At 48.9% G+C, this 70041-nt stretch overlaps 7 protein-coding genes across 7 annotated transcripts; 4 read left to right on the top strand and 3 right to left on the bottom strand.

Moving 5' to 3' along the window:
• Positions 1-35371: 35371 nt before the first annotated feature.
• On the bottom strand, positions 35372-36130 carry LOC128273770 (outer dense fiber protein 3-like protein 2). The gene is made up of 2 exons (XM_053011806.1): positions 35706-36130; positions 35372-35639 (listed from the first exon to the last, which is right to left on the bottom strand). The coding sequence occupies exons 1-2, from the start codon at positions 36128-36130 to the stop codon at positions 35372-35374; spliced, it is 693 nt and encodes a 230-aa protein (XP_052867766.1).
• An 833-nt stretch (positions 36131-36963) lies between these two features.
• On the top strand, positions 36964-38723 carry LOC128272828 (pyridoxal phosphate homeostasis protein). The gene is made up of 5 exons (XM_053010710.1): positions 36964-37181; positions 37545-37757; positions 37824-37980; positions 38046-38287; positions 38406-38723. Exons 1-5 carry the CDS (start codon positions 37089-37091, stop codon positions 38481-38483), a joined length of 783 nt encoding a protein of 260 aa, XP_052866670.1. The 5' UTR covers positions 36964-37088; the 3' UTR covers positions 38484-38723.
• Positions 38724-42190: 3467 nt separating this feature from the next.
• LOC128275037 (myosin regulatory light chain 2) lies at positions 42191-44283 on the top strand. The gene is made up of 3 exons (XM_053013410.1): positions 42191-42341; positions 43149-43358; positions 43461-44283. Exons 1-3 carry the CDS (start codon positions 42339-42341, stop codon positions 43872-43874), a joined length of 627 nt encoding a protein of 208 aa, XP_052869370.1. The 5' UTR covers positions 42191-42338; the 3' UTR covers positions 43875-44283.
• A 685-nt stretch (positions 44284-44968) lies between these two features.
• On the bottom strand, positions 44969-48794 carry LOC128270233 (uncharacterized). Its single transcript, XM_053007634.1, has 5 exons — positions 48731-48794; positions 46635-48579; positions 46400-46571; positions 45703-46308; positions 44969-45637 (listed from the first exon to the last, which is right to left on the bottom strand). Exons 1-5 carry the CDS (start codon positions 48792-48794, stop codon positions 44969-44971), a joined length of 3456 nt encoding a protein of 1151 aa, XP_052863594.1.
• Positions 48795-49628: 834 nt separating this feature from the next.
• LOC128272610 (uncharacterized) lies at positions 49629-52639 on the top strand. The gene is made up of 4 exons (XM_053010446.1): positions 49629-50037; positions 50198-50605; positions 50669-50893; positions 52404-52639. The coding sequence occupies exons 1-4, from the start codon at positions 49705-49707 to the stop codon at positions 52611-52613; spliced, it is 1176 nt and encodes a 391-aa protein (XP_052866406.1). The 5' UTR covers positions 49629-49704; the 3' UTR covers positions 52614-52639.
• Positions 52640-63112: 10473 nt separating this feature from the next.
• Positions 63113-64683, top strand: LOC128270232 (odorant receptor 65a-like). Its single transcript, XM_053007633.1, has 6 exons — positions 63113-63192; positions 63269-63650; positions 63751-64064; positions 64136-64340; positions 64417-64572; positions 64630-64683. The coding sequence occupies exons 1-6, from the start codon at positions 63113-63115 to the stop codon at positions 64681-64683; spliced, it is 1191 nt and encodes a 396-aa protein (XP_052863593.1).
• A 2938-nt stretch (positions 64684-67621) lies between these two features.
• On the bottom strand, positions 67622-69168 carry LOC128274163 (histidine-rich glycoprotein-like). The gene is made up of 2 exons (XM_053012269.1): positions 68865-69168; positions 67622-68019 (listed from the first exon to the last, which is right to left on the bottom strand). Exons 1-2 carry the CDS (start codon positions 69166-69168, stop codon positions 67622-67624), a joined length of 702 nt encoding a protein of 233 aa, XP_052868229.1.
• Between the last annotated feature and the right edge of the window lie 873 nt (positions 69169-70041).

Raw genomic sequence — 70041 nt, 5'->3', positions numbered from 1 at the left:
CCTTAGTATACGCCTGAATTTCTCTTCCATAGGCGGAAAAGTCTCGGGCCCAAAACACAGATGGAGCTAGTCTGGTTGCATTCACGGCTTTTCCAGTTACTACTAAACATCAAAAGACCGTTGTTAAACTTTCACGATATTCTACTCAGAATTTTGTGAACGTGGTTGTAGAGACACCGATGATGCAGAACGCAGTGAACGTCCAAATAAGGCGGCAATAAGGCAGTGATTTTGTTGTTTGGCTTTGTTTAAACGTAATTTGAATGTAAACCGTAACCAATATATGAATGTGTGTGCGTAGTTTGCGTAATCCTGTGCGTTAAAATGGATTAGATTTGTGAAGAAACAATTATTGGTGTTCGTGAGGAAGTTTTTTCATCACACTTTCGTAATCATTTCGTGATCATTTCGTGATTATTCCGCCACCAACTCTAACCATATCGTATTCCGCAACTACCAAATTCTCCTGAGTTAGCACCACGTGACTTCGATAAACTCAAGATGCCTCTCCGTGGACACCTTTTACAGTCAATAGTTGAGATGGGAGCCGAAACGAAGAATGTGCTAGCTATTCCAAAAGAGAACTTCTCAGACCGTTTCCAAAATTGAAACGAATGTAGACATAACGGTATTTCATAGAGTAGGGAATTTTTTTAATGGCGATGACATAAATTCAAAAGAATAAACAAAGAATGTTTGAGTTATAAGCGGATTCTCGATATTTTCGCGATAGTATTTGCTCTAAGCTTAACCATACTATCAATAGTTTGATTTCACCTTGTGTTATTTATTTGTTAATAAATTGACCATCTTTGTTGAACCCTAACACGATAGTCACGGCCACAGTCTGCAGTCGGCGGGTACTGGCATTTCAAAGGAATGTAAATGTAAATGAAACAGTTTCCATAGCAAAACAGGGACCACTGCGATCTGTTCGGAATCAGGAGCCTTTTTCCTGCAGGCCATTCCTCGGATCGACTAATGGTCGATTGCTGTGGACCCGCAAAGCATAGCTCCGGCACCGGAGCTACTCTATAGTTTGTTCCTGAAAACGTGTTCGATCGGCATATAAACAGTTAGCAATCAGTGGCGCGTTTTTCCCGCTGATTTTTCACGCGGCAAGTCGTGGGGTCAATTGGTCGGCCCCGCTACACTGTTCCCGTTCCACGGGTCCCTCGCGCCGGTGGCCGTGCTGCGGTGCGGTGGTTGGGAAAGCGTCCTGTGCCAAATAGTGAATTATACGGTGCGATTAGTGGATCGCTTTAATTGACCCCTTTAACACAATGTACCCCACGGGCCGGCTCCATCGAGAGGCCGGGCGATCGTGAGCGCCGGACAATGTTGCAACGGATTAGCGGTCGCCGTTTACAATGTTTTGCAACCGAATTCAGCGTGTGTCCAGCGGGGGATGCAAATCGTGAATCACTTTTGTCCAATCACTCCGACCGCTGCCACGCTGCCGGAATGAATAATGCATATTGAATCCCGCTGCCGCGTGGAACCGAAAATCAACCGGCAACCGGCAACCGGGATGGAGCCAGCCGCCACCGGGCACCAGCAACCGTTTATTTCGCGATGCTGCCGAGACCCACCGAGGAACCGGAGCGTGATGGGGGGGAAATTGCCCAAACACGCCGGGAGATGGGTCGCGGGAGCCTAGCGCACCGGGTTGTGGCACGTTTCGGTTTTCCTATGAAAAGCGATCGACGAACGGTCGGCGAGCGAACAAGCGTGAAGCGTTTAATAATGTGATAATTGAATGGTCCGATGGTGATCGATGATCGGTTCGATTCCTGGTGCGGATCCCGCCCGTTCCCGCCAGTTCCGCGAGGCCAGAGTGGCCAGGAGTCCGGCGGCAGCAAAACATTCGCAACACGGACATGGCGGCCGAGTGGCTCTCGGGCCGGCTCCACGTCCGAGGTCCGAGAGCGGCCGCGAGGGATATCTTTATCATGGCTTCAAATTATGCTTGTAATAGCACGAAAAGCTATTAATCTATTACCTCGAGCCTGCATTAATGTGCATAAATAAATAAAGTAAGCACTACCTCGCGACTGCCCAATGCCGTTCCAATCCTTTCGCCACGCCGGACCGGACGGTCGGCGCTTCGGACGGTGCCTAGGCGACAGGATACACCGCACGCTGGTTCTAGTTGGCGCGCCAACAAGTATTGTGGGCTGCGGAAATATTGACAAACGAATCGCGTTTATATTAAAATAAGATTTGCACAAATCTACAGTTCTCGAAGCATCGGGCTTTGTAACGATCAACATACGCGAAGTGTCTTAACACCAACGAAACATTCCTTAAACATTTAAATTTGCCTCTTTTGGTGCCTTGTTAAGTTTTGTAACTTTAAACGATTGCTTGGTGTGAAGAAATGATCCATTTTGTATAGTTTTTTAATGTGATGTTTTTATTTATCCTTCGACTTACTCACTCAACATTGACCAATTCTTGTTTATATGTTTTAATTTATTTATTTTGATTAAATTCTTTAGCTTTCTTTACCGTTGTGCTTTGGCTCAAGCTCAATCGTTGCCACTTCCGATAAAAACGTCTAGGGGATTCGGAGCGACTACGGCAAATTAGCACCTATCGCCAGGGCAGGGCAACTACATCACGATTCATGATAATGTTTCCAGCGGCCGGAAGCAGCTGGGTCCCAATGGGGCTCCCAATAGGCATCCTAGGCCCAACACCCCATCGGTGAATCGTGCCCCGTAACTGGACGCTTCATGCGGTCCTGCAACCAGCGAGCCGACCTCCTATAGCAGGGCATATTTATCGGTCCATTATCACGCCGTAATCTATAGCCCTCGATCACGGGCTGGGCCCACAGCCAGTCCCCGTCTTGGGGTGAGGGCATTCTGCTCGAAGGAACTCACGGTTTCCGTGTCGTCCCGCCCGGCCGAAGATCGCGAGAGGCACAGAAACATCTCTATTTACCACGTAGCGGCCCAAAGGTTGACGTTGGGGTCCTATCTTTCGCCTCCCTCGTTTTTGTTTGCTTCAGAGCGCCTGGAATAATTTACACCCGGTACCACCCTGTCCGGGGTACTAATTTAGCGTTTGGCTGCGTCTTTCGTCTGTACACAGGTTGAGAGCCTTCGGTTTCGACGTTGTCTCCGCAATCCGAGTGGCGAAAATGGTAAGGCGCGCCCGTTTCTTAACTGTATCATTTTTCAATCGTCATTCGCGAATGGCTAATGGCGTGGAAAGCTACAATCCATGGTACCCCGGGAAACGGAGCAGCACCGCTCCACCGTTCCATTCCAACCCAGGGCCAATAATTTCCAATCCATAGCTCCATAATGGACGACAATAATAACAAACATACATCTCCGCGTGAACACTCGATTCGCGGCTCCTCGGCAACATTCCCGGCTTCGGGGGACACCCGGTCGGGGCGGGGAGCACTCACAGTGCGCCACTCGGGCTTGGTAATTGTGTTGGAATTACTGAAGCACTTTCCCGCCTCCCCCCTCCCAGGGATCGCCGCACTCCATCTGTGCGTGAACGCGAAGCTGTTGGCCAATCAGCGCCTTTGGTTGAAAACATAGCCGCGACATTCAATCGCACCCACCGTGTGTGCGGGTGAGGGGTGGACTATTGATTAAATTAAATCGTGCATAAAGCAGCAAGTTATTGATTTCTGAGTCCCTTGCCCCGCTTTGCCCCGAAGCACCCCGAAGCACCAAAGTGCCGATGCCGGCGCCGATGTGGTAAGTGAAGCTGGGCCGCTCCGTCCGCAGTTCAAATTCCCATTTTGCATTCATGCGCACGATTGGGCAGCCTCTGGTCGCCCGGGCAATTATGGTGTTAAAGTATATTGGCCAGATTGATTGACTATTGCATCGCAGTCGCAGTCTGGCCGGTTCTGTGAAGAGTGGATTGCGCTCGAAATGGGTTTCACACGGCCCGGGCGGCGCTCGTTATGTGTTCCATCGGGGGGCCCCCTTTTTGGGAATGTGGCAGAATTACAACTTTTTCACCGGCTTCTTAATGCGGCCGCCGAGCCAGCGAAGTCCATTTTCGAGACACTTCCCTGGGCCGCGCGGGACGGCGATCCAGAAGCATGGTTTCGGTTGCGAGTTGAAAAGAGGGAAACACTAATTGATGGACTGGTGATTAACTCTCGAAGTGCGAAGAAATAGAAAATTGTTTCTGCGCCACGCTACTCTGCCATTTGGTGGCTGCGATGAACGCTACTTTCTCAGCAAAGCCCATCAAATCCTGATGCTCATTTTGTTGAAACTCTTTTTCTTACAATCGTGTTTCAGTTGAATATGAAATTAGATGACACTGTATCACAGAGTCCATAGGTTTAGTTAGTTTACTCGCTAAGCGGTTAGTCTTATTTACGTCCTTAAATTGTCTTAAATGTTAAACATAACTTAAAGTTTAGTTAATGATAATTCTGATTACATTAAATTGTAATGAATTCGCCTCACTATTGTTGAGAAAGTGCTACAAAACTACTGTCCTCTTTACACTCGAAATAAACTGACGATAAAGATTTACTATCACAAACACTGATTGCTCAACGCTTCTAATTTTACCTCATCGATTTATTATAATTTTACACGAGCCTGGTATTTTGTAAGCATGCCGCATTCGCTTGTCTTCATATTGTGGGTTTTACCTTCCAGTGACTTACTTGCTCTAAAAAGAATGTAACTAGTACTTTATCGTGTACCTTTTCCCGTTATGTTTCTTGTATTGAATCATAATTTACTAAGTAGAGTGGTCTCCAGAATGTAGCTGTATGTTCATAATCTCTTTAAATCCACAAAAAATACAATGTTGATCAATGATGTTGGTTCTATTTTGATGGTTTATAAATGAAACAGTGAAAATACGTGAAGTGTTCATAAAAAAGAGGATTTTTAAGTTTATCAGAAAATATCCGTTCACCAATAATCATTGTCGTTTTTTGGAAACAATCTTTTGCGTATATTATACGTTTTTGACAGATCTTGTTCCACACTTATTTGAAACCTTGATAAACTAATTTTTATGAGGCTTTATGGGTTTTCGGCGATGACAACCGTAATCGTGGAAAATTCGTCGTTTAATAGATCTTTTCAAAGCACTACTATGGTGGATGTGCTATAAATAGCAACTGATACAAAATTATTGTTTCCACTTCCTGTTTCCTTTATTCCTTTTCTTCCATTATTATTATTCCATATTTGTCCGTTTCCTTCCATTATTATTTCCTCCTTCAAAAATCACGATACGAACTTAAATAAGTATTATTGTTACATAATTTAAAACAAAGCAATTATACAAAAACAAAACAAAGTGTCACAATATTTGAATCAAATAAAATTGACAAAATGAAAATAAAAGATCAATTGTTTTAAAACTTGCCTTACTCTTTGAACAACCCCTCGGGCTCGAACCGAATTCGTTCCAACATTCCGATCGAAGATTAAATGTCCTTAAAAATGGCTTTTTTATACGGTTTCTTCGATTTAATAGCCCCGACACGTTCCGCTAAACACCTTGTGGACCGAAATGGAGCGATCACTTTGCCAAATTCATTCGCACGGCTCCAGGATTCCAAGAACCGATGCGAAATGAAACAGGAACCCAGGGATAATAATAATAAAAAAAGGATCTTCCAATCGTCCCGCGCGGCGGCGTAAGAATCCGAACACTTAAATAGACCCAGAAGCAGTAAAAAATGTGCTCCGGTTTCAAATGAAATGACTTTCAACATTCCACCGAAGCGGTTGACAATCGTGTGCCCTTCTGTAGGGGGCCGAATGCCGAGAGGACCAGAGGCGCGGCACCAGAAGGGCCCGAACTTGAAACAAATAAATTATCTTCCTGCCGCTCAGCATGGCGTAATTTTGATGTCCCAAGGAATGCGTAACTGATTTCCACCCCGCCGCCACCATGGCCACCGGTGCGCGGACCGTTTTGTTAGTTGCCTTTTTCACTTTATTATTAGTTTTAATTTGTTTTCATCTCCTTAGCCCGACGGGCCCCAGCCCCGTTGTTTGCCGACCAGCTGTCTACCGGAACAATGCGCGGCGCGGAACGTAGCCCCGGTGCTTGGAATGTCCTTTGGCTAGTCGCCTGGTCAGCCAATTAAGTTGTTATTTCTGCCTCGTAGATCTCCATCGTCGTAAAACGCTTGTCCTCCGGCTCCGACTTCGGCGCCAACTTTCTCAGCAACGTCGGGCGCTGAGAGGCAGCCCGACGTTGGCCGGCCGATTTGTTTTCGCTGGTCCGATTGTTTGGGCCTGCCCTGCGACTCTGCTCCGTATCAATCGTCACTGTCATCGCTGGCGTCACGCTTTATGACAGTATCTTCGCGCGAACAAATATGGCAAACATGATAAATCATTCGTCACTGCCCACGGGCAAACTCGGCAAAGCTTACCTCGCCGGCCGAAGGAAGAAAAAAAAGAACGCGTCACGCACAAATTGTTTTCCCAAAAGTGATAAATTATCTTCTCCACTATGGGGCCGACGGCCACCAATAAGGGACGCACGCTCGAAACGAAGGAAAAGCGCATTCAATTCGTAAATCGTGCCCGTAAATCGGTGTTTGAAGCGTCCGGGCCGTTGGCCATTGGAAAGTGCGGAATGTAATTAAAATTTTCTAATTGATTAAATTAATTTAACCACCCAAGAGGCGGACGCGCGATGTGTTTGGGCGTTCGGCGGGACTCGCATTTTCGGCGGCGCACATTCCTGGCGCGCGAACCGAATGAAATGCAAATAGTGTCGGGGACCCAATTTGCGATAACGAGCTAATGAACGCGATGGTGATGATGATAGCGACGATGATGATGGCCGTGGCGATGGACGCAAGCCCAACAACGTGGCAAGGTGAACATCGAAAACAATCGACAAGGACCCGTGTTTGCCAGCGGATAATTGCAAACAGTTTTGCGCGGGGTCGAAAATGAATTTCAATTTCACGAAATTATACTCTCCGGCGTACGTGCGAAAATTGCAAAAACAAAAACCACAAAGCAAATGGCGTCGATCGTGACGGTGGCCACCGGCAACAATGTCGTCGCGCCGCGGGTGGACGATCAGCTAATCGTAGGCAATTGGGACGATTCAATATTTGCCAAACCCTTTTTCGGTTACGACGCTCGTTACCCGTGGGCCTCTGACGGTGGTGGCGATGATGATGATGATGATGACGATTACAACGACAACAGTGCGGACCCAGGGGCCGTAATGGAACGACACGGTGGCACCGGCACCGATAAACCCAATTAAAATCTTAATCACTGGGAAAATATTTACACGGCCGCTCTCAACGACAACGGCCGCACGGGGCCACCGTTTACCCCAAAATGGGCTACCTCCTCCGACAACGGGGACAAATGGGCTAGCAACGGTGCGATAATTGAATCAGGTGGCCTGGAGCAAAGTGGTTTAAATTATTTGTAAAGAGCGTGAGTAATTGGATCGGGCAACCGCGGCACCACCGTTACACCGCATTCCACGGTACGGATCGGGCGTCATCGGCGGGGCCTTGGGAAAATAGACACAATGGTAATCAGAAAGTGTTTACTCATCGCACCCGATGCCTCACAATTAATAGAGGATGCCTGCCAGACCCACCGTGAAGAACGTGGCCAGTTTCCGCCAGATCTATGTAGCGCCAGTGAAAGCAATATACTGAGAAAATATTCCATTGTTTGAGATGTAAGATTGATATGATTGTTGAATTTGGCCTATACTAGTACATGAAAACATTAGCTTAAATTGGTGTAAAAAAGTTATGTAACAACACCTTAAACTATGCGCCTGCGCTTTCGATTCGTCGCCAAGGGAAATCTTGTGCAATAGCATTTAAGCAAACGGAACAACGTTATTGCAGATCCTCTCGGTTGCGCATACATCACCAATCCACTACTGAACCCTTGCTTTCAACTCACGTACGCCGTAAACTTTTCCTCCCAGAAACTACAATGACCAGCCAATGATACTCGCTAAGAATCTTCACCGAACTCGGCACCGTTTCCGTCGCCCGGATACGAAACTTCCAAGATTTTCGTCCCGCCAGCGGCAAAGGGAGCACACTTATCCTTTTGTCCTTTGTGATCGTTTGAGAAGGAGCAGAGTTTTATTCCTATATTTTTATGGTCCATTTCGTTTTAGAGAAATAATCCTTCTCGTCGTCGGTGCGGATGCTACCGTTCTTGGCCCCTGTGCCCTTCGAATCACGGACGGAAAGCCCATTTATTTCGACGTGACCAAGATCGATGAAAGTGGCATCCCGAATCTTTATGCGTCGCTTTTCTGTGATTAAAGATAAAAAGGAAAATGTTTCTGGGGACTTAGTTTCCATGCCATAAAACATGGCAATAAAACTAAACATCTTTTCACGAGTCCGTTTTCTTATGCAAAAGATAATTTACGACATACCGAGGGACACCGGAGTCCTTACGTTAATTTTAAGGAAAATTCTACAACCAAGACAAACGAGATGCTGAGTAAAGGTTTGATCGATTCGATATTCTTGCAAAGAGTTTCATATTTTGAAAACAATGTTTACTACTTTATGGTCGCCGTGTAACTGAAGTTAATATGATCCTAAGGAACCACACCGTTCCCAGTGGTGTTTGGGTGAAAATAATTTACTACGTAATCAGTATGCCTAAAGTTTCCGACTGCCACGCTCGCCACAGCGAACCCCTGCGGCATATGTAACCGGCTCTGTTATACTACACAAGAAACAAGACTGTTCCGATCAGATAGTTCCACTCCATCGGTCGGCGGCAACTGGTCGGAAAGAATTAGTCAACAATCAGCGACTGTTATCTAGGATTATGGAGTGCTCTAGTTCGGGTTTTTTTTCTGTCGTCTATCGTCTTTCGCAGGGGTCGAAGTGCAACAATTTTCTCGTTCTCGACTCGATCTCGATAATGCACTCCCACCCACACCCGCACTACTTACAGCGAGTTTTGGGTTGGGGGAGCCACGGAGCGCGATATCTGGTCGCCCGGTCGGATAATTCGTTCCATGTCCCATACTTACACCACACCACATCAGTTGCAGACGGTCCCCGGCTGGCCTGGTGTAGTGGCTGCTGCTGGTTTCTGGGTTCTCCCCTAAAAATTCTGGACCTGGTAATTGCTAAGTGCCCTAACAAGATGTTAATTTATTCCGTGAAATGAAAAAGAACATAAATAACACTAATTATTTTGTGAAACGAAAATTGCTTCCCATAAGGCCCATCGATAGTTTGGCCGCGAGAAGCGAGCTGAACCACCGCCGTTACTGTGGCGTTACTTTCGGTGGGTGGAAAAACTCATTCCTGCCGTAATCCGCGCCAAGTGCTGCGGAACACCGCACCCGGCCCCGACACCGGCCCTGCCATCGGGGGGCCCCAAGATGATATGTTTGCAGATGGGGCCCAACGCGGTTTATGTGCACGGAATGTATACGGGAACCGGCACCGAATATTGTGGTGTTTGTGGAAAATTTATGTACCATCTCGGATCGATGGCTGGTGAAGGGATTTAGCGTATATCCTCGCGGCCACGCTGCACATAGGTTACGCAGAAAAACAACATATTATTTGTGCGTTTGTGTGCAAACCAGTAGGTGTGTTGGGGCAAGCACTGGGTAGGAGAAATGAAATCACCAGCGAAAAGAGAAGCTCTTGTGCCATTTTTCTATTGGCTCGGCTTTGCCACCGAGAAGTGGGCCCTTTACGTCAGCGTTAACCCTTACGGCGGGGAGAGAAAGGAATTTTCCCGAGGATGGTAAACGTGTTACCAACTAGCGCATGAAAATAAACACTTAATCACATTCATCACGGCGAAGGTGATTACACAGCCGATGATAGAACGGTAACGGTTATTAGCCATTAGCGTTGCCCGCCCGGAACGGTTGCGTTTGTGTTTCAATGTAGGGAAATTAAGTTGTTCGTGCTGGCAACAGTTTGCGCCGGGAACCGGAATGGATCGGGTTTCCGGAAATAAACTGTAGATGGTTTGCTTCATTGCATAAATTGGAAAATTTTGAAAGTTTTCCTTCCAGTTGGCAACTGAAATTGAAGACTTCGTTTTCTTATTTAAATACATTGCGTTTCGCTAGCGATGAATGCGATGAATACGATGAGGTTTTCCACAGCATCCACAAACTCAAGGACCACTTCACTCGGGACTGCGAGTGTGTGCGCATTTTCTCCAACACCAACACCCGATGGTGAGGAATCCTTCGTGCGTAGTGTCGATCGAGGCGCGTTTGCGCTAGTGTTGCGCTCGAGCACAACAACTTAACGAAGCAATAAAGGCGTGCATTAAGTAATGACAGATAAACGAACGAACGTCACGTTTCGGGTTTGCAGCAATGCGACACATCTTCCCTCCCGTTTCGTGTGCCAGGGCATATAAATAAAGGCTAGAGAGTTTTATGTTTCAATTTTCAGCATTTTTATGACGAACCGAGACCTATCAGAGTGTTGGTGAGCGGCGAAGTAAATAGTACGAAGCCGCTTCGCGTCTATTTACGACCGAGCGAAAAGGAGGCGTTACCGACAGTAAATGCAGCGTAACGCACACACTCAACACCTATCAACCGGTTGTTGTGTGGAATGAAATTGGTTTTCGAATTTCGAAAACTTTCAGCACGGCTTCCGAAACATTTCGTCGACGCGCGTGTGAAAGCCAAGCGTGTCTACATAAGGACGCACGAGGTGAAAATTATGCTGACTGAGAGTGTAAATATGGTGTAAATTGATGTGCTGGGTAAGCCACGCCTCTGCTCGACCGAGCTGGGGAAATATGCTATTTATGGACCGCTGGCTAATGCTGCTAAACTAGTGACACCACATCGAAAGCGCCATTTATCTGCCCGGCTCGAAATTAATTGGACGTCCGGCCGGAGGATCCGGGCTAAGGTTTTCGACATTCGACTACAATTGATTTGCGCTGCGGTTTGTTGCCTGAAGATGAGCTCAGCCTGCAAAAGGCTCTTTCTTTGAGTTTCTAAAATCGAACAGAAAGTTCCAAAAGTGGTGACAATGAGCACCGCCGACGTTAAGGAGAAAGATAACAGGTCAAACTAAAAGTGTCCGTTTCGGCAAAATCAGTTGCCTCCTCGATGTCGGTAGAAAATGCGGCTCAGGGCCGTGATCGTTCTCTCTGTTGCTTTACCTTCCGCCATGGCATTAAAGTTTAATTGAAAAGGATTCGCCGAGCCGCAACGGACACACCATCCACCGGACGATAGCCGCCACAGGGCGGACGGACGCTTCTCTTCCAGTCGCCTCCAGGTGATTGTTTATGACGGGCTTTAATGCTGCTCGTTTTGCACCCGCGACCGTAAAGCCGATTAATGCGCCAAAGCCACGACAGCTCCCCGTTCCGGGCGCGCCAACCGCCGTCCCATTGTGTATGGTTCATTTAATGCGAAAATTGTCGCATTTTATTGATATCATTTATCGTTATTATCGATCTTCGCCGCAGTCACCTCGTTGCGCGGCTCGGGATTGTTCAAAGTCCTGGTCGCGCCCGTTGACGCTTGGTCGGTCGCAAAAAGTGGCGTTGTGAAACGAAATGAACCCACGGGCCGCCGACGTTCCGGCCCTCGGCAGATCGATGGAAAGTTATTTATTTTGATGGCGATGGGTTTTTGCAATATGGCGGCTGCATCAGAAGCAAGACACGGCGGTCGGGCGGGTGTTGCGGACCGATTCGTTAAGCGAAAATCGAATTACTGGTTCATCTCTGTTATTATTAAGAAAAAAAAGTAGAGCCGATTACTGGCTTTGGGGTGGCTTTGTGTGCAAACCACACGGGCGGCGGCGATGTCCGGTCGTCCGGGCCAAATGGTTCGGTTTGCAAACTTAAAGCGAGGAATTCAATTTAAAAAAATGTGGCCCGAAAAAAATGGCGTTTGTGGTCGGCAGGCGCATATGCTGTGTGCGGTTGCGCGGAGCGTAACAGGAGCGTATTTAATTTTCTGTCGGTGCTTTTGGAACACTATTTCCCAATAACGCGTGTGTTCAATAACTGCCGCCAATTGCTTTACAACATAATAACATGCACCACCGGGGGACTGCAAATATACCGAATACATACAAATTCTCTATATTATACCAAGTACCTGGAGGAAACTGAAGAATATACGAGACAAATTGCGTGGTAATTTGCTCTATCATCACGGGAAAAAAGTCAAATAATAACTTAAAAAATGAAAACAATAGCAACGGCACGTGGATATTACAAGCCCGTGACCGAAAGTTGTGATGTAAAGAAGACTCAATAATAATTATGGTGTTTAAAATTTAACTTCATTCTTCATTATATTCAATTGAAATTTTGTAACCTTTCTCTCAAGTGCATCGCAATACTCGTATCAGAATTTCCGTTGATGACTAACTCTAAAAACACTAAAGAACGTTTACTTTTGGAAAATCTGTTTACTTCGGAAAATCACTCCATAATTTAATTAGGACCGAACATTAGACTGTTAGTGAACTGCGGTGAATCCAATTGAAGATAGATCCGTATATAAAGTATCATTTCATTGCATGACTCAGATACAGATTCTCCTGTCCCGGCCGGCGGCCTGCCATTAAAATACACTCAACTTGCGCAACACAATTTGTACTACTTTGTACCGAGTCAACTTTTCAAAACGATTGCAGCAGAAAAAACCGAGATTAAAATGCCCGATTGTTTATGTCCTACTTTCACCAAGTAAGTTTGCAAACGAGTCATTCATCAACCGTCATTAACGTGTTACATTGTTTTCCGCTTGATTACGTTCGACATTGCGACGCATTGCGGTGCGGAAAAAAGAAAACAACAACCAGACACCATTAACAGTTCACAATGCGACGGAATCGAGCCTTGTAGGAGCCAACGCAACACACAACTGCTTTGCTACTCTCAACGTTTGGTTAAAATGAATTTCGAGAATCAATTGCACTGGACGCAAACGAACGGACATTTTAACGGTTTGCCACGATGTGCAAGAGCCACGCAAGCTTCCGAAACGTACCGTACCATGGTCCGTCCGATCCGGGCGTTGCCCAGAACAGTCCGCAGCCGAGAAGGGCTCGAGAGCTTTCTACGCTAAACGCAGAAGTTCAGTTTACGATTTCGACGGAACGATAAAGTCGAAATGTGTCGTTTGTGCTTCTGAACCGAACGATATCTTCGGCGCTGCTAATCGATCGATAGGCACCGTTCCCATCAGCCATCAGCCATCATCATCATCATCGACGCCGCCAGCATAGCCAGTCATCAGTGCAGGCCGACAGGAAGTAGCCGCCTGACCAGAGTCTCGAGAAGTGACTTATCTGAAATTACTTTCGAGCAATCTGTATCGCTTAATTAAGAGGCCTCCCATAAAAGTTTCACCATATCGAGGAGATTGGGTACGCCGGCGACGCGGACCCGCGAAGACACGACGTCTGCTGTCGAACTTTATCGAGCGCCTGAAAGGCCGCTGTTTATTTAGTTGCCCGTTTTGGGGGGCGGGAAGGACCGAACCGAAGGAAGGATTCGCGGAGCGTCATAACTGCAAACGGTTGCAAGCTGCTGGCGCGAGGAAATTGTTGCCAGACTCCGGCCAATGGGTCCGAATGGGGGAGAAGCCACCTGAGACGGAAGGAAGTTAATGATTGAGAGATTAAAGACCACGGACTCTTCGCCTGCATCTCACTCACTGGTTGTTGGTTTTGTTTCTGGAGGTCTTCGCAACCGCAAAACGGATCGGCCGTAGTTCTTGAAAGGCTTTTGAAAGGCAGTAAAATTCGTGTGTAAATTTCATCATAAACCCCGATCTGTTTACCTTGAGCCACACCGCGAGGCGGGGATCCCATATCCGGTGCGAGCTCAGCCTTTGCACATTTGGTAATTTGGTGGCGGGCGCGCCGATGCAGACTAAAGATACACTTTATTTGCTCCCCTAAAACTGTCAGCTGTAATTGGGTAAGAGTTATGGACAAATGAAGTCGCTCGCGTGAAACAGAACTCCTGTGCAAGCCGTGCGGTTGATTTAAGAGATTTCGCTCTCCAATGATTGATGCTTTATGGAAACGAACCGAAGCGCAGAAAAAAGTAAACCATTCCGAAATGGAAACCATTCGCCTACTTAGTTGCCCTTCATTACCAGTCCAGTTTTGCGGAAGCCACGTGATGTCGACATGTTAATAATATTGATGAATTTTAATACAGTGGTGCATACTCGATACTACATTGTTTCCGCAAACCTTCCATTCTGGCAGTATTTCATTACCCGCCACTGAAATGCGCTACCGTATGCCTGCCATTCACTTGTTTATACATCCATAATTAGGCCGCGTAATTGGGTTGTGTGAAATTCACTTAGTTATTCACATATTTCAGCCGCAGTTTCGCTCGTCGGTTAACTCAAGGCGACACAAAACAGCACCAGGCAGCTGCACGAAGTCTCGAAAACAGCAGCAAGCTATGATTAAAAGTTTGACATTTCGAAATTTGATCGTCGCGTGCGGCTCGCTGTGCGGTGGAAAGATTTATGTTATCTTCTGGCCAACCCTTCCAAAGCACAACTTGTTCTGCGCACACGGCACAGGCTGAACGGCTGCTGGCTGCTGGCTGGCCAGTCAGTCACCTGTTGGTGAGTGATCCGTTCCAGGACACGGCCGGATAGTTTGACGTGCTGACGAGAGCCGGGCAGCGCGCACGCAGCGCGCGTCGATCACTCGATCATCAGTCAGCGGCAGCGGAATAAATGCTTCATTTGCATTGCAGCCAAAACTCGTGTCTTGTGGCCGTTTTGCGGACAAGACAATGGAACGGGTGACGGCCGCCCGTGGAAAAGCCGTTAACTTTTACAAAATAGTTATAAGACGCGCCAAACTGCTTATTAAACACGATCCGATCGCGCCGCGCAACGACACGCCGAGTATCGCACTTCCTGCACACAATCGATTTTTATAATTAATTATAATAATTTCATTACTTTTTATGTTTGTTAATTTGCGCGTACACGAGCGCCCCAAGGTTACGGGTGTCCACTGTACAGGATCCACTGCACCATTGCACCATTACTTCACGCCTCTAATTAAAAATTACAAAATCATGTAGTACACGCTGGAGATAATGAGAAATTATGCGCCGGGCCTATTCGGGTACGCCAAAATTGCTACATTATTCCCTACACGCGTGTGACGTGTACGCATTAACGTTGAGAATGCAGGAAAAGGCCACCGCACGCCAGAAGTGATCCTGCGGCTCAGTGACGGGTTTTCGCCTCCGAGGCCCCGAGACCCGTCAGCAGTAGCCGTCACCGTGCGGTCGGTCCTCACAATAATCACAATTGACAATCAGGTGAAACAACTACTGCAGCGAGTGCGTGAAAGCAACTGTCCTCACTCGCGATGCCAAAAAAGAAAGCGTAGGGCCAAGCGTGTCTAACCGAGTACGGGTGCACATCATGCGCCTGTCACATTCGCATCATCGCGAGACGCTAAATTGGTGGCGGCCACGAAAGGTGCACCAACCTGCCAGCTGGACGTGCGAGACATCTCCGGGGACCCCGACCCCATCCTCGGCAGCCTGGAAGGCGCTGGTCGCAAGGCGGAGCTGTGGGGACCCGTGGGGTCCAAACGATGCGAAGCAAAGAAGCGGAAAATTATGAGCGCGCTTATCACGGTATCAAAACTAATTTGATCATATTACGTTACTCGGTGTGATTCTTCAAATATAGAGAAAGAGAACCACAGGGCCACGAGAATGGAGCTGGCGGACAAAAGGACTGCCACTTAGTGGCTGAATGGATCGGTCGCCGGACGCCTGGATCGCCACTCCAGGATCTTGAGGGCACCGCTCCGCTTGCGCCCTGAGCCATGGAACTCCTATTTACACAACGAGCTACGGGACGGTCCGCGCTGGTGATCGGTGGTCCAAGATATGCAAAGAATGAAAACGACCACAACGTTTCTTGGACCCCTTAGGAGACACAATACACGGGCAACCTGATTAGGAGCACCCGGGTGCAACGGGTGGATGGTGGTGGTGGCCCCCGAGAGGGAAGGTCTCGAGCTTGATCCTATACAGCCCCTCACTAAATAGATGACCCCCCGTCGGGGGTGCTGGACTCGCCCAGATTCGTCCACACACCGGTTCACGCCTCTGTTGAGCGCATAAAAGCGAGGCGGATGGTGAAGAAAGGGGCTGAGAACACATCGTTTCCAAAGTCCACAATCACGACTTTGGAGCCCGTGGCCCGCGCCCGGCCATTCTCGGAAGATGTTATTAAGAGATTAGCATCCAACATATTAATTTCCACATCATTATTAAACGTCGCGTTAAATTGAGTCTATGTTTGACGTTCTCGTTGTGGCTTTGTTGTAGGAGTGTTCTTTCCACCCCGCTCTCTCTCTCTCTGTCTCTCTGTTTTCCTCCTTTTTTTGAACTTCTTCGTTCATTCTGGGACCTTTGGAGAGTGTTAAAGGAGAAAACGAATTATGGTCTGTAGGCTGAAGGCTAGTCCGACTAGGTCCGGCTTTCTATTACCATTGTGCAGTTCGTCCTACGCTCGTGCCCGCCGGCACACGAAAGCGAGAGAGAGAGCGGCCAATGGCAGAAGGCAAGAGAGATGTTAAAGTGTAAAATATGATGTCATGATATGACTACAATGTCATAAGCTTGTTACCAAAACGAAAATCACCATCATGCAATCACGACGCCTGATGATGGCGTTGCGTCCGGGCCTCCAGAAATCCGCAGACCCCGCTGGTGTGAGGTATCGTTTCAACGTGGAGACGTGGTGCCTTCGTGGACGTTGCCTCGACCGACCGTCCCAAGACGTTAATCTTGCGTCCGGAGCATTGCGGACGATCGAATCGACGAGCGCGCCAAAAACAGCGGGAATACTGGGGCACGATAAACATGGCACATGGGCAACGCACCGCCAAAACCTCGCCCGCCAGTCAGTCTGACTTGGTGCGACATTGGTGCGATTTCCGTGGAATTGGCGGGTCTCATCTTTACGTTTGTTTATTTATGGAGCGGAATTAATTGCGACAGCAGCCGCAAGGTGATCGGCTCAGGCTGCCTACAACGGTTGTAACACTTTTGAAGCTTCCTTACTAACAAATCGGCCGGCGATGCCTCCGATCTGCTTCGGTTGTAATTTTTGCTGCGCATTTCATTAGGTTTCGGAGCAAAGACTTCAAAAATTCGGTTTAATTTTTTTGCAAACAAGGAATTCATCGCAAAAAGGAATAAATGGGTATCATCTTCGCGTTGTGCAACTTTCCCATTTCACCAGCTTATAATAAAATTCTTGAGTTTTACGTTTTTCTGCCTATTCTGAGCATAATGGCAGGTGGCTTAATCGGGCCTGAAAAACACATAAGTTGTTAGTGAAGTCATTTCGATTGTTCGTTAAAGGTTATTGGTACATCGAGTTACAGTTTATTGACTGTTTTGGCCACTCCACATTCTCACTAGTGGGTCATATAATATATGTTTTGGTCAATATCCACGGAATTTTATTGTCCGTCGTCGTTATTAATTGTTGTCGATGGGATTGTCCATCAGTAATTTCACCAGTGACAACCCCTTTTCTTTCTACCGGGCAAGCAGTAATTCACAAATTGTTTTCCTTCATTCAATGTCTCTGTTTTCCAATTCATATGGAACCCATAAGACATTTTTCTAATCATTCTCACGGCAATAAGGTGATGGGAACTTGTCGCGTGATCAACTCCTAACATTTCTGCAAGTTCTTTTTGCATCTGACATGCATTCGGATCGAGCAATGCTATCAACTCTTCATCATCAACCGTTTTTTGACTGATCAGGTCACTCTTGGTTTTCCAAGCCAAAATCACCACTCCAAAACTGCGCAAAGCACATCTAACACGTTCCCTCAGCAAGAGCATATTCACCATAAACAACCATAAAAATATGATGACTTTCGGTATCACTTTTCGTCATATTAAAGTAATCCCCGCAAAAACACTTTACCAGGAACCAAACATGACATGTGCGAATGTTTAAAAAAGGTGTTCTTTACACTTTAACACTCTTACCTCCTCAAACCTATACTGCGTAATGAAAGTATCTATCAAACACATATTAAAAAAAAGGTATTTGTTATATTAAGTGAGTAACGCCATCCATTGTAAAAGGGCAGGAATTATTTCAGACACCTAATACTTCTGCTTACATCCGGATGTTCGGTTCGGATCAACAGTCAAGCAATCGTGGAAGCATTTGACACAGCAACTTATAGTCGAGCGAGCTGAGCAATATCCTAATACGACATACTCGTATACAGATTTTTATCATTTTTGTGAATTTTTTTTCACGTACATGTTGTTTTTTCGGCTCCATTTTTCAACGCATTGTGAAAATATAAAAAAACATATTATTCCGATAACACCCAGTGAGGAATTTCTTCATAGGAATTAGTTAGCAGTTTACTTCGCATCGCAAACAGGGGTAAATTTCCTGCGGCAACTTTTGGCACAGCCAAATTCATTCTTTCTTTCATTCTTTCATTCTTTCGGTTTTCACAATACATGTTTGATATACCTTTTGTAGTGCATCCATCGCAGCATTCCACATCTTCATTGAAATGTCCTTATGTTGGAAGAATAAAGAAACATTTAAATTTTTGAATCAAAAGTGTATCAATAATGTAGCGAAATAAAAACATCTCAACCGACCGACTGACCGAAACCTGGACCCGATTATTTTCTTCGCGCTGTGCGATGATTCACGGCTCGCTCGGGTGTTCATGTCCGACACTCTGTTCCGTTGCACCACAACACCACAAACCCTTTATCGGGTGTTACTTATTGCCACATCGAACGCCCCACCCGACCCGGCACCCCACACTTAATCCCTTCTGCATGGCCGTGTCCTAACAAGGAGCGTCCGTGCCGTGCGATATCGAGCACAGCGCCGCGGATCGGGGCACACCGATTAGAACACATTCCAGGCTCGGCGGGAGACTTTCGGGAGACCCCGAAAAATGTCCGATGGGCCACACGCTGGTTTTAAGACGTCTTTATCCTTTTAATATTTCAATAAGATAGATATTAAGATAATGTCCAAATAGGCGTCTTTATAATGGGGCCAGCTCACGCGCTCTTCCACTCTCTTCCCTCTCACCACCGATCAGCCACCCGCACCCACAGGGGGCCGCTACATCGAGCCGCGGACGTGCAGCAGCGAAGTTCACACTTCGTCCCGATCGCACCGGCCATCGGAAGGCCGAGCCCGGGCCCGGGCTATGGTTATGATCGCCGTACCGAGAACCGGAGCGAAAGAGCACGCGGTCCAGCGCCCCACGCCGCACGTTAAAATGCGGCTCGGTAAATGATATTTTCTTTCCGTTTTGTTTGATTTTCGACATTCGAAAAGCTCGCGATCGAGCGCGTTGTTGCGCCGAGGTTCGCGCCGTGTTCCGATCTCCGATCTTCGGTTCCACTGCCAACGCGGCGCGGGTGAAGATCACCAGGTTTTGATTAATGATCGCGCACCGGCGATCACGATCGAAGACCCGTGGAGCCCAAAAACGCTGTACGCCACGAGCATAAAACCCGATCGTGGCGCGGTGCGAAGGACGCTGTTGGCCGCGATCGATGGCCCGTAACTTTGGCGGTGTCAAAGCAATAAATTGAAATTTGGAAAATGGTTTCAAATCGTTTGCGGGGCGACCGGAGCGGACCTCTGGGCCGTGTTCGGTGCACATGCACATCACACCTCGAGAGCCTGCTCCTTGCATGTGAGACACGTGCGGTTCGCCGCACACACACACGCGCACAATTAGAAGGTGCCGTTCACGGCACGGGCGCCCCGAAAACAATGCCCCAAAATGGCACAATGGGCGGTTGCAGCGCACCCCAAAAATGCACTTGTTGATCGGCGTCCGGGGCAGCGAGACGTGCCCATAAATTGCACCTCCCCGCCCGTAAGGGGGGTGGTGTTGCACTTGCTGTGGCCCCTCGACAAACCAACGCCCAACACGCCCGGTGCGGTAACAATAGGCAATAAAGTGGAGAAATTTTGTTAAACGACCAACCGTCGGCCGACCCGGCTGAAAGGACGCATAATTGGCCGCGGGGATTTGGCTGGTTTGGCTCGTGCCGGGCTCATGATCATTTGGCCGGGCCTTGAGGAGGCCTCTTCGGGATGGCGTGGGGGCGGGTGCCGCGAGGTGATTGTATTTCGATAGCGTCCCCGAGCGCGAAGCAAATTTGTTACCGCTGGTCGAGCTGGTAACGAAAGTGTTAAAAGCACTGTTAGGAGGTGATGGTTCAATGGTAATTGAGTGAACTCCGTTGGCAATTGCGTCGGGACGGGAACAATCGAACCGGAAGAAGGCTCCCCGCCCCGGATTGGAAGCGTGTAAGGAACGGCCGGTAGCCGTGGACATTAACTTTACGACGTTTTGTGCTCGCCGGGGGCGCGATCATTGTTTATCATCGTATGCTGCGCTACCGCGGAGCCCGTTTATGGCTCTTGTGTTTCATTACCTTCCACATTTGAGGCACAGAGGGCCAGATACTTTGGTGCGATCGATGACGAGCCAGGGGTTGTTTTACAAAGATTCATTACAAACCACGGCTGGACTCACAATTAAACGGTCTCTAATCCTCATTGCCATGCATTGCGCCACGATGCTCATTATTATTAACTGCGTTATTTGTTTATCACTCCATAAGCCGTTCCATAATTGGCATCGAGCGCGATTGATACACGAACGCAACCGGGGTTGGCTTCCGTCATCTTTCACGCCCTTAAAATTGGGAATTTCTGTTCCGGCCCAACGCCCGTACCGGGTGCTGATCCGGGGTGCATCCGATCCGGTCGCGTCTAGTCCGGTCGGGCGTGTATAGATTCTTTAAATGCGATTATAATCACTACTCATTAATCTTCCGTTGCTGATTGTATCCGTTTGGGGCTCGCGGATACCGGCGACCTGGGCGATGGCGCTCGCAGTCTCAGGAGTCGCCGCAGTCCTGCCCGTTTCGCCAACCGGCAGCGGGCGTGCCGTTCGCTAATGATCGCTTACGTCCGCTAATGCATACAGCTTAATGATTGTACTTATGAAATATAAATATTAAATTTGAATTAGCCAACCATTGGCAGGTTTCCGCTTCACGACGATGATGGCGGCGGCGGCGACGCAGTGCGCATGAGTGAGCGAGTGCATAAAACGGCAACGGATGGTTATGAACAGTTTTGCATTTAATTATGACGCCACCATGGTCGCACCGCAGTGCGGAGAAGTACCATTTGCCGCCCGATTACATAGTGCGCACACCCCGCCGAACTAATCATGCAGTTGGCGTCAGCTTTTACAATCGACCCATCAGCAGCAGCAGCAGCAGCACCAGTGGCATCAGCAGATTGCGTTCGCGTCCGTTCCGAAGGAAATGGAATGGAACCGGCGCTCGTAAAATGAAGCGAAACGCACGCGTATCAAAACGGAGGGAAACACATTACGGAAAGATTTGCTTAAGCGCTTAATTACGCATGCTTCCTTCGCACGGCCGCGAAGGCTTCCTTCCGGATCGGCCGGACCCAGTTGGTTTTGTGGATAATGCGCTGCCTAACGGAGCTGAGTAGTTACGGTGCTGAGCATAGTGAGTTTCCGCCGGCATAGCTACTGCCGTACGCTAACGATGCGCCAACGCAACATAAAACGCATTCACTCTCTGGCGCATTAACTTCACACTTCTTTCTAGACTTCATTTGATGAAGATTGTTTTTTTTGTGTACTGTGGCGCAAACGGGACTTAGGATTGATTGCAGCTCTTTTAGCAATGTTTTAGGTCATGTAGAGTCGTTTAGTTATATATTTTTCCAATTGCCTACATTATGCTGCTGCATCAGTGAGTAAGCAACTCTAATTAATCATCGATTTAATTAGTTTTGTGAAAACATTACCAAAAGCACAACTCAAAGACACAAAGAAGTAGAAGTGGCATTGAATAACTATTAATCTGGAACTATTGAAATAATATAGAAATAATGTTTCAAACATTATTTGTCTGTCGTTTGAAGATAAGAAATTCAAGAAAAATGTGGAGTTAATAATATCAACACGATGATTATCACGAAACCAGGCACTATTGACCAGTATGTCATTGTCGTGCGGACCTTTTTTGAAAGATGTAAGTACAAAAGTAAGAACTTGTAGTTAAGCTCAGACACATCTCAGCAAGTTGCTGCACATAATGTGCAGCCAATATCACAGCGGAAGCAAAAGTTTCAGCCGACTTCATTTTTATGTGGTGCAACTGTTTTGGTTTAAGAACCGGGAATAATGCTAAATTGTTTCCCAGAACATTCGTTGGGAAAAACCAAAACATAAGCCCCATCAGATAAGCAGCGTTGAGCGATGAAGCACATTTCTTCAACTTGCGACACGATAGAATTCAAGCGCAGTTCATATTATCGAAGAATAACCAAATAAACGACTCCGAGACTCTTTGGCGGCGTTCGGTTTGCTTTCATCTCGTCGACAAGATAGCGCCAACAACTTCTGACACTTTTGCTGGTTTTATAACGCCAAACACAATGCTACCGCCCAATACCACCCTACCGCTGCCCGCATGCGCCGACCCTCCGAGGGCTGGACGGTGACGGTGGAAGGACTCGAAGTTCCCTTCCAAACGGGGCGCACGATCCGATTGGCCATTTGTTTCGACTGTTAACTTGTTAAAAGACAAGATATTACACACATTTGGTGGACCCCCCCGGCTAAAGGGTGAACAATAATCGCCCCTAGCGACCCAAATTGGCGCTGACTGGAGGCGCTTTGAATTTGCTCGGGTCATAAATCGAACGGAAACCGAAAGTTAGCGCAGCATAATCGGTTCTGAATGCTGCGGACTATGTGCGCCCACACACAGACACACACACACCATCCAATCAATGGAACGAACGCAGCGCGATTCCAATTTAAGTCATAATACAATGCATAATTTGTTGCATAAATGTAATCGCTGCGTTGGCATCAGTTCCTTGTCGGCCTTCGCCCTTGTCGGGTGGTATTTTGGAGTGTTTGCTGTCTGTTTTCGGGTGATCAAGTGCCGGGGCTAGTGTAGCACGGAAATGTCCCTTTGCGTACAAACAGAACATTTTCGGCGCCGAGCATGATGCCGATAGGTGGTCCGTGGGTTGATCCATAGGATCGAAAGAGCTTAGTTGCTTTATTTTCAAACGAATGAGTAGAACTTTGATTCATGCAATATTTAATAATTACTTCTATTTGTGCTACGAACAATCATGACCATCGTTATGTGTATTGAAAATTGTTTTCTTGTCAAACCTTTGGGTGAACCTAAACGTACTGCAACCAATCGTCCGGATGGATGATCCCACTAACTAGAGCATTTGTGTTCGGAACCCCCCAAAACCCATCGCTCTGTTCGATTGTTTCGAATTTATGATTCCGTTTCACATATTCTGCCGACTTTGCGCCACTGATTTCGCGTGCGGCTTTGTTCCATTCAATGCGCCAGCCTCATTTATTGATATTCGTTGCATGTTTTAGCCCTCTCCGCCGCTGCTGTGTTCCATTTTTCTCGTATCCTTTCTTGAATCATGTTTCGGGCTCCTGGTCCCAGCATAAATCCAACTCAAACTGAATAGGGGATACAAATTTGATTGTGAAAATTCTAAATTGCCTCCGGGATCGAACACACATAACAGGGCCAATCGATGAGCCAATCGAACAAAAAATCGCTGGCCAGGGCCAAACGCGCTAAGCCTTGGGTTGGAGCGCTTTTTTTTTCTCGCTCGCTTATGCTTTGGGCACATTCCCCGTGCAGCAAATGACGTCATAAATCAACGGGTAATTTATTTGATCATGAATTCATTTCGAAATGTGGCCCGTTAAGCGATCACACATTAGAAGCGCGACGGCCGGACTGGCCCGAAAAAATGGGTGAGTTATTTTATGACAGTTTTGGCCGGGGAATTCGTTCCAATGGTCCTCCGGCTTTTTGTTTTTCGCTTCCACCGCGAAACGGGCCGCGTTTGTCATCGTTGGCCGAGATTTTATTGCCCGGACTGCCTTCCCGAAAGGCATTGTTTTGCGAAGTTTGCAGCACAACGTACAACGGCGCAGGAGCCAACCGAAAACGAAACGAAGAAATCGAAGTATGTTGACCGATCATTAATAACTCCGGCCCGACAAAAGACTCCGGGCGACACATTCGCCCATAGGTAGTAGATAAATGGCAGCGCAAAAAAAAACATGCGAAATAAAAAATGGTAAAGATTAATCTCTCATATTGTTTACAAATTTGCATTCGATTGCATTTGGCTCAGGGGATAAAAAACGAACTACAAGAAAAAATCGAAGCGCGAATCGCTCGAAAATCGAATCACCACCAATTGGCATCACAGTGTCCGAGGCAGCAGCTGCCCTGCTTTCGTTATGTTTTATGCTAGTGTATCAGCGCCATTCGGGAACGGTTCCATGGAGAAATCCTATTAAGCAATAGCTGCCGTAGCTGCGGCTGTCATCGAAGCCGTCGAACGAAGCGGAGCTCATTAGTTATTGAGTAATGCTTCCTTCCCGTGAACCGTGAACGGTCCCCCGTCAAGCTTATCCGCGCGTAAATCTTCGCATCGAGATGGCCACATGATGCACGCCCGGCCGCCAGGAGTGAGTTTTCCCGCGCTGCGCAAAAAAAAACCGCGCGAGACTCGGACCGCGAGAAAACACACAGTTTATCACCCGGTTTCCTGCGGAAAGGAGGCGTTACGAGTCGAAAACTAAAGTTCGATAATTTCAAGCTGTTGTTGGGGCAATAAATTATGTTTGCTTCCCTTTTCGCAGCAGCGCCGGGGCGGGGCGCAACCCTTGCCAACCCCATCGACCCGGCTCGGGACCGAGGTTCGGAGCGACGAAATTTTCCTTCAAACGCTACGAAAAAGCTCACTTTGGCGTAAACGGCCGGGCAGAAATGAGTTTTTCGGGCCTATCAGCTCGGCGGCGAGGACACGGGAGATGGCCACTTGTGCCCCTTGCGACGCACGCCCGAAACGGAGGGGGGGCCGCGCCCGCGGGTCCTGTGCGGGGATCAATTTGGGAGGTTATTTATTTTTCGCTTATTGCACAATATATATTTTGTACGTAATAAATTACGCTGGTAAATTTGTTTGAAGTTATAAATATTAAATAATTGATACGTGGCAAAAGGAGTCATATTATAATCAGTTGCTCTCGCCTCGTGATGTTCCCCTGGCGGCGGCTTCGAGGTTTCGATTGCATGGCTGGCTGGCTGGCCGGAGAGTGCCAAATGCAAAACAGGCCCGGAAGGTGCGTACCGGGTGCAACATTACCTCCTCCGCGGGCCCGTGGGTAATTTGAGAGGATTATTCATCAGACCGTTTAGCGGCTCACAAATAAAAGGACACCGGAGCAGCGGAGGCGATCAATTGTGCCCGAACCGTGTGTCCATCAATGCATTCCTCCTACACCCAACACTGTGCCTGTTGAGTGGCCAGGGCTACGACGACGATCATCGAAATGCCACGGAGATGGAGCCCAAAATCAATATCTTTAGTTAATTATAATTTTTGGCCGATAATAAATTGCGTTACGGCGTGGCCATTAAAGCGAGCGAATGGTGCGCTTAAAATTAGTGGACGAACGTAAAAAGAATGGCAGCGCTGGGTTCCGGCGGCAGCGATTATCATCGACCTGCCGAGCCCCGGGAGGCTGCCAGCTGACACGGGGGGGACACGGACACCGGGTATCGAAATGTTTAAATAATAAACGAAATAAATTACCATGCTTAAATTACACGGCGAAACTGAAAATGGCCACAATGGCTCCAAACGACAGTGGAGGCCCAGCGCGATGCAACCAGATATGTGGCCGGTGGTAACCTATGCCGCGGCGCGTCCAGGCATAAAGATGATAAACTGGGCAAAATTTGCTATCCACATTTATGGTCATTAATTTCGTAGCAGCTCGCCCCGGCTGGCTGGTACTGTTTAGACCGGCAGGCCGGCTGCCTAATCTGCCTTTTGCCCAAATGAGGCTTCCACAGTTTCGCCGAAGCTCCGAACTCCGAGCCTGCCGTGTCTGCCTTGTCCGACAGAACCGAAACGAGGTAATCTGTTCCAGACACGACACACACTCGTCGGGCGAACCCATTTGGGCAATAAACTTTCGATTATGATTTGAGTGTAAAGTAATCACTTCGTTTTCGCGTTTTGTGGCGAACGACCAGCAAGCACGCAACACGCCACGTCTTTAAGAGCCCGGCTAACACTGGGAACGGTGCAACAGGCAGGCCGAGGACCACGGGGTTACCGCAACCGGTAGGGTTTCCGACCCCGTGTTCGTGCAGCAGCATTCCATCGCGCGCCCTTCGCGGTGGCGGTGGCGGGCCGACGGTGGATCTTCGCGTTGGCGTTGGCTACAAAATAACCAAACAAATTAATTAACGGGTAACATGACGCTCGTGAGGCTCGCAACGATGCCTTTCGCACTCCTTTCTTTCACCGGGCCCCCACGCTGGGCTGGCCACATCCCGGAGCGACACGGTGTCGCGCGAAACCCAATCCTGGCAGGATCCTCATAATGGGGCGTGCGAGGTTTTTCGCGCGACCATTTCGCGGGCGACGCGGGCATTCCGTTACATTGTCACAGTACATTAGCAGGACGAATCAATTAGGATTATTATCGCACAATCGGTGGACGTAATGCGGACGACGCAGGGCGGGATCGCAGATGTTATCGAATTACTACACGACCTGCGTCTGCGTCCAGAGGTTGATGCTAATGAAGATGAATTTGATAAGGAAGCATGAAGTCATCCTTCGTGGAAGGAAACCGTAGGAAAAGGGGGCACATTGTTGAGCTGTTAATAGGACGTTCACGGTTTGAGTGTGTTGCTCCAGAACCACAGCTTGTCCCGTAAAATCCGGAGAGTGTAATTGAAAAGAAATCGTCCTGCCACAGGCTTATTTCAATACCTCAAAGTGTAAAATATAGGACGGCTTACCTCAAACTATCGTTTGCTAAAATTTTCGATTGAACTCTCTTAGTTCGTCTGTTTTGAGATAAATTGTAGCATCACGAGAAGTCAACAATGACATAGAGTATGTACAAAGTAGTAGCATTCAATAACGAGTCGTGTGGAAGTAAATTATCTGAGAATCAACTTTATCTAAAGTGCCAGAAAGCTCAACAATCGCATGGCCTCGGTATTTTGAGATGTGCATGGAGTAATTTTCAACGACTATCTTGAGAAGGGATTTCCCGTCCGTCCGCAGGGAATACTATGTAGGGTTATTAGAGGGTTTGAAGGCCGAAATCGCAGAGAAACGACCGCATATCACGTTGATGGCAACACTGGCTCTTGAAGAAGATTACGTTGATGAATTTTGAACTTAATTTTAAACATTTGTTTGAGCCTTTTCAGGTTTTATATTTTCTTCAATATGGTGTTCTAAGACCTGAGTTTAGCTTGTTTCAGTTGCATTAATTCCAAACCAATTGTACCTTTTAAATCCAAATCAATGTTACACCTCGTTACAAAACACTCCATATTACTACTAGGTCCTGCTTGCTCCTTACACAATTGCATAACAATAACATTGAAATGTATCTACGCATTTTGCATACAATAAATAATGTGCTGATGCTATGTAAATATTGAACTATGTAAATGATTGTGAGTTAAGCTAATTTTAAACTCCGTTGTCCATCCCGTTCGCTGCGCATCATTTTTGTTGCATCGTAAATCAACGGCGCTGCTGCGCTCCGTAGAAAGCGGGAACGGCCCAAGAGGAAATGGGCTTTTCGTACGGAAGGCACTGCGATTTGAATAAATCATAAAAAGAGCGCGCCTCTCCTAAAACCGTCCATTCGGGCGCAAAAGTGAGAAACTTCAGACCATAACTCTGGCCGAGCTGGGCTCCAGGAGCTAGAGCACCGGTCCTGTGGGGAGCCGGCACTGCCGTGAACCGGGGAACCGTAAACGGAATCCTGAGCCTTCGGCAGAGTGGCCGGATTGCACCGGGTGCAGGACGGGACCGCACCCCGGAATCGTCAATCATCGGTGCGGCCAAGAGTGAGACCCTCGCACCGAAGTGCTGGAATTAGGACTTATGAGCGTCGTTTTGTTGACTTTAAATAGGTCCAGCGTCCAGTGGTCCAGAGCTTCGGCCACACAATTACCGGTATCCCATCCCCGGCTGCCCGGATAGAACGTCAGCCTCTTGTCCCTTGTCAGCGCACTTCTGCACCTCGTTAACTGACACGCCGCGTCGCGCCTCGTGCTTCGTCCACTCGGTCCGCTCACCGTTTAACTGTGTGACTTTAGTGTTGCAATCCTGCCGGCGGCGCCTCCCCGGAGCAGCGCCACTGCCGCCAAGGACCAGGAAAGTCGAGCGAATCTCGACTTTCCCGTGTCTCTGTCTCTCTCTCGTTTATCGCGCGTTTTTGGGGTCGAACAATTTTCGCCCCTAAAATCGGTTCTTAAAAATAATGGCCGAACCAATTTTCGCACCGCCCCGACTGGTTTCGACAAGCAATTTATATTTTAATTTATGTTAATTCAGTTTGCCTGGCTTAGTGTGGGCCGCGGTTAGGGCCGGATTGGCGCTCCGGGAACGGTTTTCCGCTTCTGTGTTCCACCTCCGGTTCCACCGGAGGCTGTTGTTTTAAGCCGTTCGCACATGTCCGGGATGATTTCTGCTTTCGGTTGTCCGCGGTCCACTTCTGTCGTCGGCACGGGGTTTCGATCTGCAAAACCACGGGCTGCACGGCCATCAGAGGCTCGCCATCGGCTCGCACCCGTGTTTTGCTTGATTGACTGAGAAGAGAGAGAAAAATAAAATGTTTGCCCCGAACCGAATGCTGCTTAGGGAAAATTCAATTTCACACCCAATTAGGTATCTAAACTGAGAGACAGAGAGAAGGATCGATAGACCGCAACAGTGCCAAGAAGATCAAGTGACACTCGAGCAGGAGGACTCTAACTTTAAAGCCAAACGGTGTTAAATCAACATACCGAACAGCGTATCGATTACCCGGGAAGTCGAGGAAAAGGTGTGAATGATTGAGTGGCCTTTTCAGTAATTGAAACTCGGATGCTGGGTGAACTTTTTGACTACCTAATCCGGTCCGGCTTAGGGCGGTGCGCAAAGGTGCGAAAACACTTCACAGCCTTAACGTTTGCCCGATTGCAAATTGGCGCAGCGGAAACCAAAACCGCACGCTGCCGAATGGCCAATGACTCAAGCGGTAGAGCCTTGAGCGTTGAATGTTGAAGTTTAATGTCCGCTTTGCTTTTACCTTAAAAGTTTGTAGTGTGTTGAGAAAATCATAAAAAATCATACTCAAAAGGAGTCAGTCAGAGGAAATATGATAAATATTTTGTTACCAAATTTATATTTTCTCATCCGATTAACACATCTAAGCTAAGTTGGTTTATTTTTATATATTCTCACAAACCAGTGCGAAGGATCTTTACATAATTCTTCTAGAAAAATGTCATACCTTCACTGACTCCCCCTAGCAGTTCGGTGGCCCGTTCCTCGTTCCCAATCCTGTCCCGATTCGCACCCAAATTCCTTTCCTACACCATTCAAACTAATAAAATCAGCGGAACGAATCGACTGGAAATCGAAATTAATTTCCCAAACTGATTGGAGCGTAATTTGTTATCTTCACGATTCGATCTTCTCCCTCACCGCCGACCGGGGCCGGCGGTGTGGCCGGGCGCGCAGCATAACGAGTCCGTTGAGTGACTGATTTGTGGCGAATGGTGGCTGCTAGATGGGGGTTCCGCTGCCCACCCAACGCCCCCCCGCGGGCTCACCTAGGGGCCCCCTACAGACGACTAGTAATGGGGCCATCATCTTTCCGTCGGGCCACGGAGAGGCCAGCGCTTGGCGTTGATTAGGGGCGAGCCTTAACTCAGCATCACTCAACGCCCTCCGCATTCCACCAACGCGGTGGGGAGGGGGGTTTGAATTTCATGCATTGTGGTGATTGTTTCAGTGATGAAGATATCTTAATGATGAGCCCATTTAACACGATGTCCTGTTATCGGCGATGGTTAATGGCACTGGCGATGGAAAACTTTTAGAGAGCCCGTGAGATGCCCCTGACCGGTTCCGGGGTTCCTGGTGACAGGTTGAGGCTCGAATTCAGAGCTCGACCACGCGCAAGGAGTAACCCGATCGCGATCGTACGTCATGGGGAATGCGCGAAAGACAGTCAACGGGGCCACGTAAAATGGTGTCTCATTTGAATGCACGACCGGACGGAACGGAACCGCGGAACTCTCGGAAGTGGCCTCTCTTGCTGCCCTCGTACGGCAGTATCAATGATTTAACTGCACCAACCGGAGCCGTAATAAGGGATAAATAAACCAACATAAAGATATCGGCTTTAGAGGCCAACCGCTGCGCTGCCTGACATTTTCCGGGTCCGAGGCTGAAGGGTTAATTTTAAGAGCGCTTGTTTTTATGCGCCATCATGAAAGCTCGTAAAATATCCACCGGATCACGCACGGGATTGACGAGGGCTCAGCAGCAGCATTTGATCGCCGGTCGGTGATCGTTTGCCCGAACCGGATACACGCGTACCACGCGTTGCAACCCGCCCATTAGGCGGGAAATCTGACCCACGACGATTTAGGTTAATCGGTCGGTTTGATCCCATTTCGAAGGATGTACTTTTGTCTGGCGCCCGCGCGACGACCATCGAATCTTGCGCGCCGCGAACGAACGCAACACAACTCGCGGCCACGGCCAATTTGGCCGCCCGGTTGATGGATCGGCGACACGATCGGAGCGGCAGGATCGCCGCTGCGCCGTGCTGTGGCGGGCTCTCGAAAATGATCGTTAATTAACAACCTGACGCCATAATGAACACTGCGCCAACGTCGGGGCGTTTGCGTGCATCGATCGCCTTTTTATCGCGCGCAGGGGCACTCCTCAGGTGTAATGATGCACTGGCACCGATCACCCTGCGCAAGTGATGAACGCACACACACACGGGCGGTACACAGGCTGCTCGAGGGGGGCCGGGACCGCAAATGGTGCGAACAAAACGGACCACAACCGGGCAGAGCCAAAGGGTGCAAAATAACACAAGCGGCTTGGGCTCGGCCATAAGGCCGCAACGCATAATTCGTGCGCCCTCCGAGCATACCGAGAATGGAGCGGCGGGTGCAAGCGAGCCCGGCGTGCAACTGCAATAAGAAAATCCATTATGCAAATCAAGCACCACCGCGAGCCGGCGAGAGGCCGACCGGCCGATGGTAATTTGTTGGCGCTAGTGTACGGTGCCGGTCGGTCGGCTGCTCCACAATTTCGCCCAAGATTCGTCCGTATTCGGAAGTGCACAGATCCTGGGCCGTGATGGGGCCGGCTACCCCCTAATGAGCTGTACACGTCACGAATGGATCAAGCGAGGCCCGGCGCGGTGCCATCAGCTGCCCGGCCGCCGCAATGGCCACAATTAGAGGGCCGCGCAAGGATCGGCTGAATAATTAAGATAAATATAAGTGTTCTATAAAACGAGAGCACCACCGCTCCGGCGGGTCCTCTATTGCTTCGCGGGCCTTATAGATTTTCGCACCGTTTCTCTTTTTCTCTCGAGGGAGAGAGTAAGTTGTCAGATCGATGTCCTGCGAAGGGGAAGAAACAAAAAAACACCGTCGAACCCACCGCCGTACGTAATGCCCCATCAGTCGTGTAATTAATCATAATTTAATTTTCTCTCCATTGGACCATTCGCCCGGCGTTCGTCGCTTTTCGTCGAGTTGGGGCCCGGGTCTCCCCGGTCTGTCGGAACTGCTGGAACACCGAATTAATTCCGCACGCACGGGATGGAATCGACCGGGGTCAATGCCGATGAGAAAACACGACTGATTGGCGGATGATCGATGAGAACTATGGGCTCGCCAGGCCACCTCCCAGGTAATGGCCAAAAATCGACCAATAACCATCCTGGTATTTCTTTTTATCCTTTGTTTAAATGAAGATAGTTATATTTTACGCTGTGACCTAGTGGCCAAGTTATTACATTATCTAATATCGGACTCAACTTTCCAACTAAGCTGAGCCTATCCTACCTTTCTAGTATATCAATCTACGTTCGATGAATCCGTCATTCATGGCCGTACAAATCATCCCAACGCTTACAACAGCATTCGCCATCCCAAGATCTGCACATTTTTACCATTACCCCCGGCGGCCACATTCCAAAGACAGGAGCACCCTCCGAGAGGATGTTGGACATCTCCGTTGTTTGTGTTTTTTTTTTTTGGTCAACACGCACGCACCTGCATCGGTCGCGCGAACCACGGTGGAACCACTACGCAACGAAAAACCCTAACCGGAAAGGCGGTTCTCGATGTGTGCGTGTAATTGTATGCAAAACCCCGGTACCCTTTGGGCCCTCACTAAGCCTCCAGCCTCCCACCACCACCGCTGGTCCTTATCAGCGGCGACGATAATGATGGCGCAGGCGAGGAAATAACCACAAAACACAACAAGGCCCAGCGACCGACCGCACACTGTACCGCCGCCGCCGACAACAGACGACAGCAGAAGCAGCAGCAGCAGCAGCAGCAGCAGAACAATAAAATATGAATTAATTATATGGTCATTAAAAAAACACAACATGCGCACAAAAATGCGTATAATTAAATTTGTGAGCAAAAACCAACAGTACACCATTTCGGGGGAGCTCCACGCCACCCCCGGAGTGGGGCTCCGTTCCGTCTGCGAGCGGTGTCGGGCTTCGTCCGTGCCCAGGGTTCGTGCTAAATTAGCCGTGACGCTAAAGTACTTCAACAACAGGTACCACCGTAATGGATGATGTAAGTACAAAAAAGGTACACGGGCGTCTCCCCTCGTTGGCCGGGCCGCGTGAGACACACAGAGAGCGAGAGAGGGGCAGCGTGTTCGTGTGTGTGTGTCACAAAGTAGATCCTCGTCCCTAAGTGGTCCAACGAATCCATCGAGCGGACCGAGCTCATTACGGCAGGCTCGGGTGAACTGATCGACGACGACAGGATGGCAGCGAAGGCTGGAGGAGTCTTTGGTGCAGCCTCAGCGGTGCGCTTGTAAAACGTTTACCATCCCGGACCCACGGAAAGGTCTGCTGCGACCTGCGGGTGGGTGTGTTGTTTTTGAGTCCAATTATGCATTCCGGGTCTGGCCGGACCACGCACCTATGTGGAGATGTGGAGATCGATTTGTTGATCAAGCACGACAACGTTATGCGGCACGACAATTATGTGGCTTATGGGCGCTTTACCAGCCCTCAACCGACGGACCGCCGTTGAGCCGTGTCCTTCCAAAGACGGACACGACCGACATCGGCCGTGTCCATAGCGCGTGATAGATGAAGAAGATATCTAACCGAGCCGGGCGTCTAATTGAGACATTACCTGTGCCCACACGAGGGGGAGCCCGGGAACCCGGTTCGGGGACGCGCCCGCCCCCACGGGTGTGGATCGTGGCTGCCCCGCTGCCCCGCGCCACTCGTCGGGGCACTCGGGCGCGCGCATTCGGCGCGATCGGCTTATATAAATATCTAATCAAATTAAGTTTTTATTGCATCTAATCGACTGCGCCACGCCGAACCCGAAGCCGAAGATGAAGGCAGACGCGCAGACGAAGGATGGTGGGCCATAAAGTGCCTACCATCCTGTCCGCGTTCGGTCCCGGCGCGGCCTACTTGGGCGAACGGGCCCGGAGACCCGGAGCCCGGTGTCGCCCGGTGTGTCGCCGATCAGAGTCGTTCGTCCGGTCCGGAGGAGTCATTTATGGGCCGCTTATGATCGCGTCGGGTTTCGCTCCCTCTCTCGCTCACACAAACATACACGTGTAGGTGATTTCGGCGAACCTGAACCTGAAGTGCCAAAGGAAACGATCGCCATCATCATCATCCACAGCGGCGACGAACGGCCTACAGCTCCGGCGAAGCGGATGGAAGGATTGAGTGAAAATGGGGTGTTTCCCGTAGTTTCTTCTCCCCTCCCACACACAGCCCGCGTCAAGACCGAAGCCCCGGCGAAGATCGGCCCGGAGCCTTCCTTCCGTCGCCGGGCACTTCCCACGCTGCCTCGAAAGACGAGCCGAGATTTTATTGCTTTATTGATATGCTCATGACATTTTTCATCCGGTGCGACAAGATCGATTCACTGAATAACAAATGAGTGTGGCTTTTGGGGAGAGTAATTTGATCCTCGTTATGCCGGTTAATTGGTGTATGCTCTTTCTCTCGGGGGTCGCGTCTTCGGGGCGTCTTCGCTCGCCGTTCACCGGCCCCCTGGGCCCCCCATGGTATACGGGGGGTTTCGGGATCCCAAAAGGCGAGATTCTACACGCGCTTGCCCGTGGTTCGTAAGATGGACGACGGGGTGGAGCAAAACGGAACCCCCGCCAGTCAGTAAACGGGGGTCTTAACCTAACGTCACTCGGAAGGCGTTCATAGCACTTGCGGTTTTGCTTTGAAATCGGGAACAAAACATAGCATTTATTAGGTTCTCTGTGGAAGTTGAACATCGCATCAACACCAAACTAACGAGAATCAGGCAACACATTAATTCCGCAATGTCCAGGCAGTTTAATGGGAATATTTCTCTTGAGGTCAGCAGTTATGATCGTTTGATGATTGCACCGAAAAGTGCAGCTCACAGAACCGGTAATTTGATCACTGACATTTTGACGTCCGCCTCGATTTGAATCAATTTCTTCGGATTACCTGTTTCCGTTCCAACGCATGCCCTGGCAGAGAGGAAGTATCGTATCGTCTGTTCCGACACCAACTGCCAGTATCAATAAAGTTTTAGATGCTCAGATTCCGGTCGCTAACGTAGCCTTTACCGTACAGCAGTAAAAGAAAGTTTAAATCTTTAACTCCAGTGAAAACAACACGCACGCTCAACGTCGTAAAAGACCACTAACAGATGGTTTTTATTTTTGCCCAGCTTACATAATATTCACATCCTTTTACGGGCCCAGATATCCCTGAGAGGAGACGCTTAGAAGCCAAGTGTCAAGACCTCCCGCACTGCAAAGGGTTTGCCAGATTGCCCACTGCCCGACGCCGTTGGTCCACTTAGACAAAACCAACAACTTCACACAGCATTTATCGATCCTTTCGCCTGGTACTACTTTCGGCCCGTTTAGCTGGCCAACATTTCGACCTTCACCCATTCACATTCAAGTGCTGCTGTCACCGATAGTCCGGGGGAAAAGTTTATGCTTTTAGCGTTTGCAGTCAACCAGACACTTGGACCAAAGTGCCTCATCATGTCACCAGCTAATTGGGTGCCGTCTCTGTCCCCGTTAATTGGGTCTCCGTGTTCAATCCTATTCCTGTTGAACGGTCCAGGACGCTGGACTACCGGGGTCCTGTGGGATCAGCACTGATCGCCCGGCACAATCATCGTAGTAGCCCAGTGCGGATAGCGCATACGGAAACTGTAGCTTGGAGCCGATGCGCCCACTTGTTGGTCCACCAGTCCGTAACTACCGGGTCCGGGATGTGGGTTTCGGTCGACAATCGCAGGAAACCGTGCTCGGATCGTATAATTCGGTGGCCGCTTGTGTGTTACATCACAGGTAGGAAGAATATATTTGTCGGGACCAGGTGATTGGAACACTCGTAGTTCTTTGAACCGCCCTTGCCTTTGGGAAAAAACAACAGAACTGTAGAGCAATGATGAGGATCGGTTCTGGGCTCGTTTGACTTACATCGTATAGCAGGGTGGTTTCGGGCGAACAACACGGATGTCATCTAGATATTGATTCGGAGCGGGAAAATCGTCCTTGTTGGGGTCCTTCAGCCGCGCTCGAATGCTGTAATGTGGAGCACGTTTACCGTTCATTACTGGAACGAGGTGCGTAGCGTAGTGGGTAGGGCCCGGAATAAGATCTTGTTTCGGGGGGTTCAAGCGGCTGCCCATCGAGTAGGACAGTTCGTGTGCACGGCCCGAACGTGTAAACTTCTGCACTTCATACGGTGCCCCAGGACCGGGTCCTATCGTTTTGTAAGCGATTTGCGTTCGTGCTCTCATCGAGTACATTGGCTTTCGTTCTTTTCGAGGATCATGGTGATCAAAACCGAATGTCGGTGGTAAATTATACTGATTTGGACCAGGACCGTTGAAGCGATTCATTTTTTTGTCCTTTACGCGTTAATTATGGATCACTTTGAATTTTGTAACTGCTTCGTCGAAAGGTGATTTACGATTGACAAATGGAACACGACAGTCGGTGGCAATTGTGGTGTCAAAGGTAGCTTAGATTAGATACCGATTTGATGTTTTATCGGAGGGGAAGATTAACTATTAACAATTTAAACCAGTTAGTTTTGTTTATTCGACATGAAGGAAAATTCAATGGTTTAAGTCCATATGGCTTTAAAACAAGAATCACACAAGAACGAATCTGGTTGATCTTCGGTACACGAAAAATCCGACAATAAGTCGACAAATGTAATTACAAACCTATAACATTAATAGATGTCTATTTGCAATTATGTTATGAGAAAACGACTACGAACAAATAATTCAAATACAGCTGAAGCAAGCGTTTGAGGAAAACCAAAAAGAAAATTAATTTTCAAAACACTTCAGCATGGCGCTTCGACCGGTAATTTGAAAAAGTTCAACCGGTTCAGTTGCATACGAGCGTGGCAAACTGACTGCCCGAAAGAGGGCGCAACCGGCACAAATCCAATTCTTTTTAAAACAACTTCTTTATACCTTGTAATGTCGTGCACCGCCCAAAAGACAGATAGTTATTGCAAGGACGTTGAATGTTTAGGCTCGAGCCGTTCATTTGATAAAATATGTGGAATTTGGTTTTCGTGGTTTGCTTCTTGTGCGCGGTATAACACAAATTGCAAACAACTGTTATACGGCCATTGATCAGCGAAACGTCAAAATGTTTGCATACAGCCAAACGTCATTGTTATTTATTATTATTAGGTAGCAGCTGATAAGAAAAACAAACCCTACATCAAGTTGAAATATAACGATTTATATTCTGAGATAGCCAGTACAACATTGTTGCATCAATGTTCATGTGATTTCAGGTCGCCGTATGAGGCAAAGTGTCGGCTAGTCTCATTAAATGATACGCAAAGTCATGGCCGGAGTGGACGTGAAGTTGGGTATTCAAGAAACACTGCGAAGAATCGACGAGGCATACGGCGCCCGTTCGACGGTAAGTGTGCATTCGACACAAAAAACATTGGTATTCTCAAAACCAATAGAATATAATGAAAAATGTCTTTCGGTGATGTGATAGCATGCTTTTTTCATAAATTTATAACCTTGTGAATGTCGATGATAACAATTGATTAGCGAAAACGCTAAGAAACAGATGCACATTTGTGTGAGTTTTTTTCACGTCGTTTAGAAAAGCCTTCAAGATGATGTTGAGCCGTTATCATGTTATAACTGGACGCCCTAACAATGCAGATGAGCCTGCGCATCTCACGAGCTATTACTACACGGTCCCATTCACGGTTTAGCTAGCCAACTCGTCATTGTGAAAAAACTCACTTATGTTTGGTCTCACCCACAGACAACCAACATTCCAAAACCATTGCTGGTTGCCGTCAGCAAAACAAAACCCGTCGAGCTCATTCTGGAGGCGTACTCAGTGGGCCAACGCCATTTCGGGGAAAACTACGTGAAGGAGCTGGTGGAAAAAGCAAACGATGCCAGGATACTGGAGCAGTGCAAGGACATTCGATGGCATTTTATCGGCCATTTGCAGACCAACAAAATCAATAAGGTGCACCTTAAAACGTTAGTAAGCCGTATCCGGTGTTCGCTGATAATCATTCGATCGTTGTTTCAGGTATTAAATCTTACGAACCTGCACATGATCCAAACGGTTCACAGTATAAAATTGGCCGAAGGGCTGAATAAAGCATGGGAAAAGCTAAAAACGGAACACCCGGAGAAGCAAGCCAAGCTAAATGTGCTGGTCCAGGTCAACACTAGTGGAGAGGATGGTAAGATTACTTGAACATCAGTGTTGGAAAAGATCTAAAACGATTACAATGTTAAATTTTTCAAGAAAAAAATGGTGTCCAACCGGAAGAGGTCGTGTCGCTGTACCAGTATGTGCTGGATAAATGTCCCAATCTGAGATGTGACGGAGTGATGACTATTGGGCGCTTCGGTCACGACTACAGCGTTGGGCCGAACCCTGACTTTGGTACGCTGATGAATTGCCACGAGAAAATCTGCTCAACGTTCGAACGCGACCCAACCGAAGTGCTGGTATCGATGGGAATGTCGGATGATTTTGTACAGGCCGTAAGTATGTCGAGTCAGATCCGCTCAACACAGCCCCAGGCACCGGTTTTCCTCAGACGGCTTTGTGTGTCTGCGGTGGAATAGCACACTCATTTTTTTCTAATTTCTCTTTTTACAGATTGAATCGGGTAGCACCATTGTGCGCGTGGGCAGTTCTATTTTCGGCGCTAGGGCCAAGAAACCATCGACTGCGTGATCATGCGAACGAGCTGAACCAAGAAACCCGCTCTGCTGTCTGGCCGCAGGGCATCTAGAGATTGCAGCTTCTGTTTTTGTAGCCAAAACCGACCGAGCCTTGCTCAGCGTGGTGTGGGTGCGAATATTGAATCAACAAGTCACCTATTTTTTACGAAGCACAGTGCTGGTGAGCATGTAGAAATAATCTTTCGCTGGTTGAAATCTGATGCATTAATTAATGATTCGAATTAAATGTGAAAAGAGCAAAATAAACAATGATGATGATATAATGATGAACCCTTGCGAAGTTACGAAATAGTTAAGTAATAATGTTCTGTCTACGCGAATGACTTTTCTTGCAATGTTTCGGCGCCACAACGACCGTAAAATATGTTCCTGTGTGCTCGGCCAGATGGTCTAACATAAAACGCGTACCAAGCTTTTCCACACGAATTTGTATGAATCATCGGCAGCAATACGAGCCAATGCGCCGTTATACAGCGACCGACCGACCAGCCGAACTTGCAGGTACTTTCGTGGGTTGACCGTTACACGTAAGAGAGACGCATTGGGTACGGTGCGAGGAATTGTTATGTGTGAAGATATTATTGGCAGTATTTTTAGCGCAGGAATGTTTGGTCGTTGGTAGGGTATGCTACCGCTAGTGGTTGTAGAGCGGCCCGACTCGTGGAACAGCGTGCGTAACGAACGGGCGAGGCGAACCCATCCGAACGGTGTAGAGATGCACTAACAGATAGTTAGTGCTCTTCGTAGCTGGTCGTAAAATGCACCAACTATCTGCTGTCGAATTTTCGCCAATTAATTTCGATCGAGCGATTAAAGTGCCGCTGGATAGCGTTCAGGTTCTGCAGGACCACATCTGAGAGTTGCAAGATTTGGCAGTCTTGTTGACGGTAATTGAATGAGTGCTATCTGATGATGAAACGATCATCCCTATAACCACATTTCGAAAGATCGTCAAGATAGTCGAGATCGTCGATACGATGCCTTCTAACAACGCTAACTGCGATTGAAAACAAACAAAGTATAATTACTAAGCAGGGTCTATTAATTCCTGTTACTAGCTGTCCTTTTCGCCGGTACGTGTTCTCTTTCGCCATATTTTCAATGCTCAGCCCCTTTGTGGTTTCAATGATATCGCTAGAGACGGTTCTAAAATTATCTTAACCGAAATCAAGATCTCTATTGCGAACATTTCGTTCCCACTTTAAAGCGGTTTGCTAGACTGTGGCAAAAGTGATGATCATTGCGAATGGTAATCAGTGAACCATGCTCCCAATTCTTGAGCCTTGATTCTTAAGCCTGTTTACTAAGATAGTATAACGTACAGCACAAAGTTCCGAAGAAAAGGTAGTTGGGAACTGTTAAAAATTCCATTTTGAAAATGGTATCTTTTGAAAGGTGTGAGATATTCATAGCGCATTCAATGTTACGCTACTAGTAAATGGTCCATGAACACTAGCACAAGTTAGAAAGAAGATAAAAAGTCGTAATAGATAAAACGAAGCAGTCAAATGTAGTCCCAATTTTTCGCCTGCCGTGAAACGAACACCGGTAGCCGTTTCAGGCTGCGACAGCAGTCCTATTTTGAATGCAGCCAAAAATATGGTAAGCAAATGCGCAACAGGAATCGGTCCGAAACCTGACATCCTGTCTAGAAGGAAACTGTGTCAGGTTGACACTACTCAGGCAGCCAGATACATTCTAAGCCATGGATGTATTTTGCACTTATCAATTTTTTACTTATCTGTGTGCTTCCTCTAATAATAATTTATGATTTTTCATAAAAGCATACATTAACATGGCGGCACTAAAATCTATGACACTAAAAAAACACACAAAATAACTGTATGGCGACACTAAAATGCATTGTTCTTCTGTACCTTCATGATATTAATGGCGACATTTAAAAAAAAGAAACAAAAACTGTTATCTGTAGATAATGTACTTTAACATAAATTTGTTTGATTAGCAACTCTACATAACTTCCTTTATTGTTCCACATCTTACAAGAATTCCTTACAATTTCCTTACAAGATGAAAAGCGTCCATCTCGAGCCGTTTCATCGCTTAACATGACAGTAATTTTAAAAATCCAATGGAAACCAAGCACAAAACCAAATATAAATAAGGCAGTCCGCAATAAAATATTGAGAAAAATTAAATCAAATTCTAGATGAACTTGACGAAGAGCGCTCAAGATCACATGTCAACACATATCTATTATCTATACACCCTGCAGGGTATCTATGCCCAATTCCATTCATAGATACCAGACGAATAGCTGATTAGCTTAGGAGAGGTTTCGCATGGGTTCTAGAATCTCATAAGGGATAACTTTATGATTTGTGTAATTTTCTTGTGATTACACGCACGTAAAAATTGAAAAATTTCGATTTTAAGCCAGATTTTATTCTTTTTCCTAATTTATTGTTGAATGTTCTGAAGGATTGGTAAAAATGTCGATGAACCATGAACGCGATGCAGCAATCGATACAATTACTATGCTGGGATAATTGTATGTAAATAAGTTGAAATAACTTGACTTTGCGCCAAAGTTAGGTGGGGTTTTAACCTTAAATTTCCTTGGCACATAAATGTGTCCTGGAACAACCTGTGTAGTAGTAAACGTGTATACATGATTGTTTAAAATGGCACAACCTTGAATCTTGTTCAAGATCTAGGCCAACACGTTGTTCGAGATCTAGAACCAACACGTTACTGTTCTAGTGTGTAATCGTACGTCCAAACTTACAATTACTGACCAGTTTAAAGTGATTACGAGCCCAATCGGCCAGCGTATAAGAGAACGCGAGTTCCTGTTTCGTACATTCCATTTCCTCCAAACGCCAGATTTATTGGTCACTTATGGTATCAATGAATATTCACGGAAATTGAGCCAGTACTTTTTCTCTCTTTTAGGTTTGTTGAAAGTATTTTGGCCTATACTAGCAATGCTAGAGTGCGCTTGATACACACTTCTTTTGCCCTTCTTCGCTCAATGTCTCCATCTCGTTTGCTTCCTTCTTTCCCGTTAGCATAAAAGCCGTGAAAATTCTTTGTTAATACGTTTCCCTTCCACCGGCCAAACGAGAAAACTGTTCGCTTACGCACTACATGTGTATTACGTGCTGCGGGATGCTGGGCCAGGTCACAGGAATGGGTCCACAGCAGACCCCGGGGGCAGAAGAGCGAGTAGCCGCCGACGCCATCCACGCAATAAGGTGGGAAATGGCGGTTAAAAATAAGTTTTTCAAATGTGAGCCACATGCTGGCGTTACTGGCTCGGGTCTTGGGATCCAGTTTTCGCTCCCAACCACTTGCCCGTCTTAGGTTGACCTCGCTAGCGGCAGAACGGAAAACACTAGGGAGACGTAACCCACACCTAGTCATCGGCGACTCATCTACACAGCCACCCAGTGTGTGACGAACGAGGAAAATCGTTACGCATTTTGGCCAGGTTGGCGATTGGCTCCTCCCGAGATGTGTCCCCAGTGTCCGTACAGGTGGGACAGTGTTGGGCATGTGTATTTTGTGCGACCACCAGCGGAATAATGACGCACACTAGCATAAATAGGCCGCACGCGCATACGCACCAATCGGCCTACAATCGGACGGTCTCGACGATTTCGACCGGGTGCCACGAATTACCTAATAATAGCCACGGTTTGCGCATACGGTTCGCGCGCAGGACGAAATATAAAACCGACATTTCACACTCGCCGAATAAGGCGAATAAGATCCGCCGGACGGAAGGGAGCAACCGTAGTTATCAGCCACGGCGCTTCTTTAAAATCAGTCGCTCAGTAGCTGTACTCGAGTTAAGTCGTTCTAACCACACCAGCTAAGCACCATGGTAAGCACCGTTCTGGTAGTCCATGGTAGGCCCGCTCCCAAGGACCGAACTGTGGGTCCAACCTGTTCATCCTTGAAGTGTTACCGGACCTCACGAATGGTGTAATGGCCCTGGATCTGTTACTGTACAGCCGGTTTACTTTCAAAAGTCGTGCCAATAGATAGATACAGTTGGTTGAGTTCTAGTGCGAGTGATGGCATATCGGTAGTTGATTGAAGTTTGATCGAACCGAACTTAATTGCATCCTGTACGCGTCGCCAGCTAGTTGCGTTCCTTGTTGGTACGATCTTCGTTAATGCGGCGCGGTCTGTTTTGAGTTTTAAAGAGATAACTCGTGGTGCTGTTGCGCGATAAAATCGAAAAGCACAAACCAAACTAGATTGGTGCGATGTTAAAAGACGATTGGTGTGCTCAGCTCGTTACGCAATCGCCCGATCAGCTACCTTCTCGGGGGTTTGCGGCTGCCGTCTCGGCGAAAGAAAATTTTCCAAGACAGAGTTCTAAAAATAAACTTCGCAGCTTGCCTTGGGGCTGTGACGGATAGTTCAAGCTGATGGATCTCCGTGCAGTTGTTTTCCGCTTTGGTTGGTTCGGGAAATCTGTGTGCCTTGGGCACTCCGTTTAAGACAGTTTTGGAGAAATCCGGTAAAAGCAAAGCACGAAAAGGATGAACAGTGTTACGTCGTACCCTTAGTTATTGTGGATCTCTATTACTATGAAGATCCTGCCAAGATCTAGCAGTGATCTACTAGGAGAACGATCACTTACCTGATGATCACATGTTTTCTCCGCTCTGCAATTCCACAGTCTGAGAAGGAGAAGAAGGTCAAGAAGAAGAAGGCGTCGTCCAAGGATGACACCCCGGCCGATACGCCCGGAGCAGAAACCCCAGCGGCACCGACCCCTTCGGACTCTCAGCGCGGATCGACCCGCGGCTCGTCGTCCCGCAAGGCAAAGAAGGCCCCATCTTCGGTCTTTGTGCTCTTCTCCCAGAAGCAGATCGCCGAGTTCAAGGAGGTGAGTACCGGGCGCCCTGGAGTGTGATGGCAAGCGAGGATACCTGAAATGATCCGCTCGATAACTAACGTGTGTTTCGCGACTGCGTTTCGTTCTCGCCAGGCTTTCGCGCTAATGGACAACGACAAGGACGGTGTCATTGGCAAGAACGATCTCCGCTCGACCTTCGACGCTCTCGGCAAGCTGGTGTCCGACAAGGAGTTGGACGAGATGCTTGGTGAGGCTCAAGGACCACTCAACTTCACGCAGCTGCTGACGCTGTTCGCCAACCGCATGTCCGGTGGTGGCCAGGATGACGATGATGTCGTCATCAACGCCTTCAAGGCCTTCGACACCAACGGCAAGATCGATGGCGAGAAGTTCCGCTTCGCTCTGACCCACTGGGGACAGGACAAGTTCACCGAGGACGAGGTGGACGATGCATTCGATCAGATGGTCGTGGACGATAAGGGCTTCATCGACACCGCGGCCCTGATCTCGATGCTGACCGGTACCGAGGAGGAGGCAGAAGAATAAATTTTATAATTAAAACCAAAAACAAACCTAAAAAACTAACAAAAAAATCAAAACAATGGATTCTGTTTATTTTGTATAATACCTTCGTTTCAAGGCCGTCTTTTTTATACTGACCGTATGATTTCTACTGTTTTCTATTGTTTGTTTCTGTTTCTGTCTTGTTTTACTGTAACTTTAATTCACAAACTAATGTCAATGATGAAGCGAGCGGGGTTCACATACAGAGGGAAATGATGCGAACATCATCATCATCAACAACATCAACAATGACACAAACAACAACAAGTGAAACACCATTATATAGGGGTCGGGAAAATATCACTAAGATAAATGAGCTAAAATGGCAATGGCAATTGTAACAACAAAGGAGAAGAGGAATAATTAAAGCACACAGGTTCACGACACAGAACTTCTGGTAGCTGTTTGTCTTTCAAATGAAGCAAGAGAGAATTCCTAGTGATATATTTATAGAAGAAAGTGCGTCCACTTCTGAGTCCTCTACAAGCCATCCTTTCTCGTCAGTTTTGTTCGTTGTAGTTTTGAGGTTCTTCGTTTGCAGTTCGGCTTTAGGCATGTTATTTTACTAACGTTTGCCTACGTCTTCTAGCCGACAGTCTTATCACGTTTGGCACGATGTAATATTCTAAACATCAGGTCATAAAAACGTCCATTTTGCAGGTGCTGTATTATGACTAGCTAATAATTGGTTGGCAAACCTTAGCAAATGAATGAGTGATATCTTAGAGGAATAGGAGCGATTAAAGCTGATATTTTTTCACATTTGAATTTCCGAAGCATTCTAAGTGAATGAAATTGCTTTTGAAAGTGCAGACGTTCGTTGAGACTGACTGTTTTCGACGTTTCAATTCACGGATTCAAAAAGGAGTAGAAACCGATGCATACTTTTAGGCGTAGTTGTTTTATTTTCAAAACATTGATCGGTAACCTGAACTGATCAGCTCATTTAATTGAGCTAATCCGGATGGTCTTTATTACATGCAGCATATATTAATAGTTTCAGCTACAATGTACATCTAACTAATGATGCAAAATGTTTACGCTGCTAACGAACTAAAGATGCTTATGTGAGTAGTTTACTTGATAAATCCTTGAGTGAGCAATCGCAAAAGAGGTATCGCAGTTAAATGGACTATGTTCATTGGTTTCCTGATGTCTGCCGCACTACTGGCGAACAGGACCTTTGCGTTCTTCTCGTTCGGATCACGCACTCCGCACGTTCGATAAGAAAGTGTTCGCTTCCGTTTGCTGTTATCGTATCCGGGAATGCTGATGCTCGGGGAATCGAGCCGCCCGACGGCCAGCAGGCGTGAAAAGTCCTGCTCGATTTTGTGGGCACTGGGACCCTTGAAATGAACGATCATTTGAATGCAGGCGTCGTTGTGCAGTGTTTTGGTGCTGCGTGAATCGATCGCCAGCATCCACTCTGGCAGTCCCATCACATGGCGCACGTCCTCCAGGAACTGTGCTACCACAAACCGCGGCGGTTTCTTGAGATTGATATACTTTACGATGTCGTGGTCAGGTTGAATGTTTGCGCAGGCAAAACGGAAGCCGGAGTAGTCCGGACCAAAGATTACTATCGATCGCCCCAAAGCGCTTACCGTACCCTCTAGCGGAAAGTTAGTGTCGGTGAAAAGCTGTCTCTGGCTGCCGATCGATATCGGACCCAGGCGGGCAGATACATCCCCGACGTAGCACCGCAAAGGGTTATCGGGTCCGCATTCCTGTTTGTACAGTTCGTGCTGAAAGGTACAATCGTGTTAGTTTAAAATCGTGTTTTTACCAAAAGTCGATGTTTGATACTCACGTTTAATGGGGCAGCCAGCTGAGTGTAGTAGGGATTCCACACGAAACCCGCTGCCACGCATCGTGTTTCAACCGGCGGGACCGTGGCATCAACTCCTACCGGGTTAACCCAAATATTCCAGCTATGGTTGTGCGTCACATTACGATCGTGCTTGCCCGGGTAGCGCAACTTCACCTCGATCGACGTATCACTCTGGCTGTTGTCGCTGCCAATGAGCTGCGTGAATCGTATGAACCCATATGCGTAACCCGCCGGATGATGGAACGAAGCGATGGCCCGGATTTCTCGCGCCTCGCTAGGACTGTATCCTCTTTCCAAAGTACTGCAAGCCCACCGACGGTTCTTCTCCTTCTTGTGTATCACAATCGATCGCCCAATGATGCTTTCGTACCCGTACAGAGGCAATCGCGAGTCGTTATATGCTTGCTCGTACATCGTGACCCCATCCAGTGTCCCAAACTTGCCACTCAAGTCTCCAATCTCGTACTCATCCGTGCTACCGAGGGCGGGCAACGGAGAGCGTTTCGGATCGACACCACGCGGATTCCAGTGGCCGTACACGGTCGAGTCTTCACATGGAAATTCCAAGTCTCCCTCGACAGGCGCCTTTAGAGGATCAGAAGGAGAACGACCAATGGATGATTAAGTGCATTACGGTCAGGTTTGCTTCTGATAGCGGTGCTCCTTGCCTACTTACGATGTGCACATGATAGCCACTGTTTTTGTCCAGGCCCTTGAAGTCAACATCAACGTTGGTCAGATCGTACTCCGACTGTTGTACCATTTCCAGCTTGCCTTTCATGGTCAAAGGATCGCCATTCGAATACCAATCCCTTGCAACGACCTTTCTGCGATGGTAGCCACCAATCCTGCGAATGGAAATGATTACAATTACCGATGGCGTACGTTTGTCTAGAGTGTGCGAAACATACACCGAACATGCCAACCGTTCGCCTCGAGCTTTCGGTCCTTTATCGTCGAAGATCACCAGCGACCGTCCAATGATGCTCGCATAACCGCTCAACGGGAGATTTTGATCGACGAACATCTTTCGGCTGACTCGCGATGCTTCCCGCTTGTTGCCTGCGATTTCTAGGGCCCCCAGGCGGTTCGACAGTTCACCTAATCGGCACAGTTCGTGGGATTGGGGCGTGCAGACCTCATTCCACTCCTTGCCCGACAGGGCGGCCGCTTTGAACGGATTGTACACGCTCCCGGCGCTGACACACCGATTCTGCCAGTCGTAGAAGTCTTTGCCCGGTGCATCCATCGTTATGGACCATCGATGATCGGCCGTGTTGTTAATGTTCGAGCCGTCAGCGTGAACGAGGTACTCAACTATGACCGCCGTGTCGGCCCAGGGTTCATCCTTTGCCTGTCGAAATAGAACGCGGCCCACGATCGGATACCGGAACAGGACCTGTGCCGTGTGAACGGGAACCTGATAAGGGCGATTCGTTTCGTAAAGCGCCACCGTTCCACATGCCCATGGCGACTCGGTAATGTTGGCCGGCTGCGATCGGTTGAACCGTTGGACGGAGAATGTTCGGAAAATGATTGAGTTGGGCCCTTGCAGAGGTAGAAAGGTGTCCCAGTAGATACCGGACAGTTCCGCACTCTGGCCAGGTAGAAACAGCGCGTGGGGGTCGTTCCTGTTACGATTCAAAAGCTTCCCACTCAGATCGCCCAAGGGGTACTGATCCTGGGTACCGTAACCGGGTGGAGGTACCGATTTCGCAACCACATCGGTTGGATTGAAGACGTCCCCGGACGTCAAACAGTAGCTGGTATCGGGAGCGGCCACAGCTTGCAGAGGTAGCTGATTGACTTTAAAGCTGGACACGTCTTTGGCGTAGTTCTCGTTGCTGACCGAATCGTTGGCGGTCGATGCAAAGTTAGCACTGATCCACGTCGGTTCGAAGCGGGATCGTTGTGTGAACCGAATATCGCCTCGCATACCAGCTCCATCCACTAGCGCCCGTGCGGTTCTCGGTTTCTGGTGACGGATCTTGGCGCACGCTAGGAAAGTGTCCGGATGGCTCGGATCAAACACGACCACGTACAGCTTACGCGAGGGACCGTACAAATCGCTCGGCAACAACACGAGTTGCCTATCGTTGAACAACTGCGGAAACTTGTTGCGTCGCGAGTAGGTGCTGATGCGTAGCGGACCCACACGACTGTCGATATCACCGATGGCCTTCCCCGTGCCCCGGTTTTGTGGATCGAAAACGAGCTGCAGCTTGTTGCAGTTTTCATCCGCATTCTGCGCGTCGCTTTCGAAAATATCGGTCACGTAGATCTTCCACACATGCTCGGTCGCCTCGGGATTGCCCATCTTGCGCGATTGCTCGCGAACGTGGAACAGATTCGAGTAGATCAGTGTGTCGGAGTGGTTCGACTCTTTGGCGGCGAGCCAGCGGAAGTAGATCGAGCCGGTGATCGGGCTCGTGAACCGTGCCTCCGCCAGATGCTCCTGCGAACCGTCGCGCGTCGTGATCGTGGCGCATATGCGTACGTTCGCGTTCGGATCATGCAGCACCAGCGACTTACCCCACAGCCCCTTCTCGCCGGTGAGCGAAATGGTGTTCAACCAAGTGGTGGATCCGTTTCCCGGCAGCATCAGGTAGCCCAGGTCATCATCGAACGACCATAGCTGCTCACCGAGCCGCCCAGTATCGCATCGCTCTTCCGGGTCGACGATCGTGTAATCGACCGGCAGCTGATGGACGGCCCAGCTCCAGGCCTGGTCCGGATATTGCAGTGTTGTCTCGAGATCGGACGCAATTATCACTTGCCGATCGTCGTGCTGGGAGAAGCTGATTTCTCCATGCAGACCTCGTTGCGAGATGTACGCCACCAAGTTGACGCCCCCAGCTGAATGGAAACGAATCGAAGGCCGGCGAAAAAAAAAAGTTGTTACGAATCTTCGCTCGGATGAGTCAACCGTAACACCCCGACCGGCCAGCCGTACACGGGGAAAGGTAAACGTGGCAAACGACGCCGAACTTCCTGTCCATTCACTTACCTTCGCTCGCCAGAAGCGAAAACAGTAGGCAGCAAGCCGCGCCGAAGCTTCTGAACCCCGCCATGTGACGTCTGCCTAATGTTTCGTTTGATTTCCGATCTTCACGCACCTACATAACTCAGCATATAACAAGGAAAACCAAAATCTTTTGTGAAAGTTTCGAGTTTTGAAAAGCTACTGAAGCCCGAAAGTGCCTCATCAGTCCAAGCCTTTCCGCTTCGATCCACGATCAACTATCAACTGACTCAGCCTAACTGTTTCTCTCACGCAAAGCCTCTCTCGCTCCTCGGTTATGAAACTCTCCCTTAGCGCCGTTCGCGGTTCGCGCCGCGATTCTCTGTTTTGAATCCGGCGGCCAGAAAACCGGTCCGCCGTGGAAAGCGTGCCGAGGGGGCGGAATGCGGCGTACTTTTGTTTTGATTCTCAACATTTCTCCCCATTTATGCTTTGCTATCCATTTTCTGTCTACACGGCACGGAAAGTTATGTTGCGCTCCCGTTGCCAGTAGAGGGACGTAAACATTTGAAATGACCGTTGGGCGCTAGCGCAAGCAAAATCAATCGGTTAGTAAATTTAAGTTGAAACAAAATAAACACATTAAACGAAGTTCGCACTATCAGCAGATTATTGTCGAGGGCTTCATACGACGTCCCCGCCGTATACGGGGAGTTTAAAAATCGTTAAGCTTTGTTTGTAAACAAGAGCACGTGGTACGCGCGCCTCCACCGGTCACCCTTCGCCCATCGTTCGGTGGGACGCATGCGTGCCGCAGAAACTCCGCTCGCTCTCCCGGAACCGTGTGGTTCGTTCCGTTGGGGAGAGCAAAATATATCGACCCGTTCCTGTCGCGTTCTGCCAAAAGATTTTTCCGTCACATCGTATCGAAGAAGCGAGGTGGAGTGTCATACAGTTAGTTGGCCACTGATTCTGATCAATTGGTGGGGACGTTTTTAATTGGTGTTCAAGGCGTCGAAATGCTCCACCGACTGCAGCTGTTGCTCGTGGCCAGCGGCGTGCTGGTGGGGCTGCCGAGCTCGTACGCGTACTACAGTGGGCCGTTTCTATTCTGGGGCCTCAGTGACCTGAAGGACCTGCAAACGCCAGCCCTGGCCGGGATGGACGACCAGGTTTTGCGGGACCTGTACTCGAACGCGGCCGCCGTGGTGGTGTTCCTGCGCAACGGAACGACCAAACTGTCCGAGGACAATTTTCCCACCTTCAAGCGGATCATCGACAAGTACGACTTTGTGTACAGCCCCCAGCAAATGCTGAGCTCGAACCCGCTCGATTACAACGTTAATGCTGAGGTAAGCGAATGTGCAGAAAATCGAAACATACGCGAGAGCGTTCCGTCCGGCGCGAGAAAGAGAGAGCAAACGAAACACTTTGCACAACTGACACCTAGATGGCGCTAGCGATGCACGACGGTGAACGTTGAATTTAAACACCACTTTACGGCCTTCGTAGATTATCAACCTCGTTGGGGCACCGTCGCAGCAGGACGTAGAGCTGTCGGCGCTGTTCCGCGATTCTACCGAAAACTACGGCGAGCACAAGGTGCTGGGCATTCTGGCCAACCAACTCGAAGAGCCACACATGCTCCAGAAGCGCGAGGCAAAGGCGGGCGATGAGTACCTGTCGACCAGCACCACACCCGGTAGCCCCACCGACGAGCCCGAGATCGTCGATTCCGTGTACAACGTGCCGGGCAAGGCGATCGTGTACATCACCGCGCCGCCGGTTCTGAAGATGCTGAACGATTCTGACGAGGCCGAAACGATCCACGTTCTGGACAAGCACACACTGGCCACGTACGATGCGCGCGAGCGCGAAAGTAAGCTGATTGTGACGTTTAAGGTGGACGAAGCCACGAAGGTAAGGTAGATCGGGGCGGCAAATAGGCGAAGACACTGAGCTGACTGTGACGTGCACTTTCAGCTTACTCTTAAGTTCCGCTTCGAGATGGACGGTGGCTACTGGTACATGTCGAAGGTGGACGTATTCGCCATGGACACGAAAAGCAAGGAAGGATCCAAGGCCCTCGACACCACCCTCGAGCTGGAGGGGAAGGCCCCGTACGCTCCACTCGGTGCCTCGTACTCCTGCGGCCGCCAGCTCGTGTTCCGTAACGGGAGCACCGTCCTGACGCTCGAAAACATTCAGGTGAGTTCACGTGTCTGCGTCGATCTGGCTGGGTGACTAGACGCCACCCAGAACCGTGGACTAGATGGGAAAATAGAGCTTCTGTAACAGGGGAGAAAAACAAAGAGCCTGGCGTAGATTAATCGAGCACGAGCCGAGCCACCGTGTCTATTATATTGGATTCTCATTCATTATCAAATTACACGCATTCTTCCAAACCGCGTGCCCCGTGGAACCAGGACTAGCCCCGTTTACATGCGCCAACACACGTAATGGCAGGTTGGCTGCCGCTGGGCAGATGCAACAAATTATGAGAAAATATGTACGCAAAGAAGACAGAGGAAGAGCGAGAGAAAATCGAAAAAAGAGGTGAAATGGGCGATAAAAGTGGAGCAGCCGGCGCCGCGGGGAGGGCCTTCGCCTGGCCGCGTGGAGGAGAAATGCAGAGAAGCGCACGTCATAACTGTGCCGCGCTCGGCACATGTTGGTGTGTGACCGTACGCGCGTACACAATGTAAACATTATTGTTTATTAGTTTACGCGTATGCGCAATTGAAGCTACGCGACGCACCGCGCTTGCTGGCGGCGGCGTTGATGTAAGAGCTCGAGACGATCCCGAGAAGATCTGCCGCACGCCATCTCTTGAGTCAGGCTTCGGTATCTCACTGACCGATCGATCAGCAACTCGCAGGCCCCAGCTGCGCCCCTTACTGCAAATGGCGAACAATTATTCGATTAGACAGTTCGAAGATTGGACGAAGATGCTGAGCGTCGCCATCGCGAAAGACGAGTGGTTCGTTTTGGCAGATTTACGCCCCGAACACCACGATTATCAACACTTATTTGCGAAAAACGGCCGTTCAGAAATTTGGTCCCATTCGACGCCACTTTCCACAACGACGCCACGGCACGGTGAATCGAACTGCTTTAAGGCGGAAACAAACAGGGACGGTGTCGGTAGCCACCGTTCGTCCGGTTAGCGAATTTCTCACACATGTAAAAAGGCAATCAAATGGCTCACAATATTATGTTCACAAAGTTTTGTTTTTTTGTCTTGCATCGGAGATCCGATTGATTTGGATTATGCTGGGCGTTCGCATTCGGCCGATTCCGGCAGTTTGGCCAGCAGTTAACGAGCAGGAAAGCTGGGGCGCTGGTTTCTTGGCGGGTTTGCATAACGGCCGCCGGTCCGCAAAATGCTCTCACTACCTTAACGATGACAACGCCGCTTCATTAGCTCGTCCGGAACGCTCAAATTTAAACTCATAATAAAACCTTTGCGCCTTGCTTTGCTGCGAACACTTTTGGGAACGGCGGAAAACCCAAAATCGCAACGCGCATTGCGTAATGGCGTCTTGGTGGCCGTTGGCGCCGCCGAATCGGTCGATTTGGTTTTCCGGTGGGGCGGAATTGAAATGTTGCTCCCCTTTCCTGCATCGGTTAGCTTAATCAATGCACACGCGTTGCGCGTTCGCCATTTTTTTAACTCTCTCCCCGGTTGTTGTTTTGTTTTTCATCCTTTTTTGCCCAGGTGCAACCGGCACTGGAGGGCAAAACCAAGTTCAGCAGCGCCTGGGACTGTGTCGGTTTCACCACGGCCCCGATCCTGTCCGGTATCTTCGTCACGTCGTTCATGCTGATCGGACTGACCATCGCGATCGTGGCGATCCTCAACATCAAGCCGCCGAACCGGTTCGAGTCGCGCACCGGCAAGCAGCTGACGTTCACGGTGCAGGAGTAAGGCACCGGGCCGACCTCTGGACGCGGGCCGGGTGCTAGGGTTCATCCTTTACGACACGTTGTGCAGTGGCCAACTTTCTGCCCGTTTTTCTGGAAGAAGCGTCTGCCCGGAACCGGAAGAACCGGAGAGCCGTCGTTTGAATGGACTGTCAAAGGAGTTTGCGAACCGGAATCTGCAATGCGACGAACGACTTCTCACCCCGCACACACACGCAGGTTGATCGAGGACAACGGCAGCTACCCAAAGCAACCCGGTTTCCCCTGGTTGGTGTCCCATTTGTTCCAGGTTATAACCTCCGTAGCAGATACAAACTTAACCTACCATCAATAAAGTGTCCAGCCTAGATTTGCATTCCGTTTGGCGTAGTGCAGTTAGCCTTTAGCCTGATTTTGCCCCTTGCCAATTTCTTGATGTAGTTCGTGCATGGTCTCCGGCGGCGTTCCGTGTAAAAATGGCCGCGTCGAGACGGCTTCAAATGTCACTCCCGATTACGGTTTCGCCTCGTTGTGTAACTTAAAGTTTAAAAAACAAGAAATGTCCCACTGGAAAAGCGACCACCATAGTTGGGGACCGTGGGTAACCCGAACACCGCGGAAGAGCGGAACAATGTAAATGTGTATCCCAAACAGCTTGACGCGAGCAATAAATATCTTCACAGCCCCCCGAAAAAGGTGTCATAGTTCTTCTATCAGCCGGCCGCACGCTAGGACAACGCTTTCACTTTCCTTGCACTGGCACTCGGATAGGTCCATAAGTCCTCCCTTCCGATCGATGGACATTCCACACGTCGTTTGATTGCTGCCACAGGGCCGCCACCGCCGCCGCCACGCACGGGAAACGGGTTCGCGGGGAACGAAAGTGAAAACTCACCCCGTGGCAGCTCGGAAAAGCTCCTGGCTGCTGTCACTGTCAGCCTACGCACGCGCGCGATCACGCGATAAAGATCGTCGCTACCGGCCGGCGATCATGATGGAGATTACAAATGGATCCCTTCGACGATATGAGGCACTTGGCGATGCTTGAGACCGGTCGGCGGCCCATAAGTGAAGCGTCGCCGCGTTATGAATATGGATTTTAGTGCGACGCGTCCATTCGAGCATCGGCAATCGGTACCGAACATGGCGGGTGGTCCGTGAATGGCCGGCTGAATTGGTGATTATTGTTGTGGAAGGAAGAAGGTCAACGACACTGCACTGCACTGTGGGCGACTCCCTGCAACACCACGCAGACGTAGACGAAAGACTGAACCCACGGGCGTGGGGCTCAACGACCCTTGCGCGATAAAGTGCATCCTTAATGACTTCACTCGGGCTCTGGGTTTCTGTGGGTCGGCCTCAGGACGGTTCGAAAGGCGACATTAAACAGCCGCGGATCGCCAGGAGGCCGGCTTCGGTTATGCAAAGTGTCCCGGTCAGTGTCGACCAGCCAATTATTGGTCGGTGCGGTTCGAAATCCGCGCTTCCTAGTTATTATCTGCATTCCCGCGGTGCAGTTGCATCCCTTTCGCTTTCTACGCGCTGGCGAGCCAACAGGGGATGGGTCATAGGCATCCCAGAGCGGATAGACGTACCGCGGTCAGTGCCGCGAAAAGGTCGTACGCGCGGTGCAGTCTTCGCATCTCGTCGCATGTGAAAGTGATTTAATTAACATTACTTTACTCTCGTTCCTGCGTGCGCCGAGGCCCCAGGAGGCCCTCGGGGGGCGAAGATGCAGCGGCTTCCGTTTGCGTGCGTGCGGCACAGTGCACCGTTTTGTACCCCGGGCCGCCAGGCCCCCCGGGTGATAAAATGTGCAGGCCCCCTTTAATCGATAAATTTTATTTACCTCCGTGCGGTCGATCTGGTTTCGGGATCGTTATACCTCCCGGGGGCGAATGGCACAGGCTAGCCATTGGCCAGCCGATCGCAAGGATTCCTCGCCACATGCAAATGCTGCTGTGACAGGCGCAGCATTCGATGGTGCGCCGGACGGGACGCAGCATCTTCATTAGAGGCGTCATGTTTACAAGGGGTTGTTGCTGCGCGCACGCACTTGGACTTCACGGAGATAACGACGGGCAGGAGAGACCCGTTTGGCCACCGACGGCTACCGACGTCTGGGAGTCAGTCGGTGATTCCGGCGGTAAGGGGTTGCCGTCGTCGTGTACTCGGGGACCGGACCGGCAGGTCGTCCGTCCCCGGGTGATTCAAATTGTAATCCCCGTGGAAAACGGAGGGGGCTGGGACCGCAAGCTGATGAGCTGCTGCACATCCACCGGTCTGGTCGGTGCCATTAGATTCAATCAGATCGCCTCAACCTGCCCCGACGGGTCTCGGTGAGTTCCGTGGAACGGTTTGTCGCGACCTGTTCCCAACCTGCGGTTCGCTCCGCCCGTCACCGGATGCAGAATTCCGAACTTCGAACGGGCGCGAACCGGACGGGAAACAATTCTTTCCAGCCCAAGCTCTGGGGCCCCGTTCGACACATCCGAGGGCGAAATTAGGGTTAGTGGAGTTGTGAATCCGCCCTCCGGCCACATCGGGGACCACCGCGCCGCGCCCGGTTTCGGAACGGTATAAAATTAATTTGGAGCCGTGATCGGAGGTATTTTTCGGGGTTGATTGATGTTTAAGGTACATCGGCCAGCCACCTTTACCAGCGGCACGCTCATGCTCTTGATGGTCCAGCCGCCGTTTTTTTTTTCTTTTTCGTGCGGCTTTAATTAGGAGCGAAGTTTCTAACCTCGGCAGATGAGTTCCGGGGCGCGCGCCCGTAGCCCTAATGCATTTTTGGAATGAGGCAACTTTACGACCGCTGATGTACCGTCCGGTTAGGGTTAAATATCCGTGACAGCTCGTTGGGAAGATGAGCTTACCAACTCATATTAACGCACAAACAAGTATATAATAGATATAGAGTGGCAATTCCTGAGAATGTCCAGATTCCCAACCATGGTGAGATTCAATTGTATCGGTGTTTCGGTGTATCGGGTATCAATTTTCAATATCTTAACGGAACCGTTCAACGATTTCTAATACCTGTCCTGCCAAACCGGACCTGGGGCATCAAAACATTGGCGCGGTATTTTCGCAGATAAACAACACCCCATCGAACCTCTGTCGCTTGACCCTCATTCGAATGACACAGCATTGACACTGATTTCTCTATTCGCGCTGTCAGTCAGAGTTAGCTCCAAATGCTCCGCCATTGCTCATTTGTCCGCGTCTTCGAGTTGGCGTTCCAGAGGCACTGCACGCTCCAGGAGGTCACAGCGAGCGGGCCGTCAGAAAGCATTTTTGGCCATCGCGTCGCGCGATCGTCGATATGTTTTGGAGACGCACCGGCCCCAAGGGGTGGGCGCCCACCTTTGGGAGAACCGATCGAGTGGAGGCGATGTGGCGAACAGCAACATAAACACACAGCCCACTCACTCGGCCGACCACCGACACCCGACCGGGGACCTAACGAAAGTGACAAGAAAGCAAAAGTCTCTTCTCGCTGTCTTAGCTCTTCTTGGACGTCCCGGATTGCGCCGATGATCCAGGCACCACTCCCGTTCCCACTGCGACGAGTTTATCCTTCCCGGGCATTCCCTGGTGTGCTGCTCGTGCGAGGCGAAACGGTCTGAGGAAGGCCACCACGGCAGATAAAATAACAACGTCAACGGGCGGGCTTATTGGAATGATAATGAAAGTGGTCAGGATGAAAGTATGCGCGATTCGCGAGCGGGTTCGAGTTGGCGAATGCTTGGACCTCGTACCGCGCGGGATCGAAGTGCGTCGGGATCGAAATTAACCCTGCAGGCATCGAGTGACCTACTTCCGGCCGTCAGCGGCAGCAACAGCAGCAGCAGCAGTGCCAACATCAGAGGTTGGAGGGTTTTGTTTCTTCTCTTCTCGTTTGCTTCCTCGCTCAGGCGCGACCAAAGATTGTGGAGTTATGCCGATTTTTTGCCTTTTCACCGCCCATTTCTTTTTATCATTATTTTAGCAACGTTTAGTGTGGCCCAACGCAGACATGTTACCCCCCCGTTACCGGTTCTGTATAGGGGCGGGATTTCGTTTTTTTTGCAACTTCACTCAACTCGATGCCATTTATTCGCCTGACAGCAGGCATTCGACGTTGATAGCAGAAAGTTTGGTTGAGTTCAACGACCGGTGCCGGTGGTCGGTGATACGGTGGACAGTTTTCCAGATGAAATGAAAAGTACGTATCCCGATGGCGAAAGGTGGAAAAAGGCAAACCAATCGCACGATAAACTCGTACACTATTTTCCTGCCACAAAACTGGGTGAATATGTCAGAAACTGTCACATCACCGTTGATGGCGAACCTATGAGAGTTATAATTTATTCTCCAATGTGCCATCAAATATTTACATCTCTTTGTATGTTTAGGATTTTAATTGACTTCACAAAGGCCCTACCAAAGCATTGGCCAAAGTCTTGCAAATCTGTATTCAAATTGTTACACTCGTTTCGTCGAGTATCGTGGAAGTCATCGGCTCCACATAGCAAGAGAAGCACACTCGTCTAATGCAGGCAAAAGAAAAACGGATCAACCGGTTCGCTTCACCGGTGGCGACGGTAGTGAACCGTAAATCGACATGTAAATGACGGGCCGACCACCTGTTCCGGATGAACAGGCCACACGGCGGATGGTCGGATTAAACTAAAATCGCTAAACATTCAGTGAACCTGCCAATCAGTCGATCGCGGCTCGGCCGGCCGCTAATGGGCGCTACTGTTGGAGTACGCTGGACTCATTGGCGCTCCCGTTGATTACGGTGGCGATCTAGATCCGGATCCGGGAGATTGCGTGGCGAGATTTTGCATAGTCCCGGGTGAAACTGCACTCAACCGATGTCCTCGCATCGAGCGTCCCAACTGTCACCGATGTTGGCACAGAACGGTGGCAGCCTGCGTCACAGTACGTCACAGAGAGAAAGCCCCCCAGAGGGTCCCTCTCGGGTGTGTGTTGGAACTGACTGACGCCACAGAATTCGAGCCCTACCCGAGAGAGCCTACAACTTTCACCCCGGGTGCCACGCTCAGGATGTGTTTTCTGCCGTTGCTCGATGTCTGAGAGTCTCGTATATAGGACTGATAAAATTATTTATTGATCTTTGAGCGCCCGTGACCTGAGAGACCATTCCGCCACCCCGCGTTAGGAACGTGCGAGGCCACGAGGATGCCGATCGTAGCAGGAGATGTAATCGCGTTTTGACGAGTCGACGATGTCTGGTTCGCAGGAGTCTTCTTCGAAATTTCTCCAAATCCAACGACCAACCGTCTGCACGAGCTCGACGGCCCCGCGCGTGACTTTCGGATCGGAACGAAGCCACAAACTGCGGTTGGCGTTGATTGCAGTAGAATTGTGAACGATTTGAATGTTGATCAACAGGCGCTCCCCGGGCCGGGTTAGAGAAAATGGCCCATCTGCCATGACCGCCGCCACGTGCATCATAATCGACCGAAGGAACGCGAAAGGGCATGTGGCCCATCGGTGCTGCCGCTTATCGGTGTCGGTGTCGATTACTCAATGCATCATCGTCTGCATTATGCAGCCAAACGTGCGCCAGTAGTTCGCAGCCGAAGACGAAGTCTCGCGCTGGGTCGCCATGCTGACGACGACGACGGTGGCCCGCCGCAGGGTGCCGTGCGCTGTTTCCTCTTCCGCAGGGCACCAGGGGCCCATTCCGATGGGCCGTGCCTGGCCCCGCTTTCGTAATCAGTTTCCCATTATTAGACGGCGGGTTCGGGGTATCATCACGCCGCGTGTTGCGGCCACGAGGCCAGGCTGTTCCGCTGTTTGCCGTAGCACTTTTCATTACCTGCCTCCAACCTGCGCGGGTCACGGTATTTACATACGGAGTGCCTCCCCACGAAGTGGATGCTGGTGATTCAATCAAAAGTTCGTGTCAGGAAATAAACACCAGCTCACGGGTTTGGTGTTTGGTGACCGGCGCTGCCGGTCCCCATCGGGGTGTAACCAATTTTCGAGCCATCGTTAATATCGGAAATAAGAATAAATTAGCTGCAATTATTGTTTTACTTTCTCTCTCTCACTCTCCCTCGCGGTCGGCCTGCGTATGCGGGGCCCGTGAGTCTTGGAGCTGACTCGGGGCACCCTGACCGGAGAGGAAGAGAGCGATTTTAAAACGAAAACGGGCAACATGCTAAACGCCGGAGGTGTGATGCTTTTTCCGCTTGAATTGGAATGCGATTTTGTTAAAAGAAAGCGCCCATCGGGAAAAAAAGTCGGTGGACAAATCGGTGAAGGTGTGCCATCCACCCGATGGTATGCATCAGGCGGCGGCTACACCTTGCCGGCTTCCCCGGGTGTCCGTCGCCGGGAATGGGGAATGAAAAAATTGAAAGTTTTGTCCCCGAAGCTGCGAGGTATCAATAATCGGCGATGCGTATGGGAAAATATTCGGGCTGTGGAACGTGAAGATGGCGCTGCGCAACCGGTGATGGAGCGTCGTAAGCTGCGTTTGGTGGAGCATTAAGATGCGTTTCGAGTGTCATTCGTGTGCCGTATCGGTTAGTGTCGTATTAGCGTCGTAGCGTTATGATATTAAACATTTGATTCAGAGTATATAAATAAAAAGTACAGTCACACCAACACCCAGCGTAAAACTCGCGTCATTTTCTTTGTTATTCCAAAGGGTAAGGCTCCACTAATTACTGATGTTGCAAATCATTGAAGTTGAACGATGATTATTTAGTATATGCTCGTACGACGTGTTATATGCAAAATAAACCTGTGGACAAAAAGAAAAGAGAATTTTGATTTTGAACTTGTGTGTGATCCCGATAGGGACAAATGTCTTCATTTCTAAATTGGCATCAGTGTCACCAACATCTGTGTCACAATTATCAAAACTAAAATTAGTGCGGAATTAAATTGCTGCTGCCAAAAAGTTTTGCAGAAAGCCTTTGGTGAGAAATCTCGATCAAAAACAAGAGTATATCAGTGGTTCAAAATGATCGGGTTTCAAAGAGGATCGAGGAAAGGTTGAAAATCTTCATTCTCAACCTACCAGGACGATCAGCAACATCAACTGATAAGATACAAGTCAATAAAATCGAAGAATGTGTGTTCCAAAATGTTCAATGACCTTGTTGGAATATCGAAAGGATCAGTGGAATCTATTTTGGGTGACCATTTGGGCCTCAGAAAAGCTAAATGTCCTTTGGTGCCAAAAACGTGATGTTTTTGTATCACAGTTCGTGATCATTCACCTAACTAAGCACCATTTGACCAGCTATTCGTTAAACTCAAAAAGCCGCTCCGTGGACACCGTTTTGAAGGTCGAGAAGAGATTGAAACGGAAAAGAAAAACGCATTGAAGGCTACACCAGAAGAAGACTTTGCGGCATCTTTTGGAAAAAATCTTGGTAATGAAATTAATTTAGAAGAATAAATAAAGAGTTTTTGAGTTATAAGCAAATTCCGGCTATTTGTCGGCCACAGTAGTACATTTAATGGTCTTATCATGTAGCGATTGGCAACCGAGATCGGCGGCCCTTTTGTAGCGGATGGTGTGCGCAAGTACACGCGATGTCTCCGACATCAATCATCCTTTATCGGCCAACCTGAAAGCGGCCCAAACTTTCATTCCTCCTCATTATGCCGCGCTCAATCGTGGCCGGCGAAGAAGTTAAAGCGAAACCCTTCGAGCTTCCGGCCATGCCCAATTGCAGCATAGAACTCCCTACACACGGCTCCAAAAAAAGGACCATATCAAGGGCCCCGAGGCGAAAAACTCTCTTTTTTGTGCAATTTTCACTTCACGTTTTGTTCGATTTTAGCGGGCTCGAAAGCTGCAACGATGCAGTGAACCGTTGGGAACCGAATATGCAAGCCGCCGTCCAGACAACGTTGCATCGTGAAGGAGGTTCAAAAGGTGGTTGTAAAGCTCCACCACAGCAGAACCGGTTGCAGGTTGGGTTTGTGCGTTATTCGTGAAGTTTCCTCCAATAAGAATCGGTCGATAGTAAAACTGAGCTTCGCTTCGCAAAGTACTGGGCGTACGCAACCGGAAACAGGTCACTGGGACAACGGGGGTTCCGGTACCGGATGGTGCACATCATCAGCCGGTGGCCACCGGTCTTAAATGCAGCATTTGGTGACAGCCCAGAGTCAACAGAAATGTCGCTGGAGAGCTACGATGAAGGCGCTGGATTGTCTATTCCAGATTCAAACCCACTGATAATGAGAGGTTCTGTGATGGCATAAATCTTACCGCGGAGAGTCGTAAATTTTGACTCTCCCGTCCCCTGTTTGCAATGGCCGCCGTGGCCGCCTTGAGGAGCTAGTCGACGAAATTAGGGAAATTAGGGTCGACCCAGATTTTCTCCGACGACCAACGGTTCAGCGCTCAAACGTGCGTCCGTTTAGGTGCTGTAACCAGGAAGTTGGGTAGATCAATTAAAGTCTCGCCCTTACATCCTGGCTACCCGACCCCCGAGACTTTGGTAATCCGATGAACCATTGTAAGCTAATCCAGAGAAATGTTCATATTTATGCCGCACATATACCCCGTAGCCGGCGTGGGTCGATTCCTTTCAAACGTCGACAAACATGTGTTTGGTCAAATGCGTTCAGCTTGGGTTTCTGTTGCTTCTGACGGACTTTCGGTTGTGGTGCTTCCGATTGCCGAGGAAGTGACCACGAAGCCAGGCCCTCTTTCTCCGAAATGCGCCACTTTACAGACCATTTAAATGAAGCTTTCGGTCCCGGCTGAGAGCGTGGGGCTGAAATGGACATTAAAATGGTCGGTTTTGTTGCCTCGTTAATCCGCAAGTCGCATGCGGAGATGAACAGTTTTGGGCTCGTTTCAATTTCAGTTGTCATGACATTCCCACCGCTGCTTCGAACGCCAGCAGCACTATGAGATAAGACGAGTTTGTCTTTGGTTCCGTTGCAAACACGTCATAATTAATGCTGGGCAGCCTGATGTTTATCGGAGCGCAGTATTGAGTTGTTTCATTTAGCCCAACAATCATGGCTGAGATTAGCGTGGACGGTGGTAGAGAGAGGATGTGGATCCTGAGGTCTATTATTTGGGGAACTGAACTTTGACAGTCTCTCAGTCATTTATTGAGTAGATGGGAGAGGCTTTACTAGGTCTATACGTTGAGATGTGAACTGTTAAAAAGATGGCTGTACCTGTCTATTGGGACTTCCCAGTTTAGCGGTTCATTCATCATTACCTTGTTTCGACATCAGATAAATGATTTCAGGTCGAAAAATAAATTATTTCGGATTGCAACCCATCATTGAAAGGGTTAAACTATGTCAACTTTTGTGCCTCAAAATGACGTTTTGCGGGAATTATTATTTTTCTGCTTCTCTTGAAGATAACTGCTTCGGAATCACACCAAATGCTTGTCGGGACTTGTGTTTGGAAGATCGCAATGCTTTAAGTGGTTTAAAAAAATTCAAAATGGTGATTTTGACTTTACAAAAAAAAGGGTCCAAGGACTCCAAAAAACGGACTTTCTGATGGGGCAGAAAGGTGTGGTGTTTCACAAGTTCCTAAAACCAGATGAAAACGTTAATTCCGATCGCTACTGACAACACATGATCAATTTGAACCATGCATTGACCGAAAACGACCAAAAAGCCGTTCCTGTTTTCTGAAATGGAGGCGCCTGGTCGCCCGTGGCCTGAGGCTTCCATGTCCCCAAAAAACAAAACTGTTTCAGGATACTATCAAATCACTTGGATGGGAGCTGCTATCCCTCCCCGCGTTATTCAGCAGACTTGGCTCTTTCCGAATATCATTCATTTTCATCGATGGGACACGTATTGGCTGAGTAGCCATTCGTTTTTCTTTGAGGAAGTCGAAAAGGGATGACTAATTAATTTACTTAAAAAGTCGAAGTATTCTTTGTTCTGGGAATCCATGATTTAGCAGAGAGATAGGAGAAATGTATAGCTAGCGATGGCACCTATTTTGAATGAAATAGAAAATCGCATAAAAATTTTATAAACATGTTTTGTGTGTTAAAAACAGTTCACTTCTCAACGTATAGACCTAGTATGCTAGACCGAATCACTGCACAGCATTGCCCTGCAAACCCATTACAGGAACAGGAAGGTCTGTGGTAGGTTTGAGTTGAGATAACACAGCACACGATGACTTCGGGCCGACATTCTTTCAATATTTCCTAACGCCTGCAAGCCAGTAATAAGCACACGATGACAAAATATTGATCCGATCGACTTGGAGATAATTAATGTTTTGCAGTGAAAAAGTCGGAGCAATAGTTTCTCAATAATTCTTAGCAGATGGTAGCGAAGTAATTACGCTCGGTATTCATTACCCTAATACACCCACTTATCGTACGGAGAAGGTGGAAATGTATAATGGATGTTACACTCTACAGTACTGCGGGTTGGTGCGCGTATCCTTCTATAAAGTACTGCGATTTTCCTGGTCCAGAACAGTTCTCGAGGTGTTCTAGCAAAGCAACTTCATAAGGCGAACCCGTGTCCACGATGAGGCTGATGGAAAAGCTGTGGCGTAAGATTAACCCTCCCGAGTTACCGGACAAGATGTTTCTGAGGCAAAATTTCGACCAGTTGCGGTAAGAGAGCTCTCGGACTGACTGGATAGAGTCTTGCGACCGCTCATTCAACAACGGCTGGGGTTTCCGTGAAAAGCTTTTTCAATATCTACAGAGGAGCATCGAAAGCACCTTTCGGTCAGCAATTCCGCTTCTATGCACTGGAAGTGTTTCTGGCGCTGCAATTCTTTCCAATCGCTTACGATTTGACGACGGTGCTCGATGACATCGCGCTTATCGGGGACGATCTGTGCGTCCTGACCGGCGTAGTAATGGTTCTGATGAAGCGCTGGCACTGCAGAAGTATCGTCGACCAGTTGGATGATTGCGTGCAGAAATTCGACGAGTACTACGCACATTACCGGAGTCGGGGCGCCGAGTTTGCCGAGGCAATACGTCGTGAAACGCTGCCCGATCGGATCCTCGCCTTCATGTCTCATGTATTGGGTGGAGCGATGTGTGTTTTCTTTGTCATGCGAGTAAGAACTTGGCTCATTCATTTATTGTTCACAGTGCAACAGACTAGTTTGAGCAGGTAGGTCCTAACTATGTCACTGTCAAACTTGTGGCTTTCCCTAGGAACTGCTCTCCGATGGAGAATCGCACATTCTGAGGGCAAAGTTTCCGTTCAATACGGACACAACCGTTGGCCACATGGTCGTGTTTGCGAGCCAAGCGTTCCTGCTCTGCCACTCGGTGGTGTCCACAGTCTTGATCGAAGATTTTAGTACAGAGCTGTTAAGCCAACTGTCGGTGCTATTTGTACTGTTGCGCATGGAGTTCGAACAGGTCGCCAAAGGATATCCACTGCCGCGTGATCAGCTCCTGCACTACGATGAGGCCATCGCTGCCCGCATAAAGCAGCTCATCGTACAACATCAGAAGTTGTTAAGGTAAGTGTTTGAGATGGCCTTTTCTCGGATCGCAACCCCATACTCTAGATATGGGAAACTTGTTGCCATAGCTTCGCAGATCGTGTTAAGGAACTGTACGAAACGAACATTATGGGACAGTTCGTAGCCAGTTCGATTATCATCTGCATGACCGCGTTCGAAGTGATGTTTGCCAAGGGCCAAATGATTCTTATTTGCCGCTTCGGAGCGTACATGGCCATCAGTTTTCATCAAATCTTCGCTTGGTGCTTCTTTGGCGATCGTATGACGCACATGGTAAGAATGGCCCATGGCTCAAAGACTCCTTTCACAACAGTGCTCCACTACTGTGCTCCACTACAATGCTTCACAGAGCACCAGTATTCACGAAGGCATTTTTGCCTGCAACTGGATCGGGCTGGACAATGGGCTGAAGAAGGACCTCGGCTTTGCGATGATGCGCGCCCAGCAGCCGTATGTCATAAACGTTTACGGAATGTTTCCGCTAACGTTCGCCATGTTCATTGCGGTACTTCGGCGGCGGCGATGTACGTGGATGAAGTTATTGACCAATTTTTCGTTTCAGATATCGTCGCGGGCCTACTCCGTGATGACGCTTATGCAATCAATGATTGAGTGAAGTGACGAACCGCCACCGGTGAGACCTGCAAGGATGTTGACTCTAATGCGCATTTTACGACCCATACCGAAACGGACCATGAAATGACAAGTGAAGCGTGAAATTCATGAATTACATTGCTTCGATCAATCGTTTGCTTAACGCTGCTACAGCACTGCTCTCGCGGAAGGATAATTTGCACCTCAAAAAGACTTGTCACAAAACTACAAAAAAGGTTATTAAGCTGTCGTCGGTTGCACTTAATCTTGTATGGAGGGCGGTAGAGCGTGGTCTGGATGAGCTTTAGTAAATTATTCACATGCTTACTGCTGCATGCGGCAAAATGGTTGTAGTAATGTCATTACTGAAAGGGAATATCCGAAATCAAACTGTAATACGAAAATAGAAACTCTGAAGCCAATCAAGTAAAAGTTAGCAGTTTAAAATATGCAATGCTTCAGACATGACATCGAAGTATTGATTCCATGGATCTGGCCAGCAATTCTTGGCAGATGGCCAAGAAGTAATTACATTCGCTAGAGGTATTCATTATCGTTAAACGGCCACTTATCTTGGTTGCTAGAAATGTGTAATGGAATGTACGTTACGATCTACAATACGTTTGACAGACGCACACATCCTTGCCGATTGAGTCGCTGTAATTACCCTGAAAACGTGTGTGTTTACAAGCAAAACCTGAACAAAACCAAACTGATGTGGTTTGTTTCATTGTAATCGGAAATGGCCAGCATTAAGGCTGCCGTGAACTGTGGCGTCCTTGCTTTGCTTAATGACATAGTTGATGCTTCCCAACTGACTCTCCTACTGTCCAAAAACAATCGTGCCAACCTACCGATAGGTTATGGGCAACTTGATAAATGTCGCCTTCGTGGGATTGTGGCCGAGCATTTATGCTCTTTCAATCACAGCCTGTGGTCATCGGAGTGTCCATTGATGGGCTTGTCCGAAAGTGAAACAGGGACCGCTGCGACGAGAAATGGGCTTAATTTGTGCGGCTAATTTGAGCTGCCTGCATTATTTAAAGATCATTGGTCCTCTGCTGGGTGCACCCAAGGTGCTGCGAGGTGCCCCTATGCGATCGCCGGAAACGAAGGAGATGATCATCGCGTGAGACATTTCGCGCTCCCAGAGCTCAGGAGTGGGCCTCCGTGGTCCTAATTTGTTTTCGATCACAGACACGCACACCCTTCGGGTTTAGGGTGGTGCGTTAAGGGTGGCAAACGATCAGTTTAGCCTTAGTGTGACAGCAATTACCTAATCGCTGACACGATTTGAAACCAAACGAATGGATCGAATGGAGGTTCTTGATGTGGTGGCGACCTGATACTTGGCGATCCTGTGGTCCCGGTGGACCACGGTGGATTCGGTGTCCCGGTTCTGTTTGGCCAACTTCCCGAGACATCAAATTCAAATTTATGAATCGTTAATTTGGAGAAACCAGCTTTGGTGCCCAAAGTACACACAACATTGATCACTTGCGCAAGCATACCAAGCACGACCAGGCGACCCAAAACAACCAATCGAGCAATTGGTAGCATAAACGGACGGTGACCAGTCGCCGTAAACGGTACGCCTGTGTTCCGCCGAAGCGCTTCCCAAAGCGAAACTCCAAAAATTAATGTCACCGCGATGGCGCATTCCGGAAAGTTCATCGGAGCACCTAGCCCGCGCCCTTTCACGGCGTTCAACCTGTTCCCCCGGTGGACCGCCTTATCGCCAGGCCGCCGCCGCCGTCGCCGTCGGTCTCGGGTTTCTCTCCCGGCCCGACCGATCTTCGGGTTCTCTGCTGTTCCACGATCCAGTTACTTTCTCTCTTTCTCCGGCAGCAGCGGCGGTGGAAGTGGCTGTGGCAGCGACGGAGTCGATCTTCAGCTTCACTCGGAGCGATCCTCACGAGTCGTCCGCCGTTCATCTTCACGCCAAGCCAAGCCACGCCAGTCTTGCGCCGGCAGCGATCGCGAACGGTCCACGGTGTGCCACGTGTCTTCCAGGGTCGTCCGACCGACTTCCAGATCGACTGCTACGCTTCGCTGAGCTCACCGAGACGAGGGTGGTGTTACAGGTGCGATCGGTGGTGTTATGAACACACACATAATACCTGCCCGGTGGTGACGGTGGCCTGCGACGGTGTGGTTTGTGGCCGTGCGAGGTCGACCGCGTGCCATTGGAAATGGAAAATGTCTGTCTGTGGTGCAATCGTGAGGTGAAACTGTCGTGTGGTTTGGAAAACCCGCTCTCGTGACTGCGGGGTGGCTAGTGCGAAGTGACAAACAACGGACGTCGGGGCCCATCTCCAACCCCACACCGAACAATGCCCCAGTGACACCGAAGCTGTTTGTGTTTCGCATCGGCTCGAAGATTCGAGTGAGGAAAAAGACCCCGAGGTGCTGTTCTACATGCGTTCAAACATTGTTTTGTTTTCCCAGCATCATCATTAGGTGGTCGTGTGTTTAGTGAGTGTTCGTGTAAACAAGGAGATGCACCTCAATTGTTTAGCACCGCGAGTGGTACTCGAGGCAATGTAAATAACAACAACACTCGAAGCAGATAATTGTTCGGCTCTTCGGTCCTGTCAATCAGTGTTCCTGCGGTCAACACGCGCCTTTACTTCGGCGAGGTCAGCACCTCTGGATCGGGTATGTTTGGACAGTCGGGGGTATGGACTGTTTGGTCTTCTGGTATCCGTTCTTTCTCCAATAGTTTCGGGAAACCGTAGAAATTCGAATACATGATCCAAAGATTTAGGTTCAGCTTTAGCTGTCAGTTAAAATACTATCCGTGGAAAGCGGCAGTAGGAACTTAGAGCAATCCTCAAGATATCGTGGCCGAGCTCCACCCCCAAAAACAAGAGAACGAGCAGATAAGAATGGATAACGATTTATTCAACTCCTTCACTGTCGCTTTTTCTAATCACTGCCGCTACCGCTGCCCACTGCTACTAATGGCCGCCCTTCTTGTGGCCCCACTTCTTGTGATGCTCCTTGCCGCCTTTCTTGCCAAAGTCCTCCTTGTGGCTCCAGTGTTTGTCGTGGCCGTGTTCATCCTTGTGACCTTTGTGGTCGTGGTGGTGCGAACCCTTCTTCTTGTGGCCCTTCTTTCCGTAGTGATCTTGGTGGTGGCCGCCCTTCTTGTGGCCGCCCTTCTCGTGGCCGCCCTTTTTGTAGCCGTGTTCTTCGTGGAAATCGCCGTGTTTCTCATCGAACGCCTCGTCGTGGTCTTCGTCGAAGAACTTTTTCTTCTTCTCGAACTCGTCCTTCTTGTGGATCTCGTGGTGTCCCTTCGTCGAGTGGCCCTTCTTGAAGTGGCCGCTCTCCTCGAACTTGTGTCCCTTCTCGCCTGTTGTAAATGATGTTTTGAATGATGAAGCTCATACTAACCAATTTAAAGTCTAATAAAAGGACACGGTTTTGTTTTGTTTTTTAAAGATCTTGTAATCGCTATTGTGATGCAATAAAAATCATTTCTGTCAAGGAAACGAATGAATCCTCAAACAAAAGTGATTTAAAGTGGAACTATGTGACATGGGATCGTTTACAACTTTCAATAATCATAACATTGCGAAGCTTGTGGAACCTTTCATAATTCTTTTGCTGGCCACCGAACGTGGATATGGCAAAATATGGATCTGGTTCATTGTTGCTAAGACATATTCGGGTGACTTTGTCGCCAAACCGCACTTCAGGTTTGGCTTCAGATGTCTTTCGTAGAAACAGATTGATTCTAAGCGTTAAGTAAGCAACAAGTCTTCTATGGTATAGAGAATTCACATCCCAAAAGTTCAAACTTCACAACAACAACTGTTGTAAATCGAGTGATACGTCTTCACCGGTGCCAGATAAGCGATAAGTTTTGATAAGCGATAAGCGATAAGCGCCCCCAACGATAGAAGGCGCTAGAGAGGCGCAAAGGATAGGGTCACGAATCGACCATGACCGAGGGATAGAGTGAGAAGCGCAAAGGATAGAAAGGAAGCAAAGAGGCACTGACCGGATAGGGCGCCAAGAGAAGACCGGCAGACCAGTGCAAAATTAGAGGGCAACGAGAGTGAATGTTTTTTAGCACTACGACAATTAGCTCCAATTTGAGACGAATAAAATGCACCGAGTGCAGTTTGAAAGTACCGGAACCCATTATTCGCGGAGTGAGCTTAAGAAACTCACGTGCACCCTTTTTGAACTCACCCTTCTCGCCCTTCTTGCTCTCGTGGTGGTAGCCGCCCTCGTCGTGGTGCTTTTTCTTTTTCCCCCCTTCGTCGTGGTACTCCTTTTTATGGCCCTCCTTATCGTGGTGGCCTTTCTTGCCTTCGTCGTGTTCCTCCTTGTGTTTGTGCCCCTTCTCGCCCTTCTCGCCGTGCGACGAGTGTTCCTCGGAATGGTGATCTTTGCCGCCGCCGTGCTTCCACTCCTTGCCGTGCGGCCGGCCCTGAGCCACCAGCGCCACGCATCCTATCACCACCAGCAAACAGAGGGTCGATTTTCGCACCATTTCGGACTGCACCTCACTGACGCGAGATCACTTGCACTGATCTAAACGCTCCACGTAGCCGTCTTTTATATAGCCAGTAATCGCCGCCAATTGTCACTTTCTGGTGAGGGCTTTGCCGGGCGTTTTGCCTTTTTGGGGGGCGGCGTTCGTTCCCGTTTGCTGTCCGGAAAATGTTACTTCTCGGTTTACCGAAAACCGAAATTTGCGTAATTCTCTGCGACACTCGCGCCGCGCGCAGCAACAACAAACCGCCATCGCAACACGGGCCCAGCACACGATGTGCTCAATCAACCGATGCATGGAAATTGCTGCAATCGTAAATTGATTTTCCATCGCCAGCGGTTGCAGTGGTCCAAATTTTTTGTTTCTTTCCTCGCGGCTCATTTGCCACACTCACATCCTTCCTTCGCGTCGTGGCGCGCTTGAGCGGCCGCTATTGTGAAAAGCGATCGCGACCCACCCAAAAGCGATCGATTACCAAGGCTTTCGTTTGCGCGAAGTAAAAGTGCTCACGAGCTCCCCGATTGGAAGGTGTCATCAGATCGGGTTCCAGGTCTCACACCGGACACTTGCATTCAGAACGCCGCTAATAAGTTTGCTCTTGCCTGAACTCAACTCTTCCTTGCCACCGAAAAAATGGCATAAACTTGTTGGCCGTTCCGTTCGCAACTTTGCATCACAAAACCGCGCTTCTTCGCTTCACTTCGCACCGGATTGCCGCTTCCGTCCGCTAATGACAGCGGGAGCACAGCGTCTATCGGGCAACGACACCAATTTTTCGTCCATCATCATCAACATCATCAACATCAGCAGCTAGCAACTCCACGCCAACATGCTGCCCGGCCAACCAGGGGACCATTCTCGCCGTACAAA

This window comes from Anopheles cruzii, chromosome 3 (assembly GCF_943734635.1).
Source record: "Anopheles cruzii chromosome 3, idAnoCruzAS_RS32_06, whole genome shotgun sequence".
Taxonomy (NCBI): Eukaryota; Metazoa; Arthropoda; class Insecta; order Diptera; family Culicidae; genus Anopheles; species Anopheles cruzii.
The sequence above is the reverse complement of the archived record's forward strand: the minus strand, read 5'-3'. Positions and strand labels throughout refer to the sequence as shown.

Coding starts and splice junctions, on each gene's coding strand:
- LOC128273770 (XM_053011806.1), bottom strand. CDS start 36,130: ATGAATCGCTTCAACGGTCCTGGTCCAAATCAGTATAATTTACCACCG. Junction 35,640..35,705: donor AAACCACCCTGCTATACGAT/GTAAGTCAAACG, acceptor TTTTTCCCAAAG/GCAAGGGCGGTTCAAAGAAC.
- LOC128272828 (XM_053010710.1), top strand. CDS start 37,089: ATGATACGCAAAGTCATGGCCGGAGTGGACGTGAAGTTGGGTATTCAA. Junction 37,182..37,544: donor CATACGGCGCCCGTTCGACG/GTAAGTGTGCAT, acceptor TCTCACCCACAG/ACAACCAACATTCCAAAACC. Junction 37,981..38,045: donor CAACACTAGTGGAGAGGATG/GTAAGATTACTT, acceptor AAATTTTTCAAG/AAAAAAATGGTGTCCAACCG.
- LOC128275037 (XM_053013410.1), top strand. Junction 43,359..43,460: donor AGATCGCCGAGTTCAAGGAG/GTGAGTACCGGG, acceptor CGTTCTCGCCAG/GCTTTCGCGCTAATGGACAA.
- LOC128270233 (XM_053007634.1), bottom strand. CDS start 48,794: ATGGCGGGGTTCAGAAGCTTCGGCGCGGCTTGCTGCCTACTGTTTTCG. Junction 48,580..48,730: donor TTCGCTTCTGGCGAGCGAAG/GTAAGTGAATGG, acceptor GTTTCCATTCAG/CTGGGGGCGTCAACTTGGTG. Junction 45,638..45,702: donor AGCTGGCTGCCCCATTAAAC/GTGAGTATCAAA, acceptor TGTACCTTTCAG/CACGAACTGTACAAACAGGA.
- LOC128272610 (XM_053010446.1), top strand. CDS start 49,705: ATGCTCCACCGACTGCAGCTGTTGCTCGTGGCCAGCGGCGTGCTGGTG. Junction 50,038..50,197: donor ATTACAACGTTAATGCTGAG/GTAAGCGAATGT, acceptor CGGCCTTCGTAG/ATTATCAACCTCGTTGGGGC. Junction 50,894..52,403: donor TGACGCTCGAAAACATTCAG/GTGAGTTCACGT, acceptor TTTTTTGCCCAG/GTGCAACCGGCACTGGAGGG.
- LOC128270232 (XM_053007633.1), top strand. CDS start 63,113: ATGGAAAAGCTGTGGCGTAAGATTAACCCTCCCGAGTTACCGGACAAG. Junction 63,193..63,268: donor CAAAATTTCGACCAGTTGCG/GTAAGAGAGCTC, acceptor TTCCGTGAAAAG/CTTTTTCAATATCTACAGAG. Junction 63,651..63,750: donor GTGTTTTCTTTGTCATGCGA/GTAAGAACTTGG, acceptor GGCTTTCCCTAG/GAACTGCTCTCCGATGGAGA.
- LOC128274163 (XM_053012269.1), bottom strand. CDS start 69,168: ATGGTGCGAAAATCGACCCTCTGTTTGCTGGTGGTGATAGGATGCGTG. Junction 68,020..68,864: donor GAGCAAGAAGGGCGAGAAGG/GTGAGTTCAAAA, acceptor CATTTACAACAG/GCGAGAAGGGACACAAGTTC.